Source organism: Cervus elaphus, chromosome 11 (assembly GCF_910594005.1).
Source record: "Cervus elaphus chromosome 11, mCerEla1.1, whole genome shotgun sequence".
Classification (NCBI taxonomy): Eukaryota; Metazoa; Chordata; class Mammalia; order Artiodactyla; family Cervidae; genus Cervus; species Cervus elaphus.
Window position 1 is genome coordinate 30,351,698 of NC_057825.1, and position 72,089 is coordinate 30,423,786.

Consider the following 72,089-nt stretch of genomic DNA (forward strand, 5'->3'; position numbering starts at 1 on the left):
AGTTTTGCATTTTGCTCAAAAACTCCTTATAATAAATGCTGAGAATTCTTTACTGAGAAGGTACCATCACCAGGTTCCACCTCTCCACAGAGGTAGCACCCAGAAGGGAAACTAAGCTTCTCTAGAATGGACACCAAGTATTTTTCACTAGTTCATTACTCTTCTTGTTTTTTAGACATTATGTGGCATTTACTATGTGCCAAGCACGATTTTAAGTGCTTTTACATTCTAACTTGATTCTTGTACCAATCTTCAGAAGAAGAAGTATTATATCCATTTTACTGATAAACAAAATGAGGCATGATGAGGCCATTGAAGCTGCTGGGTGGTGAAACTGAGATTCAAACCAAAGCAGCTGGTTCAAGCTCTTTTTATTTCAGAATCTGAGCTCTTAACCTCTACAGTCAGGGGTCCCCAACATCCAGGCTACAGAATAGTCACCTCCTGTCAGATCAGTGCCAGCAATAAATTAGAAGGAAAGTGCACAGTAAATGTAATGTGCTTCTACAAAGGAAACTATAAGTAAGGTGAAAAGACAGCCCTCAGATTGGGAGAAAATAATAGCAAATGAAGAAACAGACAAAGGATTAATCTCAAAAATATACAAGCAACTCCTGAAGCTCAATTCCAGAAAAATAAATGACCCAATCAAAAAATGGGCCAAAGAACTAAACAGACATTTCTCCAAAGAAGACATACAGATGGCTAACAAACACATGAAAAGATGTTCAACATCACTCATTATTAGAGAAATGCAAATCAAAACCACAATGAGGTACCATTACATGCCAGTCAGGATGGCTGCTATCTAAAAGTCTACAAGCAATAAATGCTGGAGAGGGTGTGGAGAAAAGGGAACCCTCTTACACTGTTGGTGGGAATGCAAACTGGTACAGTCACTATGGAAAACAGTGTGGAGATTTCTTAAAAAACTGGAAATAGAACTGCCATATGACCCAGCAATCCCACTTCTAGGCATACACACTGAGGAAACCAGATCTGAAAGAGACACGTGCACCCCAATGTTCATCGCAGCACTGTTTATAATAGCCAGGACATGGAAGCAACCTAGATGCCCATCAGCAGATGAATGGATAAGGAAGCTGTGGTACATATACACCATGGAATATTACTCAGCCGTTAAAAAGAATTCATTTGAATCAGTTCTAATGAGATGGTTGAAACTGGAGCCCATTATACAGAGTGAAGTAAGCCAGAAAGATAAAGATCATTACAGCATACTAACACATATATATGGAATTTAGAAAGATGGTAACGATAACCCTATATGCAAAACAGAAAAAGAGACACAGAAGTACAGAACAGACTTTTGAACTCTGTGGGAGAAGGTGAGGGTGGGATGTTTCGAAAGAACAGCATGTATATTATCTATGGTGAAACAGATCACCAGCCCAGGCTGTATGCATGAGACAAGTGCTCCGGCCTGGTGCACTGGGAAGACCCAGAGGAATCGGGTGGAGAGAGGGGTGGGAGGGGGGATCGGGATGGGGAACACGGGTAACTCTATGGCTGATTCATATCAATGTATGACAAAACCCACTGAAATGTTGTGAAGTAATTAGCCTCCAACTAATAATAAAAAAAAGAAAAAAAGAAAAAAAAATGTAATGTGCTTCAATCTTCCTTAAATCATCCCCTTTCCCCAGTCTATGGAAAAATTATCTTTCATGGAACCAGTCTCTAGTGCCAAAAAGGTTGGGGACCTCTGCCTGCTTCTGCATCTGTTAGGATGCTTTTAGCTGTAAGTAACAGAACTCATCTCAAACTGGCTTGAACATTAAAAGGGATTTATTGGCCCCCATAACTGAATTAGGTGTGGCTTCAGGCAAAACTTGATTCAAAGGCTCAAGGGACTTGACCAGGTCCAGAGTTCTGACTCTCAAATGCTCAGCTGAAGTTTTTTGGCCTTGGCTCTAACATCAGCAGGCTCTCCCTGATCATTACCAGATGGCTATTCACATTCTCTTCATGTGCTTCCAGGTTCTTATACAGAGGAAGAGAGAAGTCCATATAAGTGATATCTCAAGCAAGAGTCTTTGGGTTGACTCCTGATGACCTTTAATAACCTTATAAGGTTGAGGAACCCTCATCAAATTAATCATTGTGACTAGCTGCTGAGAGGATAGTGTGGTGTCAATGCGGTTCACTGATCCAGTTAATCTGAGTTACACCTATACTTGGAGATGGGGCAATCCCTTTTAAACTACTTCCATGTAAAATTTCTTTTTGGCAGAAGAAATCAGGGTATTAAATCCTGAGGAGGAAACCAGTAAGTGTCCATTATATCATCTTCTCCCCACCACCTAGATTAGCACATGGCATAGAGGAAGTGTTCAGGGTATGTTTGCTACTTGGATGGAAGGGGTAGATGGATGGATGGATGGAGGGATGGATGGATGGATGGATGGATGGAGGGAGGGAGGGATGGATGGAGGGGTGGATGAAGGGGTGGATGGATGAACTGATGGATGGAAAAACTCATGATTAGGACAGAAAAGTCATACTGCAAGCTCCAAATCAGTTACCAGGAAGAGTTACATGGATCATGGAGCCAGAGGGAAGAAGGGCTGAGATGTGTTTTCCTCCCAGAAGTCACAACTTGCCCAGTGTCTATTCTGCTATTATGATGAGTCTATTGATTTGGGTGACCATTTTTTTACTCTTGAACTTAAGAAAGAAAGATTTATTCGCATCTCTTTGAGGTTCTTAGTAAGTCCAACTCTTCTGAGTTTCATGGATTATAATGTAAGTCTCAACTGTCTTTACCCTTGAGCAATCCTGGCCCTCAAGTACATTCTATGGAGAAACTATTGCATTCCAACTCTACTTGAAAATCTCCTGGATCTGGTTTAAGTGTGTTTTAAATGATTCATTCTGGAACACTCGGCATTTCACCGAGGAAGGAAAACATACTGCTCATTAAAGGAAAATGGTAGATTTCCTCATTTCTAGCAAGGAATGTGAAAGGTCAGGACTCACTCCATTTTCCATCCTGAATGAAATCAGCCCATATGTGCAAATTGAGCCTAGAAATAATTAAAGCTCCCTGCAGGTGTGGGCACTATAGTGGCCCTGCCTCCTTGATGTCCCTCTCCCATGCCCCAGCCCCACGAGGTATTGCCATGGTTTCCTATGGACAACACATTTAGACTTAAATGGCAGCTTTGGCTCCAATACCCCCTACAACAGATGACTTACCATATTGACACTTCCATTTCCACTCCCACTCTAGACTCAGAGGGACCTGGGATCTGGTCTCTGTCAACAGCTAACCCTTGCTGTATCAGGAGAGGCCAGTAAGATAGGGAGAAAGATCCTTAGGATCATAGAAAGCTCCTGACGATTGTACTGTTGAACACCTAATAGTACAGTTGAGAAATATAAGAGGCAAAAGGGAAAAGCACTTGCTCAGAGGCACACCAGGATAAAAACCAGGGCCAGAACTGAAGCCTCCCAATCTCCCAGCCAGGGCTTTGTCACAACACTGCATTGACTTTACAGACCTGATTTTGCAAAATGGCCATCACACTACTGAAATTATGTGCTTCTGGACCAAATATGTCTGGATGCGTATCTAAGCATGTGCACAGACATACAGGAGTAAGGCATGATAAAAAGATAAGACATGAGGACTTTCAAAGGACATGTACAGGGGCATAGCACCCACATCCCTTCCACCTGGAAAGTTCCCACAGCAAAACCATTCATGGGGAGAACCGGAAATATGACAGCCCACTTCTGTGACAGGTGGTGGTGGTTTAGTCGCTAAGTCATGTCCGACTCTTTGAGATCCCACGGACGGTAGCCTACCAGGCTCCTCTGTTCATGGGATTCTCCAGGCAAAAATACTGGAGTGGGTTGCCATTCCCTTCCCCAGGGAATCTTCCTGCATTGCAGGCAGATTCTTTACCAACTGTGCTATAAGGGAAGCCCTCTGCGACAGGGACACATAGCTATTCCTACTGAAAACTAAATAAATTGAAAGGGGGCAGGCGGGGGTGGGGAAGGGATGGATTGGGAGTTTGGGATTAGAAGGTGCAAATTTTTATATACAGAGTAGATAAACAGCAAGGTCCTACTGTATAGCACAAGGAACTGTATTCAGTATTCTACAATAAACCATAATAGAAAGGAATATGAAAAAAATTTTATATGTATACCTGAAATCACTTTGCTGTATAGCAGAAATTAGCACAGCATTGTAAATCAACTATACTTCAACAAGATAATTAAAAAAAAAAAAACTACAGGAAGTCACAGTCAAAATGCAAATTCCTAAAGTCTTGTCCCCTCTTGCTCCAGACAGTGCCTCCCTGTGCCCCTCCCGCAGTACTCTAGCGATCAGGCAAGGAAGGACCCATGGTTAATGGCTAGGGAGATAAGGTGAAAATCTGCCATGCCCTTTTCTCTAATGTCTCTGCACTTATTTAAAAGCCATTTCATTAAATGTAAAGCCCAAGACACTTGTAACTATATTGAAAAATCAAAGTCACTTAGGAACCTGGAAAATGGAAACGGCTAGAATCTGGTTTGGAGAAAGATACAAGGATGGAAAATGGTCTCCAAAGCTAAGGTGATTCTCCGTTTTTCCTGGTTGTTTCAGCTAGGTGCGGCTGGAAATGGAGATGTGAATCTTTCTGGAAGTATCATCATTTCCAGGGTCATTTGCCCACCATGATGTGGGAGGAACAGATGACTGGGGCTAATTGGACAGTGCCAGCCAGCCACAGCTCACAGTCTCAGGATTCACAGTGCCCTGCATGCACCTCCTCCCCTTCAATTGACTGTAAGTTTCTTAAAGCTGGAGACACCTTTCTCTGTCTGCCTTGGGCTCTGCAGAAGCTTTACCTAGTTAGTGCCCAGGATACATTGCATATCATGTTTGTTTCATTCCCAGCCATACTTCCTCCTCCTTCCTATGAACCCAGACACTTTGCTTATGATAACTCACAGTTATATCCTGTTGGGAAATAACTTTTCTGTGAGTATGCACATCTTATTTCATCTTCAGTCTAAACCCCTAAAGGGTAGACTGTCTGTTCTTATTACCCACTTACTCTCTACTGCAGTGCTAGGACATAGGACACCCAAAAAATGAATGAACAAATGAAGCTTTTGTCTAAATCTAGGCTCCACTTTATGGGCAGTGGTCTTGGCAGACCACTTTTGAGTATCTTCCATAAGGCAGTTATCTAATGAATGTCTGTCTATGAAAATGTTGGCCCAGCCCTTTCTTTGAGAAACTCACCCAATGGATCAATGCGCTTCCTTGCTCAGAGGCACATAGTCTGTCTATGGAAATCCAGGGCAGGGATGAGCAAAGGCAATATGAAGCCCCTTGTCTGTAAGAGTCACAGTCTATGTTTCCACATGCAAGGAAAAGGAAGCAGTAATGTCTGGTCAATTCTAAGCAACAGCAGGCAATTAAACTCAGGGGACCTCATGTAAGGTCAGAAGTCAGCAAAGCTGAATTTCCAAACAGAGTTGGAATACATTTGAAGAAGTGCTTCAAATCTCCCAAGATGAAAATAGCTGAAGAATGATGTTTCAGGAATTCAGATTTAACTAAGCAAGTGACAGTTCAGCAGGATGAGATGTGAGCTGGGCAGTGAGACAAGGGGGTGAGCTCATGCCCTGGCCACCCACAGGCTGACCCAACCTGCTGCGGGCAAGTGAGGTGCAGGCTCAGGCCGGCTTTTTAAACAGTGGAGAGAAATGGATGTGACTTGCCTGACCCCAGGGTCCAGAGCAAAGGCTTATGTGGACATCTAATGCGGCTGGTTCTGGATAAGACATGGTTCTGAGATGAGGGGGAGGAAGCCAAAGAGGAAGGATAGAAATGCAATTTGTAAAATCTTTGTATTGTGATAAAAATCCAATACAGTTGGACGGAGTGAGGGCTTGAAATTGCATCAGTTCTATGAACCATCCCCTGAGTGCAAGGAAGGGTCTGGGTTTTACCATGTCAAAAAGTCAGCAAACTGTCCTGCAGTCCAGGCAGAGCCAAGCTGACATTTCAGCCCAACTTGCATTCCTTTTAAGGGCCAGGATTTTAAAGAATGTGCTTTTCAGTCACTCCCACGAGCTTACAAGGCGAAGCCGAGGCAGAAGGAGCCGTGTGCGCAGTGAGACGTGTTTTTCTCATTACCCTTAGATGCCTTTCAAGCCTTGCTCACCGACTCCTCCCTCCTGGCACTTTTCCCAGGCAGTCAGGGCTTGGGTGGAGGGCTGTCCAGGGGAACACACTTTGGAAGGAAGGGGAAAGGAAATGTTTTCAGGTCTAGCTATCCTGATGACTCACTGAATATCTCTGATCAGTTTTATGATGAGTGTGTACATCAAGGGGAGGAGAGTGCTGTCCTGCCTCAGAAATTCACAGATCTACCTTCTGATGTATATATAAGAAGCTCAAGTCTGAATGTTGCTTGCCATGACCTGGCATGCACACATGCATTCATTCATTTGCCAAATTCACTTAACAAATAGTTCTCGAAAAACTTCTCTTTACCCAAATGCACACAAAGGAAATAGTGTCAGTCCTAAAACCACATCTCAATCACAGAGTAATCACTTGTGATGTTTTCCTGGTCATGGGCTGCAATGCTTTTCTAAACTCTGCAATACCATCTCTTCGTGGAGTACAAGAAGCGGACTAGGCATTTGGAAGACTACAGATGACCTAGTCCGTATTTTAGTGCGCTCAGACAATCAATCAATCAATAGAATTGAACACGGCTTATGGGTCTACTAATCAGAATATATTTCTGGCTAAACTGGAAACATGGGTTAGGGAAATGAGACTTGACTTTACAGACAAGTTGGACTGGTGTGTCCCAATGCAGAATACTTACTGGTCATCAAAAAGCCAAAGCCATTTCAAACCATCTGGGCACAATAGAATCTTCAGAATGAGTTTATTGGTGAACATTTATTTTTATTGCTCAGTTAAAACTGAACTTTTGCAGTATAACATTGGGATCCACTTTATTTCAAGCATTACAATATTCAACCAAGGAGATGAAAAAATCTCCAGGTAATTTGACAGGTGATTTCTGCATAGATACCAAAAGTACATACAAAAGTAAAGCCTAATAAAGCATTGCAGCTAGCCAGAATGTCTTAGAAGCTCTTAATCTACTCAGCAGAAGTTCTCAAGAAGGACAGCATCCCAAGTATATGCATTTTCCCAGTATTTAAGTTATTTCATAAACATCACTTGGGGTACAACAACAGTTGATACCAATACAGTAAGTCATTCTCACTAGAGTTATATGGCATTTGAGACAGATGGTATATGTTCTTTTGGCCTTTGTGAAGAGAATTTTGGATACCAAAAGACATAAATCATGCTTATGAACACATGTATTCACTCACAAGCAACAAAAATTATCAGTTCTTCATGAGAACTCTGAGCAGAAACTCACAGTGTTAGAAAGAATATTCAATGCCCACTGCTTTCAAACAAGCTCCCACCCAAATCAAGCATGAGTTGTTTTCTAAGCTATACTGTGAAGATATTAAGAAGTAGGAGATATTAGTAGGTGTTAAGATATTAAAAGATATTCTGCCACAGAAAGGTTCAATGGCCAACTAACTTTAGAAAAATGGTAAATTAAACCAAATAAGTTGGCATTCTGTTTGTTGCTTGTTCATTTATTTGTGTTTACTACTGATCTTGAAGGAACTTTAATATGCTAACACACACCATGAATTCCAAGATGTGAATGGAGTATGAACCATTTTCTAAACTTAATTAACCGAAGAACCCTTTTTTAAGGGATACCAGTCTTCTGCAGGACATACTTCTATAGAGGACAATTATCTCTGTCTTGGCTGTAAATATTTTAAGAATCATCTTGGCCCTGAGGAATTTTCTTTGATCCACCCATGGAGAGATGAACACTTGCTCGTACCCCCATAGCACTCTGAATAAAGTACAGTGAATCCTAAATACTCTTCTATCTTACACAAGCCTTTACATGTTTATCTACCCAAAGACTAATTATGCATTATTCATCCACATGTGGGGGTTTACTCATAGCTCAGTTGGTAAAGAATCCGCCTGCAATTCAGAGACCCCGGTTCGATTTCTGGGTCAGGAAGATCCCCTTGACAAGGTATAGGCTACCCAATCCTTTGTGACTCAGCAGATAACGCATCTGCCTGCAATGTGGGAGACCTGGGTTCGATCCCTAGGTTGGAAAGATCCCCTGGAGAAAGGAAAGGCTACCCACTCCAGTATTCTGGCCTAGAGAATTCCTTGGACTGTATAGTCCATGGGGTCTCAAAGAGTCAGACATGACTGAGCGACGTTCCCTTCACTTCATCCACATGTCCTCAGTGCCTGGTCCACAGTCACTGTATTAGTCTGAGTAGAATCTTTGAGTGAATAAATAAATGTTGCTATTAAGAATAGCCTCCTTGAACAGGTGTATCAGTTTCCCTATTTGGATAATCTTATCAGCTACACGGGTAATACGGATCAATTCATTTTGCCACATAAATTGTCATCTATGACTCAAAATGCAGTGCACATAGGTGCTCTGAAATAGTCTTTGAATAGTCTTTGTTGGGTTCTGTGCTGCCCAGTAAGCTTCCTCCTGGTGGTACCCCAGGCCCTGGCACCAGCCGCTCGTGTATGCTCTGACTTCCCACTGCTCCCTGTCCCATAGCCTCCACCTTCAGGTCAAACAGGAAAACTCCATCATCTCTAAACCTGGCTGATCTTGCCTGTCCCATACTCTCCTTCTTCAGTCTTTTGACAAATGTTCAGCCAAAGTCTATTGAAGCCTAGGCACTGCTCTGGGCACTGGGTTACAAAGAGGAATAGATACAGGTGCTGCTCTCAAAGCAGTTGTGACAGAGACCAGCACAAGGTACCATGTTAGACAGAAGGGGGGTTGGCTAAGGCTTCAGAAGCAGGAGCTAGTCAAGCCAGATCATTCCTTGAACTACATATTACCAATGGGTACAGTCCTACATATTACCACTGGGTCCCCAATGGCAAGAATCTATGCTTCACTCTCTCTGACTTCTCACTTCCATGGAATGAACTCACAGGGCATGTCCATGTATGATCTCAGGCATCCTCATTCACTCACTGCATTGGGTGAGTTGTATACCTGAGACTGTCCTACAAATAAAGGCTGAGACTCAGCAGGAAGGAAGAAGAAAACAACTTGCCAGGCAGCCCTCATGATGTTGGTGGTGGCATTCTATAATTACGCTGAACAAGGTGGAGATGGTAGCCTTGTCCCATGAGCATACTCGGCTGTTCTGGTGGCCAAGTTCACATAATTGCAAACCTTAGCCTTTCAGTCAACAAACCCCTGGATTCTTACCTCTGCTAAGATGAAGGGAGCCCTAGCTTTATAACGTGTAAATAGACGTCTGGGTTAGAAAACATCAGATCAATAAGGTAGTGCTCTGGGATAGAAAAGCTCATCATCACTGCTCTCAGTGTGAGGGAGGGAGGTATAGAGAACCATGGACAGCAGCAACCCTAAGTCAGAGAGTCATTCGGAAGAGCCCATCTTGTGAAGACAGGTTAGGAATACTGCAGCCAATGTATTCTGCTTATATTTTCCTTTTGCTGTATGCACTTAAGCCTTAAAGAGCTCTTTCAACAAGTACAAAACTACAATTCTAAGTCATCAAGCAATGTGGCCATAGTTTAATTTGGCAGCACTTTTTCTCCTCAGAGGTACATAAAATAATGGTGCAACTTACAATCAATAGCGTCTTAGATACTTCGAAATACAGAGGCTACTTGTTTATCCAATTAACCCACTGAATCCTAACTGTAATTAAGTTTTCCCTTTATGTATCGCTCCAGTTGAGTTGAAAGCTTCTCCAGTCCATTAGCTATCCACCTGAGCTCCGGAAAATATGTCAGTGTTCTTTGTGTCCTCTGGAAGAGAGCAGCAAAATGTGAAAAACTTTTAATATTTAATACTGGCCTGTTATCCTCATTTTTGGTTTCAGGAATTAGATGGGAATGACTTCATAGCTCTGCAGGCAACTGTATTGATGGAATGGGCCCCATTCTGTGCAACAGATGTGCTCCTGGAGAAGATGTGCTTAATTTAGATTTTTTTTAATTCAATTGTGCTCCTACAGAAAAACAGTTTGCTTAAGACATCTTTCACACACACACACACACACACACACACAATTTCACTTGAGAATCCTACAAACAAGGATCACAAGGCTAGTTAGGAGCAGAGTCCAGGTCTGCGAGCCAAGTTTCCTGACCCTGGTGGCTGCTCCCACTCTTTCGAAGGATAATTATCTCTGTAGATTTACAAACCCAGAAAAAATTGAAAACACTTTCCACATTACCTCTTAAACATGGGGCAACACAGTGTTACTAACAGGTATGTAATTCATACATCTACACGCCTTTGCTATAGGCTTTTGTGTCAAAAAAAAAAAAAAAATAGGAAAGTTAAAAGCCAGATGCTCAGCCTCGAGGAAGGGATTGCAATTGATGGGATTTTCAAAACGAGAAAATGGTCCAGGTCCAGGGAAATGGTGTTCGGTCACAGTATCTGAAGAGTGTTCACTGGAAGGATTTTCTCTTCCTGTCATTCTGAAAATCTTAATGGGTTTGAATGGACTCACTGAGCCATGCTGCTGAAAAAGAAGGGACGTGTCAAGCTTGCATGTCTCCAGTCATGCTTTTGGGGGGCCAGCCCAAAAGGCATCTCAAATGTGTTTTCATCAAGGAAAACAAATCACTGGAAGTCTTCCCAAGCACCTATCACATTCCCTGTCTTTCCCTGGGTCCCTTCCCCTGGCTCTCACTCTCAGGCAGTTGATGTGGGGATGGGGGGGTCGGCCCCACACCTAAGGACAGGAGAGAGTCACCTCAGCAGCTTTACTTTTCCAAGGGGCCCAGTTGTAGGTGCCATGGGACGAATGTGTCAGGCCATCACACGACAGTCTGCACCACAGTGGGGAGATGGAGTCAAATTGTGAGAAGAATGTGGCCAGAGGCCGGCAGTGATAAGAATGCTTCTAGTACCCCTTGCAGAAGTGAAGACCTCCTTCCAGCAGCTCAGGCTGGCACCTGGAGGTTATAGGAGAGACATCACCACCACCCTAAGAGCTCTCTGCTGCCTGACAGCTACCATCCGGGTGCTCTCACTTCACTACACAAATCACCACCATTCTGGAGGCCTCTGAGTGCCACCGGGTCTCTCTGATTGATCCCAGTAAGAACCAGAAGCAGGAAACCAGGGAAGTGGGCAGGGAAGGGTCCTGCTCTACAGGATGAAGCATCGTCTCACTGAGAACTCACAACAGCCCCGTGGGCAATACAAAATGGTGTCATGATGTGTTCTGGAACTGAAGCCAATGGGCCATCAATTAAATTATGTACCTCAATATAAAACCAGAGGAGGAACACTCTTCTCATCCATTCTGTCTACAACTCCAAGAGCCTCCCTTCTTTCTTCTTATGGAAGGTTTTGTCTAAATAACTACAAGGATCTCAAGGCAGGGAGGAAAATATGCCTTTAAGGAGAGGAAAAATGCTAGTGATTTGGTGGGGTAGGGACCATGTGTGTGTGGGCGGTGGGGGGTGTGGAAAGCAGTGAGGCATTCTTCCAAGGACTGGGGACCATGAGCTCAGGTTCCCACCAATTAAAAAGGATGTCACTTTCCCATCTGCCCTGGAACAGGAGTGGAGCCCACACAGCTGAGCCTCACTTGCACCAGTTCCACCTTCCCAAGAAGAAATGAGGAAAGGAGACAATACTGAGCACACAGGTATCAAACCCTGACCCTCTCCAACATTTCTGAACACAGCTGCACAGGCCACCCCCACAGGTCCACAGCTGGTTTTCTCACCTCGGATGAACCCAGGGAAGTGCCTTGTTTAAGCTACTCAGGTTTCAGAGTAGAGTAGCCAGGCTGAGAGCTCAGCTCTGAACGTGCCCCTGAAGTACACAGATCTCTAAGCCAGAAACGCTCCTCTTCAATGCTGGCAGAGGAGAAAGTGGGGATCATCTCACATTTCTGATTTATAAGTTGCCCAGGGAGTGTCCCAAAGTTGGGAGGCTGAGTTCTATTAATTGGTTCCTTGGTCTGAGGCCAAACTACCAGGCAATGCTTCCTGCTAGCATGTTGGATTCTTCAACATAGAATTACTTATTCATGAAGTTATTTAGACCTAAATACGATTCAAGCTTTTTATTCCTTTATTTCCTCTAATAATCTATCACTGGAATTATACATCTGATTCTCAATTATAAGCTAAGACTTACCTCCATGGCCCTGATATTGTCTGAGAAAATGCAGAGTTGAACCCAAAACAAGGCCAATAAAGAAGGCATCTAAAATTCCTTGGCACCACCATGCAGTTTAAGTCTTATTTAAAAGACTCAAAGTCTTATTTAAAAACTATTCATTTTAATGACTGTTCAAGTTTATTTTCATAAAAATGTGTTTTACATAAGCCCCAAAGTTTCTCATACAATTAATTCCCTGCACAAAGAAACTGTGTTTCAAACCCAAAATGGTCATGCTGGTCTCCATGACCATGGAGCTTGTTTCTTTCAATTGCAGTTGCCTTTTTAACACTGTAATTAAGCTTAGGGAAAAAAATCATAATGCAAACCAAATAAACCTGCCCTTCATACAATTATTATGGTATGTGGCAAGGAAAAAAAATGATCTAGGCTTTGTTCATCTTAAAATACACTTGGCAGCCACTTCACTTAATAAGCTCCTTTCTCTTTCTGAGAACAAGAAAGTCGTGAAGTCCAAGCGGTAAGGGCGGAAGGCTGGCACCTCAGGAGGGGACAACTCGCAGGAGAGACCTGCTTCCAGAGGCTCCGAATGCTGCTCTGATCTGGCTTCTTCAGGATTACGAGTTTGTCTTTAAGTCTGTCTCTCTGGGTTTTACTTTTCTTATTGTTTCTGCTTTTGGTAGAACCGATTTTTTTTTTTAATTCAAACTCTGTATTTTATCTTGGAGTATAGTCGATTAACAATGTTGTAATCATTTCAGGTGGACAGCAAAGGGACTCAGCCATACATATACATGTATCCATCCTCTCCCAAACTCCCCTCCCATCCAGGCTGCCACATAACATTGAGCAGAGTTCCATGTGCTATACACTAGGTCCTTGTTGGCTATCCATTTGAAATCTAGCTGTGTATACTTCATCCCAAACTCTCTAACTATCTCTTTCCCCCCTCTTTTCCTCCCTTCACTGGTAATCATAAGATCAATGGTAGAACCTAATTTTTATATGATGAGACAAGGCCCAATAGAGAGGGTTTCCAAGCCCTCGTGTTCCTACAAGACCCACTGGCCTCACTGAGCATCAGTCCACCTGCTCCAGTCTCTTCTCCTCTTACCAACCCTTCCATTCCCCAAGCACACAGGACGTAGCCCGAGATCCTACCTTTGGGAACCTCACAGCTCTGTCCCTCTAGGGCCTGCCTTCCATAGCCATGAGCTTCCTCCGTATCTACCTTGATCAGATCCCATCATGAGTAAGCGGTCCCCTGACTTTTCTTCCTGTGTTCACAGGACTTGGAGCACTGCTGGAATGACCCCTGGAATCTACCCACTTTTCTACTCTTGCTTCCAATGCTGACAAATCAGAACTTCTACCATGGACTAGTCCAAAGCTACCCAATATTTCTACTGTCTCCAAGCTCTGTGCCCTGCAACCCAGACAGTGATTATTCTAAAACACCCAGGACACACCATGGCAACCCATTCCAGTATTCTTGCCTGGAGAACCCCATGGGCAGAGGAGCCTGGAGGGCTACAGGCCATAGGAGTCACAAACAGTTGGACATGACGGAAGTGACTTAGTATGCACAAACCCAACACTCCTACTGTCACCAAGCTCTGTGCCCAGCAACCCAGGCAGTGATTATTCTAAAATGCCCAGGACATAACTCCTGCTTAGCAACATTGGTTTTCTTTTCTTTTTTTTTTTATTTTTTTAACGTTTTTATTTTATGTTGGACATTGTTGATTAGCAATGTCATGTTAGTTTCAGGGGTACAGCAAAGTGACTGGGTTATACACATGCATGTATCATTTTCTAATTGTTTCCCATTTAGGTTGTTACAGTGTATAGAGCAGCATTCTCTGTGCTATACTAGGTCTTTGTTGGTTAATCTATTTTAAATATCTGCTCAGCAACTCCCATCAACATTTTGTTGATCAAAGTGTGGACAGACCCTTACACTGACCATCAGGAGTCTAGATCCCACTTCTTCATCAAAGTTGATTTTTCTAGCATCTTTTTTTTTAATTATTTTTTTAATTGAAGGATAATGGCTTTACAGAATTTTGCTTTCTGTCAAATGTCAACATCAATCAGCTATAAGTATAAATATATCCCCTCCCTTTTGAATCTCCCTCCCATCTCCCTCCCCATCCCACCCCTCTAGGTTGGTACAGAGCCCCTGTTTGAGTTTCCTGAGACATACAGCATATTCCTGTTGGCTATTTATTTTACATATGGTAACATAAGTTTCCATGTTACTCTCTCCATACATCTTATCCTCTTCTCCCCTCTCCCCATGTCCATAAGTCTATTCTCTATGTTTGTTTCTCCACTGCTGCCCTGTAAATAAATTCTTCAGTACCATTTTTCTAGATTCTGTATATATGCGTTAGAATATGTTATTTATCTTTCTCTTTCTGACTTACTTCACTCTGTATAATAGACTCAAGATTCATCTACCTCATTAGAACTGAGTCAAATGCATTCCTTTTCATGGCCAAGTAGTATTCCATTGTGTATGTGTACCACAACTTCTTTATCCATTCATCCGTCAATGGACATCTAGGTTGCTTCCATGTTCTAGCTATTGTAAATAGTGCTACAGTGAACAATGGGATACATGTGTCTTTTTCAATTTTGGTTTCTTCAGGGTATGTGCGTAGGAGTAGGATTGCTGGGTCATATGGTGGTTTCCAGCATCTTTATTGTCAAATACTACACAGGACACACTGGACTATTTGCTGATCTCTGCAAACATCTGTCCTTTGATTACCTGCCCTGCACCTTTATTGGTGGCTATTTCTTCCACTTGGAAGGCTAGAGCACTATCTGTTTCTATCCTATGCTCTATTCAAGGCTTGGCTCAAATATCACCTCTTCCTCTTTACAGTAAGTTTCTTCTCCACATGAACCCCATAAAACCCTCACATAGCTCAATTAGACCTCTTACTTTATTTCAACAACAAGTAACAAACATCCCAGACCACGACATGCTTGTCCACTGTCTATGAGGATGTCTTAGTCGGCATCTGATCCGAAGCCTCCTGGAAGGCTGAAGCCCCATCCGATTAATCTTCCTAATTCTCCTGCCTGGTAAAGTGGCTTGCATTGAATAGGCATTTAATATATATTTGTTGACAGAATAACTGAATGAAACACTTCCCAGGAGTTTTATACTATAAAAAAAAAAGAAGCTTAGAGAAGGAAGGAGAGAAGTAAATTTGTTTAATTTGTTCCATTTGGCACTTTATCACATCAAAAGGAAGTAGCAATCCTTTAAGTCTCAGATTAAATGCTACTTCCTACAGGAGGTGATGCCTTCCACTGCCCTATACTGGGTTAGGTTCCTTTTGTGTGCAATGTTTCTCTCACACACACACAAACACACACCCCTCCTGTGAGTGACGGTGCAGAGCAGAGGTGGACAGGGGAGGAACTTCTTCCCAACTCCTGATCTCTTCCTCCACATGAGGTGTGCTCGTGCCAGTATCACAGTCCCGGCCTCTCTCCCCACCCCTCACTCATGATGCTGAGTTTACACTGATTGCTCTAAAGAGGAAGGGGAAGAGGAACCTGAGCCTGGACAACTCAGCCCTCCACCTCCCCCTCCCTCTCAGAAGCACATCCCTGCCCGCTGCTCCTACCAGAGTGGACTTCACCTGGATGCCCTGACCCTGGCCCAAGCTGCCTCCACCTGGAGGCCATGCTGGGCAAGCTCTGTAACTCAGTGTCAAGCAGCCCACGTGCTTGAAGAGATGACCTGCATTTGCCAACAGCAATTTCCCCATGAATTTCAGCCTTTCCCGTCTGCCTTAACCTTTCATCTTATTTCTCAGTTGGCCCAGAAATTGGGTGAGAAAGAGGAGAGTTATTCACTGGACCTCCGTCTTGTAACAATTACGTATTTAATCATCAGTGTTCCACTCTCAGTTCTGTGAGCATCGCCTCTTCTTTTTCAGTATGTCCCTCGGTACGTGGTGTGTGTTGAATGGCAGACCCTAATACAGGTTAGTTTAAAGAAGTCAGCAATTATTAATGCTATGGAGAAAAATCAGGAGAAGAAAAGAATGAAAGGGGGAGAGAAAAAAGGGAGAAGAGAAAGGAAAGGGAAGGGGTTTTTACAAGAAAGAGACTAGAGAGGAAGAAAAAGAGGAGGAAACAGAGAAACGATGCAAGAAGGACAGAAGAAAAGAAAGAGGGGGGAGTTGAGAAGGGAAGAAAGAGAGAGAGAAAAATAAAGCACCAAGGCCAGGACCCCCACACCACAGCCAGAATGCCCGCTGGGAACCAGAGCTTGACCTTGGCCAAGTCCTTACCCCTCGCCTGTCCTCCACCCAAATCAGGGGGCTTCCAGGCCCTACTCTGGCTTCGCTTTCCCACTCCCTTGCCTACTTCCGGCTCCAGCTGCTTCACCTGAGACGTGAGCATTCACTTTGCTGCCTCTGTTCCCAGGGCGCCGGGGCGGAGGTGCTAGGGAGGGTACAGGTGGCGGTGCCTCAGAAGGGAGATGGGTGATGAGTGCTGAGAAGGTGGCTCCAGGACACCCCAACCCTGCAGAAGTCAGGCCCCACCCAGGAAGCAGAGAGTGGCCTCCTCGGACCACCCCCCCCATCACACCAGGGCACCCTGCTTTCTTCCCTCCTGCCCTCCCCCTTGCTGTTCAATTCTCATTATCCTTCTGCTAATCGAGTAGAGCTGGGCACTTGATCAAAACTATTGGTTCTGTAACTCACCCAGACGCATCATGAGCTGAGACATTTATGACTGTCCCGGGGTATATATCTCTGTGATAGATCTCCTCCTCCGTGAGCTCTCTGGCTGCCCCTGGAGTCTAGAAACATCTCATTGCAAAGGATGAGACAGGGACTGTTTTAGTCCTTCCTGCCAGCACTTTCAGCCTTGCCTCTGTAGCTGGGAGCAAGGGGCCAGGGCCTTTCTCAGAAGATAAGCGGGTAAATTGAGGTTAACTATTTTGTATTTATCTGATCTATAGATGAACTAGTATCACTAGGCAGCACTCACAACTGAATACTCCCTGGAACTTTGTCACAGCGGAGATTTTTAAAAGAAATCCCACTCTATTGATAAAAAATATATTACCCCATTTATACCCAAGCTTCAGATGACTTGAATGACACCCTGGTTCAGTCAGTTAGGGCTGCCATAACAATGTCCCACAGACTGAGTGGCTTAAACAACAGAAATTTGTTTTCTCACAGTCATGAAGTCTGAACATCTGAGTTTAAGGTATCAGCAAGTTTGGTTTCTTCCAAGGCCTCTCTCCTTGGCAGGTAGATGGCCATTTTTTCCCTGTATATTCACCCAGTCTTCCCTTTATGTGTCTCTTCTTATACTGGTCACACGGGATTAGGGCCCACCCTAATGACCTCATTTTAATTTCACGGCTTCTTGAAATTCTCCAAGTACAGTCACATTCTGAGGTCCTGAGGGTTGGGGCTTGAACATATGACTCTGGAAGGGGATACAATTCAGGCCATAACATATCCTGTCCCAAATTTCTTTCCTCAAGTCAAACCAGAGTGACCAGGACAGAAATATAAAGACCCAGCTTCTATCTTTCCCAAGAACAGGGAAATTGATCACATATATCTCAGGGGCACCCCAATGCCACAACCACAGCCCTTTAGGGCAACAGAATTGGAACCAACTGTCCACCCAAATACAAGGATGTCCAGTTTCAAGACACTGAAAAGGGATAAACAGCCACCACCAGAGACACGAGCTCAGCTGTCTACGGCATGTGAGGCAATGTGTTAGATCTTCAAGCTTCCAAAAGGAAAAGTTAACCCTGGAGGAAATGGCTGTAGAACCTCAGCCTCACTAGTTAATGTCCCTGACCCTACATCTCTTCATCTGTACATGGAGGAAAGAATTGGATCTACTTCATTTAATGTATGGAGATTAAATGAGAATATTCATGTTCCTCTTAACACAGTGCCTGGCACGTAGTGAGTGCTCGAAACATCCAAACATACTAGCCAGAGCAACAGTGGAAGCAGTGCTGGGAATCAGGGGTCAGATTTTGTCATCCCCCAATCAGCTCATGCATTCCCACTTCCATGACTTTCCTTGTGCATGCTGCAATCCCTCCTATTCTCCACCATCAATCTAGGGCCAGCTACAACCACACTTGCTTGCAGATGGTTTTCCAGAACTCTCTGGCATGGAGTCTTTCCACCTGGGAGCTCCAGTAGCTCAGTCCGTCAGGGTTCTCATTCAGCCCTGAACACAGTCTTGTGCTCTTCTTAACTCCCATGAAACCCCCTCTGGCGTGAAGGTCCCGAGGCTTCACCTTTGTATTTTCCTTGGGGATGTCCCTCTAACACACCCTGCAGTTCCAGCCCTCTGTGTCTCTGCTCACATGATGCTTCTAAGGGCACCTCTACAGTGCAACTCACTCGGGGAGCCTGGCTAAAGCCCTCCTTGATGTCAGGAACAGGAAGGGAGCTCTTCAGCTTCTGTCCACATACGGCAATGAATACATGACCCTTACATCCTTTTGTAATCATCACCGCCACCCACTGAATGTCACCACATGCCTGTCACCATGCCAGGGTCTTCCCCCATGCTGGCTTCTACCCTCACACCACGAGATAAGTGCTATGACCCCCCCATTCTGCAAGTGAGGAAACCCAGGCTCCAGGAGAACTGACTTGCTCTGGGTTGTGTGAAAATCAAGAAAGGAAGTTGTGACTTTCAAAGTCTATCTGGCTCCACGGGCAGCCCTTGTTATATGACACCAGAACAGGGAATCTCACCAGAGATTCCCAAATGAGGAGAAGGGACACATAAACCATGTGGGGGGTCACATGATGGAATACTACCCAGCATTAAACAAGAATAAGCCCCTGTCACATGCACCAACATGGAATACAAGCAAAGCAGCCAGATACGAATCCCAATTGTAGGACTCACTTATATGAAGTTCAAGAACAAGCAAAGCTAACCTACACTGATAAAAGTGAAAGGAGTGGTGACTTCTGGGTGAGTGGGGTGGAGGGACTGACATGGAAGGGGCCCGAGGGAGCTTCTTGGAGTGCTGAAAATAACCATGTCTCTCTGGATGGTATTCATACCAATGCATATGTATGTAAAAATTCATGTGCTACACTATATACGCATGTTATACCTCAATAAAAATTTTTTTGAAAAACATCTCAGGGAGGACATGTGTAGTTTTTTAAATATATTCAATATTATAATTTCATATTTGGAAACCAAAAAAAAAAAAAAAAAACCTCTACTCTATTGCTTTTGAAACACAAACTTTAGAGGAATTTTCAAGATTTATATGTTTCTCCACAGGAGACATATGTTGAAAAGGCTGAGACACACTGCGCTACACTGTTCACATTCTGCCTCAGTTCCCTGCATGCCTCCAGCTCCCCCGCTAGACTCAGGGCACCCTCCAGGGAAGGCACCGTCTTAGTATGTGGACAAAAAAACAGTGCAGGGTTTTCTCCAACACATTAGAGGGGGTTTAGTAAGAGGTTGTCCCCCTACTGGCCATAGTGGGTCCCCGAAACTGACTGGCTGGGCATCCCTGCCCTCAGAACCCATAATGTGCTGAAGCATTGGAGAATTCAAGTCCCAGACTGCTCTTCCCCACTCTGGCCACCATTCAGCCACATTTTGCAATTCAGGAAAAAACAAAAAAAAAGAGAAGAAAACAAACACTGTGGATAGCCTTGCTCTCAACCAAGGGGTGGCTGCTCGGCAGGCCTGGCAGGGCACCGAGCCGCTGAGGGTCTGACTCCACCCCACTAATCATATGAAATTTCCCTGACCAATGCCTCTGCCTCCTGTGGGCAGTTTGCTCTGCATGCAGACTCTGGGCACAGAGAAGCTGCTGGAAGTTGCTCTTGGAGGCAACGGCCTATGCTGTTCTTAGAACAAAGCCTTTAATTTGTGTGGCAAGAAGCTTAGTGTATTTCATGCTGCCATTCTCATCAAGAACTCCCAGGGAAGAGGGTCGGTGTGAACCTTCCTGTATGGAACACTGGGCACATCAGGCCCTTAGCATGGGTCCTAGAATGTGGTGGGCACATACAGGTAAATTCATTGCCCCCTTCCCTGGGTGTGGCTTATGAGAAGGACAGAATTCAGGAAGGTTGCTGTTATCAGTCAACCAAGGCACAAATGTTTCTCAAGGACCTACCCTATGCCATGTGGTTGTCAAGAGTGTGAAGTATCTTTGACGGTTGACAATGTCCCTTGAATAGCTAGGCCATGCTGAGCACTGGAAAGAGAAGTGTGGAAGTTACTTTGCTCTCTATTAATGGGACACCTTCCCACAGTCCTTACTCTGTATCAGATCTCATAAAGTTCCTAGAAATTTCCTGCTTGGCTGTAAGCTTTGGATTACAGGTAGATGACAAAGCATCCCTGGGTTTAATGAGGCCCCAGACAGCACAGGCTCTTGCCTTCACTGCAGAGATACCTCCTTATCTTTGTCAGATTCTGGAACAATCTCAGGTTTCCACTCCTTTGTGTTACTCCTTTGGAGAAGTTAGAGAAACTTTAGAAAGTGATTATAGATCCATGAATGTCCAGCCTCTTGGTCTTTCTTCATTGGGACCAAGTGGACAGATTAATTTGATCCTCTCTGAATACCCAAGAGGTGACAAACACAATCAATGGATCAAGTAATAGGAGGAAAGGGAGATGAGAGACAAGGTCCTGTCTGGAAAGACTCCAGAGACTGCTGGAGTGGAACATCACTCAGAGATCTTCTAGTCCATTCCTTCTTTCCTGGTGTCTGTAGATGTCCCAGAGAAGGACCATGGCCAAAGTCATCCTCTAGGAAATCTCATGGTTGGAGGGGACCTTGGGCTGGGTCAGGTCTTACTCCCAGGCCAAGTCATCTTGGTAACCAAAGTCAGGAGCTTCTCTCTTTTGCAATGAAGCTACAGGATTGTTTTCCCAACTAAGTCTCTCACTCCTCCTCAGCTCCCCAAGTTTTCAAAATAAGTTCTATGGCCACCCAGCACAGGGCCCACTCCCACCCTAAGATTCATAGACACTCTACAGTATGTGTCCCCTCTGCCACCTGTGGGGCAACCAGGTAGCAGAGACAATTCTCATAATTCTTGACAATTTTTATATCGATGTAGATGAAAATCTCTTTCATGTTTGTTCATGACCATGTTGGGTATCACTAGTGCATGAGGTACACTGAGAGTCACAGAGGTGAATCAGACACATTCTCTGTCTTCAGAAGTTTTTAGTCTGAGAGAAGGAACTTGTTTTCAATAACAGAATACAAGGTAACCACTAGAAGGTCCCATGGCTCTATGTGGCCATAGAGGAAGGAGATTCCTCCTAGTTGAAGGAAACAAGAAAAAAAAAAATCAGAGAAGAGAAGAAATGTGTGTTGGACTTTGAAAGAGAGACATCTGGATATATGAGAAAATGAGAAGGAACTAGCCTGTCAGGGAGAAAGGACCAAAAAAGGGGAAGATAAGAAAATGCAGGGCATATTCAGAAAACAGCAAGTAGATGAATTTTACTAGGCAGTGTATGTGAAAAGGAGGAGTGAGAAGTAAGATCATTTAGGAAATGGTCTAATTTAAGAAAAGTCTAAGTCTCAGAAGACTCTGAGTGCCCTTTTGGAAGCTTGAAAATTTTTCATTAGGCAACAGGAAGTTATTGAAGAACATGATCAGGGCCAAGGTCAGAGTGGGGAGATTGGAAATAGCTTGAGTGAACTTTGCTTTCAGATGAAAGATATGAAGAATCTAAGGCAGAAAACACAGAATCCCCATCCCAGAAGAAAAGAAGTTCTGCTTCTTTGTCAAGCTCTCTACAATCTCTGTTCACAATGTTCCCATCTCCATTTATATACTCAGATCCCCCTCTCTTCTAGGTCTTTCTTCATAGATCACAAAATGTCAAGCCTATCTCTTATGTTAAGAATATCAAATCTATATAACCTTCCCCCTCCTCAGCCTTTTCTTGACAGACAAGCTTTTAAAGTGATAGCAAGCGTCTTAAAATTGATGCTTCTGTGTACACTCCATTTTTAAAGCTACATGGTATTCACAAAATGACCTATATAGGAAGTAAGAGTAAAATGTTAGAATTTTAACTTTTATTTATTTTATTTAAAATTATGTAAGTAAAACTATGTTTTACTAATTCAGTGGAACTCTATCATAATTCACTGAGGCAAAAATTTGTTCAATCATGTAAAACTAAGGGTAATGCTCTTGGATGGTTAATAAAAATAGCATTTGGGGGTCAGTTTATACTGTCATGAGACAGTGACAGATGAAAAGTTTATATTATCTGCAAAGAATATCAGAAAATATATTAATAATTCCAATAGAAGACAGAAGACAATAGAATATTATTTTCAAAGACCTAAGAAAAAATTAATGTTCCACTTATAATTTTTATACCCTGCTAAGTTATCACTGAAGAATAAAAATAAAGACTGAAAGTATTTACCTTTAACAGACTTTTGCTGAAATAATTTTCCTCCTCCATTTATAAAGGATGAAAATTAGGAAGATGGAAACGGAAACTAGAGAAGCAAGATGTAAAAAGAAATGTTGAGCAAGAAATGAATAAGCTTTTGTATAAACCTAAAAAGTAACAATATAAATGATAAAAAAAATCATAGTTAACTTGGGGATGATAAAAATCAAGTTGGAACTGCAAATAGTGGACAAAAGAAATGTAACGTGGTAGGTTGTGATCAGAATTAAAACTTTTAAAATTCTTTGTATTTCTTCAGAGGATGATAGAGACATTAATTAACTTCATTAGGTAAAGTATACATAAAATCACTGTTAAAGTGACCACTAAAAGTGAGAAAAGGATATATAACTTTCAAATGAGTAGAAGGGATAAAAATAAAGAAAATTCTGTCTATCCAAAGAACATAGGAAAGAAGAGGAAAAAATTATAGCAAAGAAAACAATAGAATAAATCCAAATAAATAAGTAATAATAAGAAGTTAAATGATAAGCTCAGACATTAAAACCCTGATTGTCAGACTGGATAGAAAAACTAAATCTAGTTACATGCTGTTTACAAGAAACAAGCTTAAAACAAAAGACAGTTACTGCCTGTAAAAGGACAGAGAAAGGATACACCAGATAAATACTAATCAAAAGAAGCCTGATAAAATGGAGTTTAGGGGAAAAGCATTATTACAGACAAAGATGTTCACTAACCATTGATTTTAAAAAATTTCCCTGGAAGAGATCTCAATTCTAACACTGGACATACCTAAGAATATAACTGCAAAATATACAAAGCAAAGATTGACAGAATTGGCATGTGAAACTGACAAGTCAGCGACCACAATGGGAGATGTTAGCACCTGTCTCAATAATTAATGCATTAAGGGGAGCAAAAATTAGCAAACATATAGATCTGAATTAAACACCTGATCTAATGAACATCTATAGAGAGCTCTCACGATATTCTCTGTCTACATTTCCTCACTTCCCATACTTACCATCCATTCTTCAACTATCTGCCTCTACATCCAGCCCTCCTCTAAAACAGTGGCCCCAGGAGTAACCTTCAGCCTCCCAATTACCAACTCCTTATGCTTCTGCTTTTAAAACCATTGGTTATACTCTCCTTGAAACTGATAACCATCCTTCCAGGACACTAGATTCTCATTTCCCCTTCTGCTTATTTGCTGTTTTCTTTATGTGTTTGACTTCATCTGTTGATTTTCCCAAGGTTCTGTCCTCATCTCTTCTCATTCCACTCCACACAATCTCCCTGACAATCTTACTTCACACCATGGGTTTATGTCAGAAATGTGAATTTAGAAGGCAAGGGTTTAGTGCAGGAGCCAGCTTGGATGTGGGCACAGCCCACAGGGTTCCTTGGTAGAACCCTGGTGAATGCCAGGGCATGGCAGTAGATGAAGACTGGGAGGCCTGGAAAGGTGACAGTCTCCTTCTAAATTCAGAGCAGGGACCAGGTCCTATCTCTCCACCTAGCTCGGGGCCTAGCCCCTAACAGACATTTGATAAAAGTGTATTACTTGGTGGAGCACACACTGAACTTTCCACGTTCTCTAGAGAGCTACAGAAATACAGTCTATTGAGGGATGGAAAGTTTTCATCAATTTCCAAGCTTCCTCAAGGGCTCTGACTCAGGCCAGGAGCTCTAGCCCAAACAATAGCCAAGGTCACAGTCAAGAGATCAATCTAAGCCAACTCCCAGTGAGGTCACTTCTTAGGTGTTTTTAAGTATTGCTTCATAAAGTCAGACCACTGTCTTAAATCATAAAACCCATATCCCTGCTCATTTGTTCCTGTCCCTCTTTTTTCTCCTTCCCGATAGAGAACATCCCTCCCTCCACCACCCACACAGCTGTGAATATGCCCGCAGTCCCTGAGAGACAGGACAAGGGGCACCCTTTGTATTGATGCCTATGGACCAGGGAAAGAGACTTAAGGCAAAGCAAAGTGGCCGTTTTCACAGACTTTCCCTAAGCACATAAGTAAGCCCCAAGCTGCTGAAAAATCGGTCTCCTGTCCTTTCACATTTTTGCAGCAATAGAAGTTCATTTTCTCATCATATGCTGTAAATTACAGGCTGAAAAGGTGGGTCGCATCTGACTCCAGCCTATAAATAGCCGATCTTCCTTTGCCTCCTCGGAGGGGCCATTCTCAACAGTGGCTCAGCTCAGTGCATTCCCGGCAGAGGGACAAAAACGCAGGAACCAGAAATCAAATCACCCTCCAGTGAACCCAGGGCAGAACCTGGACTTCCTCACACCTCGGAATCAGAGAAGACCCTGCCCAGCACACACATATTTTTCTATGAGGTAACATCTAGGTAAATCCACTCCCAGTCTCTCTTCATCTCTCTTACGCACCCCTTCTGCAAATAGCTCCCAGCACTGCCCCAGCATCTTGTAAAATAAAAATCAAAGCTGAGCAAATAATTTAAGACTCATGTTTAAACCTTTCCCAGGTTCCTGAATTCATTGCCTCTTAAAGTGGAAGTGCCTTTGCTACAGGCTCCTAAAGCTGTTCCAGATGACAGCATACCCCTGTCCCCACTGAAGAAATATTTTATTTAGCATTTAAGGAGCTCCTCACAGGGCACATGGAAGGCTGTTTTTAACCCAGCGACAACATTATTTATCACCAGCTGCCTGCCTGGCACGAAATAGATGCAAAGGTGAATGAAAAACATGAGCTTCATCCTTAAGGAGCACATAGTCAAGTGGAAGAGACACACAACAGTCTGAAACAACAGAGGAAAGGAGAACATCGGGATTCAGTGTTCAGTCAAGTGGGCTAGACAGAAAGCATGCCAGGAGTGCAAGGAGAGCGGTTCATGAGGACTGAAATCTTCCTGGCGGAGGTGAGGACTGAGCTGGAGGTTTGGAGACACTGAGAAGATACAGGGGAGAAACTTAAGATGGGAGAACAATGTGAACAAAGGCAAAAAAGCCAAATAAAAGTCTCATTTGGGGACACATGACCTGCTTGTGTCAAATCAGAAACAGTATGTGTTATGGGCTGAACTTGTCCCCAACCTCTAACATTTGCGTGTTGAAGTCCCAGTCACTAGGATCTCAGAATGTGTCTGTTTTGGGAAATAAACTTTACAGAGGTACTTAAGGTAAAATGAAGTCACATGAGTGGGCCAGCATCTAACAGGACTGATGTGATAAGAAGAGGAGATTAGGACAGACAGGTACAGGGGGAGGACCATGTGAGGACACAGTGAGGGGCAGCCATCTGCCAGCCAAGACAAGAGGCCTTAGAAGAAACCAACCCTGCCAAGCCCTTAATCTTGGACTCCCAGCTCCACAACTGTGAGAAAATTAATTTCTGTTGGTAAAGCCCCCAAGTCTGTGGTACAGATTTGTTACAGCAGCCCCAGCAGCCTGATACAGTCAGTTCTCTTGGCAAGAGCTCTCCAGAAGCAGCTGGAGGCTGTCCCAAGAGTCCAAGCAGAAGGCCATCTTGGCCTGATCCAAGGCAGAGGCAGTGAGAATGGATGTAAGGAATTAGAAAGTAATAGAAACCAGCCTTGGCCACTGGTTGCATGCAGAGATGAAGAATGCCTTTAACATCTGAGGAAGAAGGACCCCAAGGAAGCAAGCTGCCATTTTGGTTCTCAAGGGTGACCCTCTCTATAGAAACCCAGTGTCCTCGCCCTGGTCTCTCTCAACTCTGGTCTCTATGTGGCAGGAGACCCCTTTAGGGTGCAGGATGCTAAGGAGAGAAACCTCCTCAACATCCAATGCTTCATGCTGACTCGAGCTTGAAGCAACTCGGCAGGGAAAAACTTTAAATCCTAACTTACATCCTCTTCAGCAGTCATGTACGGATGTGAAAATTGGACCATAATGAAGGTTGAAAGCCAAAGAATTGATGCTTTCAAATTGTGGTGCTAGAAAAGACTCTTGAGAATCCCTTGAACAGCAAGGAGATCAAGCCAGTCAATCCTAAAGGAAATCAGTCCTGAATATTCACTGGAAGGACTGATGCTGAAGCTGAAACTTCAATACTTTGGCCACCTGACTAGAAGAGCTGACTCATTAGAAAAGATTCTGATGCTGGAAAGATTGAAGGCAAAAGGAGAAGAGGGCAGCAGGGGATGAGATGGTTGGATGACATCACCAATTCAATGGACATGAACTTTGGCAAACTCCAGGAGATGGTGAGGGACAGGGAGGCCTGGCGTGCTGCAGTTCTGGGATCACAAGGAGTCCGACACAACTGAGCAACTGAACAACAACAACAACACCCTCTCCAGAACTCCCCTGCACAGCTTTTAGCTGAAACCAGGTAGGTAGTCGGGAACAAAATCTCCCCGGGGGGCGGGGGGGGCACCAATCATTAAGAGACTCTAGAGAGCAAAGTGTCTGTCTTATCACTCAGTCACTGGGGATCCCAGACCCCTCGATCACTCAATTCTGAGAAGCTCAGCTGCCATCACTGACAACCTCAAACTAAAGACACCACAGCTCAATGGAAGAAGGGAATCAGGAAATGTGCGCTGTGACTCCTCGGGGACACCCTTAACCTCACGACACCTAAGAGCTTGGGTGGATGATGGCTCCTGCTCACTCTGCACTGACACCAAGGGCCTTTCACACACTGAAATATATAATTGTGTAAACTGTACCGCTAGTGCAGCACCACTGTGTACCCACCAGAAGACCTATTGTGAAAATGGCCAGTGTGGATGTGGACATAGGACAGCTGAAAATCCCCATTATTCTTGGTAGTACAGCCACCATGGCAAGCTGCTCAATAGGGTCTACCAATGGTGAATATACATACACCTCACGGTCCAGCCATTCCATTCTTAGGTACAGAAATTGTGAGCTTCCCTGGTGGCTCAGTGGTAAAGAATTTACCTGCCAATGCAGGAGACATGGGTTCCATCCTTGATCTGGGAAGATTTCATATGTGCAAAGCAGCTAAGTCCATGCACCACAACTGTTGAGCCTGTGCTCTGCCACAATAGAAGCCACCGCAATGAAAATCCCATGCACCACAAGGAAGAGCTGCCCCTGCTACCCACAACTAGAGGAAAATCCATGCAGCAACAAAGACCCAGCGCAGTCAAAAATAAATAAATAAAATTACTCTTAAAAATAGAAATTGTGAATATGTGCACCAAAGATGTGTACAATCCCAGCACTACTGTACCAGAGCCTACCCCACCCAAACTGAAGGGGGATGAATAAGTATAATGACACACAACACCAACATATTAAGAAAAGGGAACAGCACAAAATACCACCTATTGTACGATTCAATCTATGCAAAGTTCACAAACAGGCACAACTCACCAACCTATGGAGTCAGAAGTCAGATTGACTGGTTATCCTCTCCTGCTCTGAAGAAGCACGAGGGAGGTTTCCAAGGTGTGGGTGACACTAAATTTCTTGAACTTGATGCTGCTTTTATGAGTATCTTTGCTCTGTGAAAATTCAATCTGCCATACACTTATGCAATTTTTTATAAGTATGTTATATTTCAATTAAAAGTTTTTAAAAATTAAAGCCCCATATGGTAGGAAAATGACTCTTTACATTGAGGAAAACAAGGCACAGAGGACGTAAGTAACTCTCTCAGGGACAGATGGCCAGCACGAGTCAGAGCCAGGACTTGAAGCCAAGTCGTCTGGCTCCAGAGTGAGATGCTCCATCCCTCCTCCACATCTCCTCTCAGGAGAAGAGGGGGTCTTAGCCCATGTCCTGAATTGACTGCCTGTGTAAACCCTGTAGAACCTTAACCACAGTGCTTGGTACTTAACAGGTGGCCAATATATGTCTTATGTGGACATAAATCAACCCTACCAGAAAACACTTGCAGTGAGTAACATGACTTGCACAAGCCACAGTATGGCCACTCTGTATGAGCCAGACCATAAGACAGACAACTAAAGTTTACTTCATACCATGGACAACAGAAATGAGTCTTTAGACCTGGCAGCCATTTCTCACCAAGTACCCCCCATCCCTCCTAAAGACCTCATAGGAGGAACTGGTCCAAGCTTGGGTTTCTTCTGGGTTGAACACTTTGGGCAACAATTGATGGTGAACTCTCCCTCTAGGCATCTTTGAAAATCTATTTGATTCTGGCCTTTAGAGAGATATCTCAGAGCTTCAATGATCAACTCACAGATCAAGAGGCTGCTCAGGGATTTAAAATGCAGAACATGAGATGCAAAACCAGTGTAGATCAAACTGGACGATTTTTTCTCTAGAGAGGTGTTGGCACTTGACTTCAGCCCCTTCACTCATATACTCATTCATTCAACAGGCAAGCTCTTCTACCTGAAGATCATCCCCTCCTGCACCGGCCCCCTGCTTCAGGCCTTACACTAGCTTATCCCACAGGAAACAAGGGAAGCCAGGCCTAAGGATATTCAGGACACCTCTGTGCAGACAGTCAAGGTTCCAACCCTTGAGATTCAACGCACTACTCTTCAGACAGCGCTGGCCCCCTGACCTCACTGCCACTGCCCACATGCTCACCTCACATCACCACACAGAGCCTGCCACTGCCGCTGCCCGCTCCTCCCACCAGTTCCCTTTCCTCCCACGATTACTGTGACTTTGCAGTCAGACCTGGATTTCGACTGAGAGGCTAATGCTGACCACCCCCATGGCCCTGAGAACTCATCTCTGCCTCCAAATCACCCTCCATCACCCCTTCCTAGGAGCCCAGCCCTAGCTCTTGGGGTTCCCCAAGGTCTGGGGCCAGCCTCTGAGAAGCTTCCCTGAGCCCCAGCAAGGCTTCACACCAGGGCATAGCCCCGAGCAAAAGCAGAACATCTGGGGAGACTGTCTCCCCACTCCTGACATCTCAGGGGAGAAAAAAAAATGGTGCCTGTCAGAAATGTGATAGAACTGTCAAAAGTACATCAAAATAGCTATATACATTGTGATCTCTAAGTCACAGTTCCATTTGTTCTGTGACAGTGTAAAAATAACAAAATTTCCATCAAGATGGAAAATAAAAATGAAGGAACCACTTCAATGGTATGTGAAAACAGTGTCTAAACAAAAGTCCCTTTTTTCCCTCTCAGTGGTGGTCTCTATTTAGTGACATCTGTATCCCTCCCATTCTCCCTCTCAGCACACCCCTTCCTTCCCGGCTCATCTGTTTCTTTCTTTTCTACTTGGCCTTTTCCCCACACCTGACTCAGACAGGGAGCAGGAGATTACAACCATCAGGACAGGTCCAGACAGTGCCCCAGAGTCACTCCCAAATCAGTTCTGCAAGCTCACATTCCTAGAACACCAACCCAGGAGGATACCTGGACCCTCCAACCACAGGATCTCATATTTAAGTTGGCCTGAATGAAGATTGGAGCTGGAGTGGTGGCTGCGTAGCACTGGAGCAGATGTGAGGAGATACCCCACATCCAAGGGCAAAGGAGAAGCCCCAGCAAGACGGCAGGAGGGGTGAAATCGTGTTTAGAATCAAACTCCATACCCACCAGAGATGCTCAGAGGGCTCAAACAAACCTCGTGTGCACCAGGAGCCAAAGACCCCACAGAGACTGAGATAGAACTGTGTTTGAATGTCTCCTGAGGAGGTATGGGTCAGCAGTGGACTGCCGCAGGGGCAGCGGCTCTGGGTGCAGCAGACCTGGGTATGGCATAAGCCCTCTTGGAGGAGGTCGCCATTAACCCCACCATAGAGCCACCAGAACTTGCACAGGACTGGGGATACAAATTCTTGGAGGGCAAAAACAGAACCTTATGCACACCAGGACCCACAAGAAAGGAGCAGTGAACCCCCAAGAGACTGACTCAGACCTGCCCGTGAGCGTCCAGGGGTCTCTGGCAGAAGCATGTGCTGGCGGTGGCCTGCTGCGCGGTTGGGGGCACTGAGGGTAGCAGTGTGTGCACGGGGCCTTTTGAAGGAGGGAGCCATTATCTTCATTACCTGAACCATAGTTTGGCCCCAGCTTCCCTGGTAGCTCAGACGGTAAAGCGTCTGCCTACAACGCGGGAGACCTGGGTTCGATCCCTGGGTCGGGAAGATCCCCTGGAGAAGGAAATGGCAACCCACTCCAGTATTCATGCCTGCAAAATCCCATGGACCGAGGAGCCTGGTGGGCTACAGTCCATGGGGTCGCAAAGAGTCGGACACGACTGAGCGACTTCACTTCACTTCAAATAACAGGGAGGGAACACAGCCCCACTCATCAACAGAAAATTGGATTAAAGATTTACCTAGCATGGCCCTGCCCATCAGAACAAGACCCAGTCTCCCCTCAGTCCCTCTCTCCCATCAGGAAGCTTCCATAAGCCTCTTATCCTTCTCCATCAGAGAGCAGATAGACTGAAAACCACAATCAGAGAAAACTAATCCATGTGATCACATGGACCACAGCCTTGTCAAACTCAATGAAACTATGAGCCATGCCATGAAGGGCCACCCAAGATGGACAGGTCATGGTGGAGAGTTCTGACAAAACGTGGTCCACTGGAGAAGATAATGGCAAACCTCTTCAGTATTCTTGCCTTGAGAACCCCATGAACAGTATGAAAAGGCAAAAAGATAGGACACTGAAAGATGAACTCCCCAGGTCGGTGGGTGCCCAATATGCTACCGGAGATCAGTGGAGAAATAACTCCAGAAAGAATGATGAGACAGCCAGAGCAACAACACCCCGTTCTGGCCGTGACTGGTGATAGAATAAAGTTCAATGCTTAAAAGAGCAATATTGCATAGGAACCTGGAATGTTAGATCAGTGAATCAAGGCAAGTTGGAAGTGGTCAAACAGGAGATGGCAAGAGTGAACATCGACATTTTAGGAATCAGGGAGCTAAAATGGACTGCAATGGGCAAATTTAACTCAGCTGACCATTGTATCTACTACTGTGGGCAAGAATCCCTTAGAAGAAATGGAGTAGCCATCAGAGCCAACCAAAGTCCAAAAAGTCCAAAAGTCCAAAATGCAGTTCTTGGATGCAATCTCAAAAATGACAGAACAATCTCTGTTCGTTTCCAAGGCAAGCCATTCAATATTACAGTAATCCAAGTCTCTCCTTTGACCAGTAATGCTGAAGAAGCTGAAGTTGAAAGGTTCTGTGAAGACCTACAAGACCTTCTAGAACTAACACCTAAAAAAGGTTTCCTTTTCATTATACGGGACTGGAATGCAAAAGCAGGAAGTCAAGAAATACCTAGGCAAATTTGGCCATGGAGTACAGAATGTCAAGTGGGCCTTAGGAAGCATCACTATGAACAAAGCTAGAGGAGGTGGAAGTGGAATTCCAGTGGACTATTTCAAATCCTAAAAGATGATGCTAAGAAAGTGCTGCACTTAATATGCCAGCAAATTTGGAAAATTCAGCAGTGGCCACAAGACTAGAAAAGGTAAGTTTTCATTCCAGTCCCAAAAAAAGGCAATGTCAAAGAATGCTCAAACTTTCATACAATTGCACTCATGTCACATGCTAGCAAACTAATGCTCAAAATTCTCCAAGCCAGGCTTCAACAGTATATAAACTGTGAACTTCCAGATGTTCAAGCTGAATTTAGAAAATGCAGAGGAACCAGAGATCAAATTGCCAACATCCGCTGGATCATCGAAAAAGCGAGTTCCAAAAAACATTTACTGCTGCTTTATTGACTACAGCAAAGTCTTTGACTGTGTGGATCACAACAAACTGTGGGAAATTCTTCAAAAGATGGGAATACCAGACCACCTGACCTGCTTCCTGAGAAATTTGTATACAGATCAAAAAGAAACAGAACTGGACATGGAAAAATAGACTGGTTCCAACTAGAAAAAGGAGTATGTCAAGGCTGTATATTGTCACCCTGCTTATAAACTTATATGCAGAGTACACCATGAGAAACGCTGGGCTGGATGAAGCACAAGCTGGAATCAAAATTGCCAAGAGAAATATCAATAACCTCAGATATGTAGATGACACCACCCTTATGGCAGAAAGTGAAGAAGAACTAAAGAGCCTCTTGATAAAAGTGAAAGAGGGGAGTGAAAAAGTTGGCTTAAAGCTCAACATTCAGGAAACTAAGATCATGGCATCTGGTCCCATCACTTCATGGCAAGTAGATGGGGAAACAATGGAAACAGCAACAGACTTTATTTTTTCAGGCTCCAAAGTCATTGCAGATGGTGACTGCAGCCGTGAAATTAAAAGACACTTGCTCCTGGGAAGAAAAGTTATGACCAACCTAGACAACATATTAAAATGCAGAGACACTACTTTGCCAACAAAGGTCCATTTAGTCAAAGCTATGGTTTATCCAGTAGTCATGTATGGATGTGAGAGTTGGAGTATAAAAAAAGCTGAGTGCCAAAGAATTGATGCTTTTGAACTGTAGTGTTGGAGAAGACTCTTGAGAATCCCTTGGACTGCAGGAGATCCAACCAGTCCATCCTAAAGGAAATCAGTCCTGAATATTCATTGGAAGGACTGATGCTGAAGCTGAAACTCCAATCCTTTGGCCACCTGATGCAAAGAACTGACTCATTGGAAAAGACACTGACGCTGGGAAAGACTGAAGGTGAGAGAAGAAGACGATGACAGAGGATGAGATGGTTGGATGGCATTACTGACATGATGGACATGAGTCTGAGTAAGCTCCAGGAGTTGGTGAAGGACAGGGAGGCCTGTCATGCTGCAGTCCATGGGGTTGCAAACAGTTGGACACAACTGAGTGACTCAACAGAAGTGAATGAAGACTGGGGATGTGGTCCTCTTCCAGAAGGCACCAAGGGAAAACTTCCCAGAGCCGCTCGCTCCCTTCTCAGCACTGAGCATACTGGGTTTTCTTTCTGCAGTTAAGCCTCAACCTCCATGCAGGCAAGAGACCACAGTCTTTTGCCTTCCCCCCACTCCCCAGCCCCAGTCCAATTTCTGCCTCAGAGGAGGAAAGAGCTGAAGAAATATTTATTGAATGACTGAACAAATGAATAAAGGCTGGACCTGAATACATGAATAAATGAATATCTAGATCATAGGGAAAAGTGATTATAGTATTTATTTTTAATTATGCTTGTTTGTATCCAAATAATACATGCACATGGTCTAAATAAAACTCACTATAGAACTAACACTTAAAAGGGAGATAGAAATCTCCTTCTCCATCTCTGCTGATCCACCAGTCCTGATGTCAAGAGACATCACTCCCATGTCTTTTACCTCTTTGTTCTGATAGGTACCTTCATATTTCTTGATTGTTAGAGAGGAGGGAAAAGACACCACGGGATGTTAATAGACACTCCAACAGGGAAATTCCAGTGTAGTGCCTGGAGTTGTGGAGCAAGGCTACTCCATCTATAGTGGAGAACTATACACCACTCAAGAAAGGAGCTTCTGGTAGAATACTGGACCTTGGCAGAGACAAAATCTGATCCTGAGGCATCAGAAGACCATGTGAACAGAACCACTCACCATAGACTGGTTCTTGTCAGACTCACCAAGTCACAAGGTCAGGTGGGCCCAGCAGGAATCCATCATAAGATCAAAGTGGTGTATTTGGGACAGGGCACAAGCAGAGATATAGGACCCAAATGAGCTGCACGAGCTCAAATCCTGTCACCCACTACTGTTGCATGGGCACCTCTCTGTAAGCCCACATCCATCCCTTATGACCTGATGACGGAGGCAGAACAAAGCTGAGCCCTGTTTATAGACTGGTATCTTGATGTGTGGGTGCCAACTGAAAAAGGGTTACAGCTGCACTAGGTCTTCATTGGGGCCATCGTCACCCAGAACCCACCTCCCTCTGGCTCCATAAATGTTGATGGAAGATAAGTACAATTATTTAATTGTGGTAAAATACATGAAACATAAAATGTATGAGTTTGGCTATTTTTAAGTATATAGTTCAGTAGCATAAAGTACATTTACACTGCTATGGCATCATCACCATGCAGTCCATCTATCTCCAGAACAATTTTCATCTTGTCAAACTGAACCCTGTACTTAGTTAACACAACTCCCCATTTCCTCCTCCCCCAGCCCCTGGCAACCACCATTCTCCTTTCTGCCTCTGTTAATCTGATAATTCTAGATATCTCACATTAGTAGAAATCATAGCATATTTTTCCTTTTGTGACTAGTTTATTTCACTGAGCATAATGTCTTCAAAGTTCATCGGTGGTGAACCACATTTCAGACAGCTCCTCTTTCTAGCGTGCTAAGTCACTTCAGTCATGTCCAACTCTTTGCCACCCTGTGGACTGTAGCCCGCCAGGCTCCTCTGTCCATGGGATTCTCCAGGCAAGAATACTGGAGTGGGTTGCCATTTCCTCCTCCAGGGGATCTTCCCAACCCAGGGATCAAACCCACGTCTCTTCCATCTCCTGCATTGGCAGGTGGGTTCTTTACCACCAGCACCACCTGGGAAGCCCTCCATTGTAGATATCATTTTAATTTCCACCAGTAGTACACGAGGGTACCAATTTCTCCACACCCTCGCCAACACATGTTTTTATAATAGCTGTCCTGGTGTGTTTGACATATCTCACTGTGGTTTTGCTTTTTGTTTGGTTGGTTGACTTTGGGGTTTGGGTTTTTCTGCTGCACCACAGAAAATGAAATCTTAGTTCCCCAACCAGTGACCTGGGCCACTGCAGTGGAAGTGCTGAGAAACAACCACTGGACAGCCAGGGAACTCCCAATATGGTGTGGTTTGGATTTGCATTTCCTGGATGATTAGTCCTGCAGACCATCTTTTCATGTGTTTATTAGCCAAATATCTTCAGTGACCGGAAAGACTCAAGTTTACCAACTGATAACCAAATTGCCCCGTTTTCATTGCCGAGTGCTCCATGCAAGCAGCCATAATGCACTCACTTTGGAAAATAAACAAGGATGTCTTTTATTGACCATTAATTCATAGTATCAAGAAGAAAAGGTTTTCCCATTCTCAATCATAGGAGGACTTGGTCAGTGAATGCTGATTCAATCGTGCAATGATATGAGAAAACACAAGCTCAGCAAAGATGCCCTTATACCATGACTGAACTTTCTAAAAAAAAACCCAAAATGGAGTTTGGATAGTGCACAGCGGCACTAATTTACCCAAAAGAAGGGGGAAATCTTAACCCTACACATGCTAAGGGTAAAACAAGCCCAGCAAACCCTTAGAACCTATCTCTACATTCTCACAGCCTTGAGAACACCATTTGGAGGCTCAAAATGTCAGTGTGTGAAACCCCAATTTCTCAAAATGTGAAAAAAATAGACATGGGGTCAGAGGAGAGACATAAGCAAGGATTTATACACAATAGACATTTTGATCTCCTTTCCACTCCAGGAAAAAACAGTTCTGTCCCTTCTTCCCAGGAGCTTGGCACAAAAACTTCCTCCCTCTTCATCACACTCAGCATCCAATTACTCCCAAAGGCCAGTGGACTGCACTTTTGACACACACTCTCCCCTCTTTCTGTTCCCTCCACCTTGCCCCTCTCTCCCCACATCACACGAAAAGGGGAAACCATCATGATTCCAAAGGAGAAATTGGCTAAATGTTCACTAATCTCATTTCTCCTTCCTAGACCCATGGGAAAATTACACTTCCCAGACATCCTTGCAATCATATTGGGGCCAGGCAATGTGGACTGGGGGCAGATATTACCTATTGGATTTTCAGACTTGACCATAAAAATCCTGAACAAGTATGCACACTGTCTCTTCCCCTTCCATGGCAACCATGGAGGGCATGGATTGAAAATGGGAACATGGGAAGATGGAAGACGTCTGGAAGCCTCAGTCATTGCCTCTCAACCCACACCAGATACTGACATGAGAGAAAAATAAACCTGTTTTAGGTCAAGTCACTGACAGTTGAGGGCTGGTCATCACCATAGCATAGCACAGCCTATCCTGACCAATACAGACTTTCCCATCTTTCCATAATGTTCAGCTCAGATCAGTCTCTCAGTCATGTCTCCTCGCGACCCCAAGGACTGCAGCACACCAGGCTTCCCTGTTCATCACCAACTCTCGGAGTTTACTCAAACTCATGTCCATCGAGTTGGTGATGCCATCCAGCCATCTGTTGTCCCCTTCCCCTCCCACCTTCAAACTTTCCCAGCATCAGGGTCTTTTCCAATGAGTCAGTTCTTCGCATCAGGTGGCCAAAGTATTGGAGTTTCAGCTTCAACATCAGTCCTTCTGATGAATATTCAGGTCTGATTTCCTTTAGGAAGGACTGGTTGGGTCTCCTTACAGTCCAAGGGACTCTCAAGAGTCTTCTCCAACACCACAGTTGCAAAAGCATCAATTCTTTGGCATCCAGCTTTCTTTATAATCCAACTCTCATGACTACTGGAAAAATCAAATCTTTGACTAGACGGACCTGTGTTAACAAAGTAATGTCTCTGCTTTTTAAAGTCTCTCACTGTTTCCATTGTTTCCTCATCTATTTGCCATGAAGTGATGGGGCCAGATGCCATGATCTTAGTTTTCTGAGTATTGAATGTTAAGCCAACTTTTTCACTCTTTTCTTTCACTTTCATCACAAGGCTCATTAGTTCTTCACTTTCTGCCACAAGGGTGATGTCCTCTGCATATCTGAGGTTATTGATATTTCTCCTGGCAATCGTGATTCCACTTGTGCTTCATCCAGCCTGGCATTTTGCATGCTGTATTCTAAATATAAGTTAAATAAGGAGGGTGACAATATACAGCCTTGACGTACTCCTTTCCCTATTTGGAACCAGTCTGTTGTTCCATGTCCAGTTCTAACTGTTGCTTCTTGACCTGCATACAGATTTCTCAGGGGGCAGGTAAGGTGGTCTGATATTCCCATCTCTTTTAACAATTTTCTCAATCCACTGTTGAGATCCACAACAGTCAGAGGCTTTGGTGTAGTCAATAAAGCAGAAGTAGATGTTTTTCTGGAATTCTCCTGCTTTTTCAATGATCCAACAGATGTTGGAAATTTGATCTCTGATTCCTCTGCCTTTTCTAAATACAACTTGAACATCTGGAAGTTTACAGTTCACGTACTGTTGAAGCCTGGCTTGGAGAATTTTGAGCATTAGTTTGCTAGCGTGTGAAATGACAATTGTGTGATAGTATGAACATTCTTTGGCATTGCCTCTCTTTGGGATTGGAATAAAAACTGACCTTTTCCAGTTCTGTGGCCACTGCTGAGTTTTCCAAATTTGCTGGCATATGGAGTGCAGCACTTTCACAGCATCATCTTTCAGGATTTGAAATAGCTCCACTGGAATCCTATCACCTCCACTAGCTTTGTTCATAGTGATGCTTCCTAAGGCCCACTTGACTTTGCATTCCAGGATGTCTGGCTCTAGATGAGTGATCACACCATCATGATTATCTGGGTCATGAAGATCTTTTGTGTACAGTTCCTCTGTGTATTCTTGCCACTTCTTAATATCTTCAGCTTCTGTTAGGTCCATACCATTTCTGCCCTTTATTGAACCCATCTTTGCATGAAATGTTCCCTTAGTATCTCTAATTTTCTTGAAGTGATCTCTAGTCTTTCCCATTCTATTGTTTTCCTCTATTTCTTTCCATTGATCACTGAGGAAGGCGTTCTTATCTCTCCTTGCTATTCTCTGGAACTGTGCATTCAAATAGGTATATCTTTCCTTTTCTCCTTTGCCTTTCACGTCTCTTCTTTTCACAGCTATTTGTAAGGCCTCCTCAGACATTTTGCCTTTTTGCATTGCTTTTTCTTGGGGATAGTCTTGATCCCTGTCTCCTGTACAATGTCATGAACCTCTGTCCATAGCTCTTCAGGCACTCTGTCTATCAGATCTAGTCCCTTAAATCTATTTCTCACTTTCACTGTATAATTGTAAGGGATATGATTTAGGTCATACCTGAATGGTCTAGTGGTTTTTCCTACTTTTTTCAATTTAAGTCTGAATTTGGCAATAAGGAGTTCATTATCTGAGCTACAGTCAGCTCCTGGTCTTGTTTCTGTGGACTGTATAGAGCTTCTCCGATCATCTTTGGCTGCAAAGAATATAATCAATCTGATTTCAGTATTGACCATCTGGTGATATCCATGTGTTGAATCCTTGTCTTGTGTTGTTAGAAGAGGGTGTTTGCTATCACCAGTACATTTTCTTGGCAAAACTCTGTTAGCCTTTGCTCTGCTTCATTTTGTACTCCAAGGCCAAATTTGCCTGTTACTCCAGGTATCTCTTGACTTCCTACTTTTGCTTCCATATAATGAATCGAAGAGGATATCTTTTTTTGAGTGTTAGTTCTAGAAGGTCTTGTAGGTCTTCATAGAACTGTTCAACTTCAGCTTCTTCAGCATTATTGGTTGGGGCATAGACTTAGATTACTGTGATATTGAATGGTTTGCCTTGGAAACAAACAGAGATCATTCTGTTGTCTTTGAAACTGCACCCAAGAACTGCATTTCAGACTCCATTGTTGACTATGATGGCTACTCCATTTCTTCTAAGGGATTCTTGCCCACAGTAGTAGATACAACGGTCATCTGAGTTAAATTTGCCTCTTCCAGTCCATTTTATTTCCCTGATTCCTAAAATGTTGATATTCACTCTTGCCATCTCCTGTTTAACCACTTCCAATTTGCCTTGATTCATGGACCTAACATTCCAGGCTCCTATGCAATATTGTTCTTTACAGCATCAGACTTTACTGTCATCACCAGTCACATCCACAACTGTGCGTTGTTTTCCATAATTTTAGTTCCCAACAAAAATTCCATCTCAGCTGACTCTGGACATTAGCTGGCTAAATCAAGTAGGATTCCAAGAGCATATGAAGTTCTGCTGTAAAGCTAGACTTCCCTAAACACCCTCCTGGTGAGAGGGAAGGCTAGGGGTCTCCAAAGGGAGGAAATAGGCTGCAAGTGTCAGACATTTTTTATCTCTCACTTAAGAGGCAGGAGGAAACAAGTGTTAGATTTTTTTCCCCTTCTCTATACAAATTTAAAAAGAGGTTTCTCTTAAAATTCTGTGTTGCCATAATGGTACCTGGTTCCACCTAAACTTAACTTATCTCAAACCTTGAGATAACTGATGCATTTTTCTTATGGAAATATTTGTCTTAATCTATGTTAATGTACTATGTATCTACCCTAGACTGTCTTCAAGTGGGTTCTGCCTAAAGGCTCAGAACAGACTTGACAAATCAGTACATTATCCTCATACATTGTTCTCCTAATCTATGTTAATGAAACTATATATTTGTTTGGAAATCTGCCTTTCTTCAAGATTCATGTCAATTTCATGGCCCAGGATGACTCACCTGGTGATAATGTTACCTCAATGCATATTGTGGGGCCTGGTGTCATTCTCTGAGTTATGAGACATTTCCTTTCTCTAATTAGCAGACTTCTAGTAGCTAAAGACTAGCAGGGCGGCACTCTTTCTACCCACTTCTGATGTCTATGTCAGAAGCTTTCTCCATCTTTTATACTTTAATAAAACTTTATTATACAAAAGCTCTGAGTAATCAAGCCTCATCACTGGCCCCAGATTGAATTCTTCTCCTCCGGAGGCCAAGAATCCTGGCATCTTTCATGTTTCAGCAACAACCGTTCACTGGCTTGACTCTAAAATAAGAACACTGAAAAGTGAACCCACAGAAGCAGAAAGCAGAGTCCTGATTGCCAGAGGCTGTGGGGTGGGAAAAGGAGAAAGGCTAAGCAAAGGGAAGCAACATTCAGTTACAAGAGGAATAAGTTTTGAGGGAGCTAAGGCGCAGCCTGGTGACATATATGAAAACATCAAATTTCACCAGAAGAATGGTTGCTATAACCTGTCCCTTTATGAATGTGTCTCTCCAATTGATGTTAAAATCAATCAATCTCCATGGAAATTCAACCAGTCAGAATTGGGCAGTCGTGAACCATTCACATTCAGATTCTTTGTCCACCCTTATTTTCAGAATGCAATAGCTTGGCTATAGTGTTAATTAACGACACACTTTGTAAGCAGCAAAAATCAATTGAAAAATTACCCGTAATTTGTGGCTAATAATCAAATGTAACTCATCACAAAAATGCCAAGAGCATTTGAAAGATCACAGTGAGCTCAGAAACATGGATTCAGATAGAGGAGCCATGGGAGGGAGAGATGAGTGTGGTCCAGAGTGGTCGGGGAGTGGTCATGGAGAAAGCCAACTGAGCTGGCACTGAGACAGATAGCAGAACAAGCATGCCGCAGAAACAAAGAAATATAAAGTGCTGTATGTGTCATCCTCTTAATGGTGGGGAAGCAGATGGTAAAGCTGTAGAGATCAGAGGCTGGAAAGATGAAAGATGGAGACCCATAATATGCAATGGCAAGACATTCAAAATTGTCACCTGTCATTTCTTGGGAAGCAGACCAAGGGCCTACTAAGCTATGGCTTAGAGGAAGTGGCTGGAAAGAGAAAGAATGTTACTATGTGTTGGTTATTCCTTCCTGCATTTTACAAGGTGTAACAAAAAGATATGCACTCAGCAGAAATACTGGCTGGTTTACAAGCTAAAAATGAAAAGGGATACAGAGAAGCTAGATAATAGGGCCCACCTGCTACACCCTCAAAGTGTGAGAGAAGACCGGAAAATTCATTGGGCTATTAAATCCATTAACGTTTCTCAGTTAAGCAGGAGGACTCAATCCTGTAGCAAAGAGTAAATTAAGGATTCCCACCCAAGCCTATTGATTGAGATGGTCTCAAGATAGCTGCCATCATGCTGAGAGACTGATGGATGAAGAAAACTAAGAAAATTAATAAGGATGGCTTAATAATTATATCTAAGGGAGAATTTTGGGTGAAGTTATGGTGTTGACACATGCAACTGTAAAAAGCAAGTCAGTCAGAATTCTATCAAGTTTTTGACAAGACTGTATTGTCAAAGGAACTATCAATGTAATCCTTGACTTTTACAAAAAGATTGCATTTAATAAATAATCCTCAAATCCCTTCATCTTGCACCAGGAAGAAGCAAGCAAGGAGGGAACACTCTCCGAGTGCCCACTTCAGATGTGTTCAGATAAAGGATGGTAGGGAAATACCTTCCAGGGAATGAAGCTAGCAACCGTGGGAAGAGCAGACAAGCCAGAAGCAGAACTGGGGCTCATCAAGGGACCTCCCTGCAGCTGGGCAGGCGTTCTCACTGCGGACCAGTGTCCGCTGTGTCTCCCATTCCTCCCTCTTGTGAACAGGAGAGGTTATCATGCTGCCCCACCCCACACATGGGTCGGTAGAAGGAGCAGGTAGATGGCATGTCTTTTTGTTTAGGTCACAATAAGCCATATACACTCCCTATGGTTTAAATTCCAGGAATTTGAGCTGGGTGCATGGATTTAACTTTGAGGACCAGTGAGAACAGTTGAAATGTGAGAATGAGGCTGTGCACAGGCTTTTGGTATCAGGCACAGCCAGTGGCAATGACAGCTACTCACACTGCCCACCCCCACCCGCCTCCCCCATACCCCATCTCCCCCACCCCATCCTCCAGTATGTGGACCTGTCACTGGAAGGCTGCTGTGGAGTCAGGGGCTGCATATCTCAGTTCCTGCCTTGCATTTAGATATGTTCCCGTTCTTCCCAAAGAATGTGCATGGAAGAGAGGTATGTCACTTTCAAGCTGGGGATGGGTTTCACCTTCACTCTTCTTTCCTTTTCTGGAGATGGTAACAGAAGACTCTGAGATCTTAGACCGCAGTGGAGTCTAAAGATGGAAAATATCTGGATCCCTGAAGTACTGTTTGGAGAAACATCACCTGCCAACCAGGAGCATTCAACGTAGACTGTTACAGGAGGGAGGAAATAAGCCTTTCTTGTGTTAGCCTTTGACATTTCAACAGTATATGTCAAGAGCTAGATAGAGTTAGCCTAACTAATACATTAACAGACTATTTGAAGCAGTATTCTCTAACTTCTCCATTTATGGCACACTTTCAAATGTTAGAATTTTTGCCAGTGCACTTGAAGGGACTACATTCTGTACAAATTTCCACTCTGCTCACTTCGGCACTGTGTCACTGCCTAAGTAGATCGATTTACTTCCTTTTTTCCATGTAAAGGAGGCAAAGCACTTGCAGTCTGCAGTGAAAATGTGATAGCCCGGCGGCACAGATGAGTCCTGATGCTATCATCCTTCAGCATATTCTATCATCTATTCTATCATCTCTGCGCTTTGTCACTGTTCCATTCAGCTCAACATTCCATTCTGAGTGGGTTGTTACAGAAGTTCATTTTATGCGCTGCTCAATATTCTGGCTATTCATCTATGCATGTCTGTGTGCTCAGTTGATTCAGTCATGTCCAACTCTTTGCGACCCCATGGACTGCAGCCCACCAGGTTTCTAGGTCCATGGAATCCTCCAGGCAAGAATACTGGTTGCCATGCCCTCCTCCAGGAGATCTTTCCGACCCAGGCATCGAACCCACATCTATTGCATATCCTGCATTGCAGACAGATTCTTTTACCACTGAGCCACCCGGGAGCCCCTACTCACCTATAAGTGTCCATAATTCCCTTTCTAAGGTACCAGGGCATGCTGGTTCAAAAGTTGGAAATGCTCACACACAAGATGCTTCAGTGCAAGCATCCCTTGTGAGTTTCTCCAAGTCCAGAGACCAGATCTCAAGAAGTAGTTTCAGCTTGGGTAACTCCAGCTTTCATTCACACACAGAAGTATTTCTGTGAAAGTCAAATTTGACTTTTCAGTTCAAGGTCAAGGCGGGCTGAAATTTGTTTCTGTTTCAAAGTGTTTGGTATCTTTCAGGTGGGGGAGGGGAGTGCACTGCTATGCTGACAGCTACTATGAAACCTACAGTAGCCTATGGTGATGCAAGTACAAAACCCTTAAACACTTAAAGATGAATAAAAACTAACTACTTCATAAATAACTAGAAGCATGCATGCTAAGAATCAAACCATCCACATGATTCCATCCACATTAACATGACTTCACTTCTCCAGGAGAATCTTGCTCAGGCAGGTAAAAGTTGTTCAAACCAGGAACTTTCTGGAAGATTCAGCTCTTGAACAGAAAGCATCAAATGGCAGTTTATCCCCCAAGACCCTTTGAACTTGTCTCTCAAACTCCTCACCTTGGTGTGTTCATAAATCCTAAACCAGCGAATCATGATTCTTACCTGCTTCTCACCAAGCTTCCGCATTGAAAGATCCACCTTAAACCAGACTTGAAATTCTCGGTAAACATTCCAACTTAGCTCTTGCCCCAGAGAGACACAACTAGACTCTGTCAAGCTGAGTCTCTCTTATGGTAGGCAATAAACTCCACTTTGCTTGTCTACAGGTTGTCATGGTGATATTTTGGGATTCAGCAACACACTCATAGGTACATTCTAGTCTTGTTTCTATAACTCATTCACTGGGTGTCTCAGGGCAAGTATCTTAACCTCTCTGTTTGCTCACAATAAATCTGGAGACGCCAGATAAACACATCTGCCTAGTTATTTTAGACAAGGCTAAGCATGACCTACTGTGGCCGGAGGCAGAAAAAAATAAAAGAATCCATCAACACCACAGGCATTTGTATCATTGAGACCAATCACTAAATCCTTTGAGGATTCTTGCAAACATTGTTACAAAACAGACATATGCGTTCACTCTGGGCAAGGAGGAAACAAAAGTCATTTAAACAGAGAAAATCAAAATAGGGAAGAGGACTGAAGAAAAGGAAAGGAAAAATCAAGAATTATACTAAGACGAGAAGTCCAGAATGAAAGAGCTGGAGCAGAAACATTTTTTCCACAGCTTTGTAAACTGAGCAATCTTTTTTTCCCCACGGTCAACATACTGAAGCTAATGGTAAAAGCATTAATTTATCATGAGAGTTTAAAGATCTCTCTTGTCAGTAATGAAATAAACACGTGACAGGGTAGCCAGAGAGTTATTGTTTATAGGAAGGTTATTATAATAATTAAGATTAATAGCAATTAGTTGTTGTGTTTGTGGATTTTTTTTCCTTGGGAAAGAACCGGAGCCATATTAAATAACTAATTAACACATCCTCATGTCAGGTTATGAATGCATGGATTTACAAGGTTTCCCATATTCCCCAGCCAACCATAACCACCTAAATAAGTAAACAAGCAAGGAGACTTCAGAATTGAACCCATCACCAGATTGGTGACAGTGTCTAAAATGGAAACCCAGGCTTTCTCCAAGTCATACGCCGGAGACCCTTATGGAGCCCACTGATGGCTGACAAAATGTAGATTCTGGATCTTGCTGCCTTTTTGTGTGTTTCTATGTAGATACATAAATAAATATATCTCTTGAATGTTATATATTTTATATAATAACATGAATAATTTTATCTTCATACAAAATGGGATTTTTCACTCTTCAGTCACAGCCCTATAAGAGAAATCTTAGGCCTTAAGTATTAAAGCCTTAAAGCTATTTTGATTGAACATTTTCCAGAGTAGCATGAAAATGGATAGGAATGTTTTCTCATATGCGAATACTTTTTTTTTTTTTAAGGGGGAGGGGTTGCCATTTATATGGCTCAGTACTGAGGGAGGGAGGAGGGTCAAGGAAATCACTTCTCCTCGCCTGGAGAATGCTTACAGCCTGTCACCACTCAGAAGCAAAGCATGTTTGCAAACAAAGACAGACTTGGTGGGAAGGGAGAGAAGAAGTGTCTGCTCCCTCCCAAAGCAACCCTCTTCCCCATGGCAGCCCAGCACTCACGGCTGAGTGAGGATCACAGACCAGAAATGCAGACCCAAGTTGAGGGCTGGGATGTGTCTGAAGAAGAAAGACAAACTGGAGGGTGAAGACTGCTGCGGTCCAGGGCAGCTTTGCTCCTCTCATCCCTAAAGCACCTCTTTTCTACCCTGCGTCCTTCACACACACATGCACACACACAAACATGCTCACATACCAACACACAGACAGACAGTCACCAACTGCAAAAATACAGAGACTTCCCAGTCTCCCTGAACCTTCATTTTGAAACTGTTAAACGATATTCATCCTACAATAATGATGTGGGTCTGTAGCGGGAGGAGGAAGGAAAGATGGGAAGAAAAGAAGAGGTATTCACTGGATCTGCCCTGAGAGAGGACCAGTGCTCAGGATCTGGGCTCAGTTAAGATGACAAGGGCTCAGCACCAGATCTTCAGGAGCCCACCTCGATTCTGCTGTAAGGGAGTCACTGTCTTTGGAATATTGATACAACACCTAGCACTTTGTGAATTCTGCTCCCAGAAAGGATCCTGGGAGGGGCGTGGTGTGAGAGATCTGGACCACTCACCACCTCTACCTTCCTCTGGGATTCCTGGCTCTGGACACACATCTCCCAGCACCACGAAGCTACAGGTGTCACCAGAGCAGCAAAGGCAAATGATGTCTCCAGGCAGAGATAAAAGAAAGGATAGCATGTAAGGGAGAGATGAGGGATGAACAGAGGGATGGTGGTAGAAATGCAAGCAATGTTAGCAAGTTTAAGGATCCACAAAGAAGGGGGAAATTCATACATGCTGGATACATCACAAGAGGAGCAAAGATGAGGCATCTTCTAAAACCAGAGTAGGTTTGTTGTAAAGTAAAATGCTGATTCCTCCAGGGTGGCTTATAGGTGTGGATCCTGCATCCCTGTCAGCGGGGTTCCACAAGAAGGTGGGCCAGGTAAATGCACAGCTGGGTACCAAAACTGGTGCACTCAGAGCAAAGTCTGGGCAGGAGATGGCATACTGCATGTCAACAGCACACAGATGGTCACTGTGGCTGTGAAAGTGGATGAGATTGCCAGGGAGAGTGTGCAGAATAAGAACATGATTAATCAGAGGGCAGGCTTCCTTGTGGCTCAGCTGGTAAAGATCATCTCACCTGCAATGCGGGAAACCTGGGTTTGATACCTGGGTTGGGAAGATCCCCTGGAGAAGGGAAAAGCTACCCACTCAAGTATTCTGGCCTGGAGAATTCCATGGACAGTCTATTGGGTTGCAAAGAGTCGGACACAACTGAGCAACTTTCACTTCCCTTCACTTCAGTCAGAGGGCAGAATCCTGGAGAACACTAATACAGAAGGGGTAGGCTAAACAGGTGCAGGTGACAAGGAGTCTGAGTGAAAGAAGAGTGAGGGGAAACAGCAGGCGGAGGAGTTCAAAGACTAAGAAAGGAGAAAGCTCAAGGCAAGAATGTCACCCGGACATAGATGGTTCCAGTGCCCCCTCCATCCGTCCCACAATCCACCGTCACATTAATCCTCAGAAAGTGCATTTGTGGCCAGGATCTCTGCCTGCTCTGAGTGCAGCAAAGACGCTACCATCTTATACTGGTAAGGTTCTCCATGAAGTGGTTCTTACAAAACTCTCCACCCACATCCAGTAATTGCTCCCAGTACCCAGGACCTGGCTAAATCATTTCCTTGCTATTTATTTCCCCTACTGTTTTGCCACCATGTCTTTTTTCATGTTGTTCCACCTTCTTGAATGCCTTTCCTGCCTGGACCATCTTGCCTGCCAGCGAAGTTAGTGAACATCCTCCCTAAGTCTGTCTTATGACTCCATCAATAAGCAGTCACTCTTATGGGAAGGAGGTCCAAAAGGGAGAGGACATACATATATGTATGTATGGCTGGTTGGCTTTGCTGTACAGTAGAAATTAACACGACATTCTATAGCAACTATACTCCAATAAAAATTCATTTTAAAAATCAATAAATAAACAATGGGACTGAATCAAACTTACAGACTTTTGCACAGCAAAGGAAACCATGAAAAATAAATAAGTCACCCAGAAGCTAACATGTGTGTACATGAAACCATACTGCGGACAGGCAGAGCCAGGGGGACCTGTCTTTCCTCCATCACTGTGGGTAGACATTGGCCAGCTGATGGTCAGTAGCCACAGTGTGCAATAGCTCACCTACCTGGACACTGAAATGTGTGGGTGAGTGTGAGTTCACACCTACCAACCAAGGGAACCTGTGACTCCCCTTCAGCCCCTGAACAATGGTCCCCCAGCAGCTATTAAAAACCCAGTTGTCCTCTCTCTGGGTCTCCATTGTCTCTCTGGGTAGAAGATGCCTATTTGGCACTTATGAGAGCTGGCTCCTGGCTCCCCCAGCCCTCACCTGGAGAAACCAGAGCACTCCTACAGAGTGCCTAGAGATCTCCCAAGACGAGGCCCAGTCTCCGAAGTAATAAAGAACAGGTACGACTGTGTTGCTACAGCTCTGACACTGCCTGAGAATCCTTATCAAACAAACCCCAGCGTGGGAAGAGAGGTCACTGTGGATATTCCAGTGCTAACAGTTGAACGTTAATAACTTTACCGTGTAGATTAATTTTAAATGTCAGACCACGTTGCTGGGTAAAGCTAAGGAGCCTGGGAAAAACCGTACATTTTCAGGCTTCCTGATGCCACCAGCACATTCTGTGTTTGATCATGAGTGGGGTGGGCAGGATCAGAGAAGAGGGTGTTTCTTTAACAGTTGCTGCCCCTGCAATGCAAACACGGCAAATAAATGGCATTTGAATGCATCCACGGCCTAGTTTCTCAACCAGGAAAACGGCCGGAATGACAGTAATGAGATTTCACACACAACCACGAGGCTGTGCAAGGGCCGAGACCCAGCCCAGGATGCCAGGTTCCAAGCCCAAACAAATGTGCGTAACTTGGTTAACAGCCCCTGGAAAATAGCATCTATAAAGGAAACAGTGGTGCGCTGGCTGCTGATTCCGCCCGGGGCGGCACGCAGAGCTGGGTCAGGGCTGCCGGGCTGCTGGGGGCAGGAATGGGAGTCAAGGGGCAGCCCTAGTCCAAGAAAAAGCTTGAAAGGAAAAGGGATGCGAGGCAGAAACTGCAGGAGGAGGATGGAGGAAGGAACAGATGCTGCACACAAAACCCACCCAGGGCTGCCAGGATTGCAATTAAAAATTCACATATTTTGGACTGAAATTCTCATATTTTAAGAGAACTTGGGCAAAACTCCTCCTCCCACCAATATTAGCAATGCAAAACCGGCAGTCAAGACAGACTCAAATTATCATCCATTTCACAAAAAGGATGAAAATTGTAGAGCGCGGAGTCCAAAATTCTTCAGCAAAAACAATCATTAGAACACACCTGGCAGCCTTGCTCCCACCCCCCTCCCCAGGCCCCGGGACAGAGGGCCCGCCTGCTCCCCCCACAGAGCCCTGGGCTCCAGATCTGGGCTGGTCACAGTGGCCCCCAGTCGCCAGGGTCCTCAGGATTCTCACACAGTTTGAGAGGCCACCTTTATGGGGATCGATGTGCATGCTGAAGTCAAGAGGCGCTAACACCACAGTAGGAGAGAAAGCAAGAGCAAACACACAGCACAGGGGAAGTTCCAACACAAACATGGCCCCAGGCCTGGCGCCCCTGGGTTGGGCTTCTGATGTTCAAGCCAACAAATGGGATGGGAGAGAAGGAACGAGGGGGGCCAGGGTGGAAATGCAGGTTCCCAGAAGCCCAAGCCAAGTGAAATCCTCAGTGAGCAGGGTCCTGCATGGAGCTAAGCAACTGACAGTCACTAAGTTTCTAGCTAAAACCTCTGTGGTTCTCAGCTATCAGTACCAGTGGCAGGGGTGAGGGAGCAATACAGGGGTCAGGGAGAGAGAGATACAAAGTACTGGGGGTAATACAGGCTCAAGGATGTATTGTACAACACAGGGAATACAGCCAATATTTTGTAATAAGTGCAAGTGGAAAGTAACCTTTAAAATTGTGTTTAAAAATGTAAAAAATAAATTGACACTATGTATAAAATAAATCTGGAGAAGGGCATGGCTATCCACTCCAGTATTCTTGCCTTCAGAATACCACAGAGAAGCCTGGCAGGCTACAACCCATAGAGTCGCAAAGACTCGGACATGACTGAAGTGACTTAGCAGCAGTAAGTAGGTAACTAATGAGAACATACTCTATATCACAAGGAATCCTACTTAAGGCACTGTGGTTACCTGAATGTGAAAGAAGTCCAAAAGGGATGAGATATATGTCTATGTAGAGCTTCCCTGGTGGCTCAGATGATAAAGAATCTGCCTGCAATGCAGGAGGCCGGGTTTGATCCCTGCGTCAGGAAGATCCCCTGGAGAAGAGAATGGCAACCCACTCCAGCATTTTTGCCTGGAGAATTCCATGGACAGAGGAACCTGGCAGGCTACAGTCCATGGGATAGCAAAGAGACACAACTGGGCAACTAACACTTTCCCTTTCAGAGCTGATTTACTTTGCTGTGCAACAGAAACTAACACAACATTGTAAAGCAACTATACTCCAATAAAAATTAGTTTTAAAAAATCAAAAAAGAAAAAAAGAATGCATGCAACTCTCAGAGGAAACAAAGTTAAATGAAAGTAAAATCAAATCCTTGAGGTTCTACCTCCAAAATGAATCTCAAATACATCTCCCGTCTTCTTCCCCATGTTAACCTGCCCTATTCCAAACTTCTTCCACACTGCCTTCAGGAACATCCCGTCTCATTATGTCAAGTGGCCACCACTGCAAACAGTACCAATTTTCACCCTGGCAAGGCTCTCTGGGGGCTGGTCCAAGGTGGCAGTCCACACCTGGCAGGCTAGAGTACAAAAGGCAGAATAGCAAGAGGCATTATTGGGAGCAGGGAGGTGGGGGGGCAGTCTTACCAAACAGTAAAAATGTTTATACCTATAAATATCATGTGTATTTATGGGCTATGAACAGAAGTATAATATAAATGTCAGTATATTCTGCACTCCAGCAGCATGTTGTAAGGCTAACAGGAGTCTCCACCTACTGGGCTGGACCTTTGCTGTGTCCATGGACCTGACAGAGGAAGCAGGAGTTGCTCGAACAGCATCAAGATTGGCAGCAACCCTCGCTTACTAATTAGCAGGTCTCCCCGGGATGGCTGAGGAGTGGAGAGCAGAGGACTTCAGAGGATTGGCTCTAAATTCACATCTCAGGTTCAAACCCAGTTCCTGGTTTCCCAGTCATAAGAACTCAGACAAGTCATGTAATATTTCTGAGCCTGTTTTCTTACTTGGTCTGATGCTAGCATGTTGTTCATAGGTTCGCTGGGAGATTTCAATGAGATCCTTCATCTAATGCATTTAGCCCACAGCACCATGACTCAATAAAATTTCTTTGTTGTTTTTAGAATTAGGAGACCAAGAAAGAGTAAAATTCTACCCAAGTTCACACAGTGAGCTGGCGGCAGAACTGGAACCACACTCTGGCCTCCTGATGCCCCATCCTGGCTCCTTGACACCAGCCTCTTTTCCTTTGCTTCCGAGTCTGCAGCATAAACATTACATCTGGAGCCAGAAGATAATCAACCTAATTGGGCCATTAGGACCAGTCACTTCCCTCTACATTGAGCCTTTGGGGGATGTTATGGGTGATCAATATAATAAATAATGTTGCATAGTCTGGGGCACTTCTCAAGGGAGCATCTTGGAAACCAAGCGGAGAAAGAGATCGAAATCATCACAGGAGATTCAGAGAGAAAGCAGGATCTCCAAGTATCGCGGAGCTTCTCTCTTGCCTACCTTGCCTTGTTCTGTGCCAGCTGCAAGGCGAGGGAGGTGGTGGTGGTAGTTTAGTTGCTCAGTCGTGTCTGACTCTTTGCGACCCTATGGACGGTAGCCTCCAGGCTCCTCTGTCCATGAGATTTTCCAGGCAATGATACTGGAGTGGGTTGTCATTTTCTCCTCCAGGGTAACTTGCTGACCTGGGGATCGAACCCGGGTCTCCTGCATTGCAGGAACTCCCCTGCATTGCAAGCGGATTCTTTCCTGACTGAGCCACTAGGGAAGCCCAAGGAGAGGGAAGGGGGATGCCAGAGATAGACAGGCAACCCAGATGCTTCATTCAGGTTTTGTGGTTCTAGGTGTTTGTTATGCATCACCCAGTCATGTCACCAATGCATAGATACGGATCCCAGGTGATAGTGGTGAGGCTTTGGTGATCTTGGCCATAAATAGAAGCTTTCTTCTCCCTCCACAGAACCTTAAATGCCTGAGAAGACCTCACAGAGGCCAGGCAGACCTTCAGTGGCAGCCCTCACCCCCAGGGGAATTCACCAGCTCACTGACATTCAGAATCATGTAAAAACATCTGTCCTAGATAAATGTTTCTCTGGCTCCTTAGGATATCGCCATGTTCAAAGGGCACAATTTAGACTTATAGAACCAGTATGAAGAGAAGTATCTTTGGGGGATCCCTAGCAAATCAAAGACTTGACCAATGTCCCAGAAAATCAGAAGCGTCCATACCCTTCCAGAGGATTTCACTGCAAGTCATGGCCATGATCTAAGGATATGTAAGGGGGTTTCTGAGAAGCTGGTCCACAGATAAACCCCAGTGGACCTGCAGCCCAGGTGGTACTGGAAATGAAGTGGCTGGCTGGACCAGAAATCTTTGTATGTTGGATGCTAGTGAAGACATCCAGTATATATACAACAATTGCTACAATGACCCTGTCTGCCAAAGGAGGAATGTTGTATAAGCTTAAACTTCCATCAACAGCTTACTTGAGTGTAGACATTTATTCAGTGATCACAGAGCCTTCAGGTGTGAGGTGTTGCAATATCAAACTACCAAGCAAAGAAGCCATTGTCCAGTCCTGGACAAGGCAGATCACAGTCCCCTGTGGAGGGTAGTCAAGGGATGCACAGCTCCTCAGCAAGGTAACAACAAAGAAGCAGTCCCTTCAAGACCTCTGAGCAAGTGCAGAAGTAGGGAAAGAAAATTCTCTCCAGGTCAGGACTCTTAAAACCAGAGCTGCTGGACACAGCAAGACACACTCAGGAGCAAAGAAGAATCTTAACTGAACCAAAGCAAGGATGATTATCTAAGTGAGAAGGAATTACAAACTAGTAACAACCCACCATATTATTTGTTGTACTAAGCATGCTTATATTCCTGTCTGGCCATCATTTCTAGATCTTTCTCATTATATTCTGCTCAACTCACCCCTAATAACGTTGTCATTGAGATGACTCCTCTACACACACTGTTGACAGACGTGTGGTTTGAGTGAGCCCTGACATCACTTCTGGACACTGTTCCCAGACTGAGCAAAGCCAGGGACGGGCCTCCTTCGAGAAGCCACTTGAGCACGGCGGCTTTTCGTCTGAGAGCTCTCCACCACCCACTCACTAGGAGCCTGCTCACACACACGAGAGCGCTGACAGCACTGATAACCACAGACAAAACTCCTCCCCGCCACATCTCACCTGGGTCCCTGCCCCTCCGAAGAGCGCCTGCCGCCCGTGATCACTTATCTCTGAAATCTCCACGCCTCCACACCTGCTGGAACCAACTTGACGGCCTCCTGGGGGTCGGATGAAGCCAGGGAGCTGGGAACAAGGGGTGGACCTGAAAGTGCTAGGTCTCCTTTGTTATTCTCCGGAATATAAAAAGACTCATTCCTCTGAAATAACAGCTCCCAACAGCATCAGGCAGGGAAGGCCCAGGGCAGTTTGGTTTCTGTGTCTGAGATGGCATCCGTGTGTGTCTGCCTCTGAGGCTTTGTTCCTGCTGTTCTTCCATGCCTGAGGGACCTGTCCTGTCTGTGAGCAGTCAGCCAAGCCTCCATCCATGCTCTGGACCTTGCCTGTGCCTCTGGGCCAGGACTATCCAAGACTGACCATATCTGTGATCCTTCCTATGACTTCCCAGGGCCAGAGCTCCTATGTCTGTGCATAATGGTTTTCTGTTCCTAGAATTAGGGTTGTTTGAGTATACTTGTAGTTGTTCTGATTGTAAATGTCTTGGTGAATGTTTCCTGCCATTGTGATTACACCTGATTAGGGGGTGATGTTGTTCCTTGGAAGAAAAGCTATGACAAACCTAGACAGCATATTAAAAAAGTAGACACATTACTTTGCCAACAAAGGTCTGTATAGTCAAAGCTATGGTTTTTCCAATAGTCGTGTACAGATGTGAGAGGTGGACCATAAAGAAGGCCGAGCACCGAAAACTCATGCCTTTGAACTGTGGTGCTGAAGAAGACTCTTGACAGTCCCTTGGACTGCAAGGAGATCAAACCAGTCAATCCTAAAGGAAATCAATCCTGAATATTCATTGGAAGGACTGATGCTGAAGCTGAAGCTCCAATACTGTGGCCACCTGATGCAAAGAGCCAACTCATTAGAAAAAAACCCTGATGGTGGGAAAGATTGAAGGCAAGAGGAGAAGGGGATGACAGAGGATAAGATGGTTGGATGGCATCACTGACCCAATAGACATGGGTTTGAGCAAGCTCCAGGAGATGGTGAAAGACAGTGAAGCCTGGCATGCTGCAGTCCATGGGGTCTCAAAGGGTCGGACACGACTGAGCAACTGAACAACACTCAGAATATTCAGACTTCCCTGGTGGCTCAGGCAGTAAAGAACCTGCCTGCAATGCAGGAGACCTGGGTGTGAGCCCTTGGTCAGGAAGATCCCCTGGAGAAGGGAATGGGGACCCACTCCAGTATTCTTGTCTGGAGAATTCCATGGACAGAAGAGCCTGATGGGCTTTAGTCTATGGGGTCACAAAGAGTCAGACACAACTGAGCAACTAACACACACACACACACACACAACGCCAACCAGTTAGGATAGATGTCCTCCACAAACAACCAGTATGGCTATGTTAAGGTGTTTCAGCCAGACCATACACAGTTAATTGAGCAGTCTCAATTTGATGACACATAATCACAAAAGTGCTTTATTTGTTCCACCGCTGTCTTCAGTTATGCTTTGTCAAAACCCTCCTCCATCACATAACGACATCTTGAGTGGATCCCACTGCTCCCCAGTCACTCTCAGTTATTGGAAGTCTGGTCCAGCCCTCAGGGTATGTCTGGTTTAAACCCAGAGAAGACAGGATGCCAGGACTAGGAGGGGAGAGAGCATGGCCTCTCTCTCTCTCCTCCTCTCATCGCTTGTCTGGAGACAGAAGTCAGGAGGGCAGATGGCAGGTGCCCCTTCACAGGACTGGTCTCCTAGGGGCTTGGCGGGTGCAGGGTTCCTGACTTTGCCCTGGCTCCGTCTGGTTTCACTGGTCGCTGGTTGTGGCTGTAGTATGTGTCGGGTAGACGTGCCGCAGTGTTCCAGGGTGTGTGACCAGTGTCCCCGCTGTTCCCTGTGGCCCCATCTGCAAACCCCAGCCCAACAGCCCCTCAGAGGGGATCAATCAGCCCTGTAGTGCTGCACACTCACCCTATGCTTCTTCCCAGGGAGCCCCGGGAACGCCTGGGGCCTCCCTTCTTGTTTCCAGGAAACCCAAAGCCAAGAGCCCCCCATTTCACCATCTTCCTCAAATTCACTCCCTCCCCAGGTCACTTCTTAGAACTCGCTGATTCCAGAAGTCTTCAAGGGGTAAGCAGGCATCAGCCACTATGCTCAGGCAGACCCTGAAACTCGAAGGGTCAGGTTCTCCCAAGACCTCTCCTACACCCTCTGTAGGAGGTCTGATGACCATGACATCAGCGTCTCCAAGCCTCCCTGCGGAGGACTCTCACATGGTGCGGGGTGGGGTGCGGAGTGGGGTGGCGGGGTGGGCCACAGAAGAGACGCCTTCTTGTCACAAACCCTGCACTGCTGCCAACTTGAGCAAGGAACCCTCTCTCCCGACCTGTCCTCTCTCACGGAAAAGGAAGCTGGAGGCAGTCAGGTGAGAGTGCTGCCTGCCAGAATCAGGGCTCTGGGAGAAATGTGTGGTCCCCGTTGTTGGCAAACTCCATCTTTAGAAAGTGAGGTACTCAGCCCCTCTTCCTCAACTTTAGACTAAGCTGACAATTCAGGGACAACAGAGAAAAACCCATTCCCATCCAGTTCCCGATGTCTTTGTCTCTCTGCCTGGACAGCTTTTAAGAGTTGTGTCTGTTGCTAGCTCCAGGTTCCCTCTGTGATCACACACCCAGGATTCTGTCTCAGTCTTCACACTACGTGTCTATGACCATCTCTGTCTGTCTCTCTATGGGATGAGGGACTCTCTTTGGGCCTGCAACCGTGGCTCAGGGACCAACTACCATAGCGTATCCGTGACCGTGTCTTAGTGACAGCATGGTTGTGCCCAGGCCTGCACCTAGCCTGGCTGGGGGGCTCCGTCTCTGCAGCACCTTCTTGGGTCCGTGACTCAGCCTCCGAGCCTATGTTTTCTGCTTTACAGACAGGGTCCCAGTGTCTGGGCTTGAGCAGCGTGACTCCCAGCTGTCATTCTTGCCGCCGTGTTGTCTGTCTGTGTTGTGGCAGTGGCCAGCCTCTGAGGTCATGCAGAGTTGTTAAAGAGTGAAGCAAATGAGAGATGAGAGATGCCTCAGAACAGATGCTTCAAAGAGATACTCTGATGATGGTGGAAGTAGGGAGGCCAGGCACGAGATGGTGTTGGTCTGAACCAGAGCAGTGGAAGGATGGGCTGGGGGAGGAATCAGAGCCCAGACCCCAGCATGGAGTCACACCCCCTTATGGAGCCACACCCCTTTATGGACTGAAGTTCTCCCCTCAGTAACCTGCCTCATTCGCATCCACCCCTGCACATTTCCCCCTTGCACATCCCTCACCTGTAACACCCTCCCTTCTTCCCTGCCTTTATTAAGCCATTCCTATCTTTCAAAGTTGACTCCAGGAGCAGCCTTTTCTGACTGATGTATGTGTTCTGGCCACTATTCTCTGAACTCAGTCCCTTAGACTAAAAAATTTAGACCCCAAAGATGTCCTAGTTTCCCTTCTAACCTAGGATTTCATGATTTTGGGGGTGGGTGGGTGGGGGCATATGCATGTGTTCACATGTATAGATGTACATGTTTGTGTGGGCTTCCCTGGTGGCCGAGTGGTAAAGATTCCACCTGCAATGCAGATGCGGGTTCAATCCCTGGGTCAGGAAGATCCCCTGGACAAGGAAATGACAACCCACTCCAGTACATGCACCTGAAAAGTTCTACGGACAGAGGGAGGAGCCTGGCAGACTACAGTCCATGGGGTCACAAAAGAGTCAGACACAACTTAGCGACTAAAAAACAGGTAATTGTGTAGAGGCACATGCTTATGGAGCCTTCCTGTAAATTCTTGGTGGGCAGGGGTCCTGTCGGTGTTACGTTGGAACCCATTGTGTGTGCACACCCTGCAGATACTTTGTCAATACTTGTCAATACACAGGATCTAAACTGACTCTGTAACAGTGGCCCTGGTCATCTCAGTCCTTTGTCAGGTCATGTGGACACAGGAAGGGACAGCAGTAAGCTGGAGGTCACACCATGCACCAGTGACCAGGTCCAGGCGGGGGTAAAAGGCAGACCTCCAACCCACCAGCATTGCAAGTGCTTTTCTCCTATTTCTCTCTCTTGTTTCCAACTGCAAAGACCAAAGGGAAAGCTTTAAAAAAAAATCAAGTCAATATAAGTAGATTTTCCATCCTCTTTCACTGCTCCTTTCTTTTTTTTTTAAGAACAGGTTAAAAAAAAAAAAAAAAAAGAACAGGTAATATGACCCTTCCTTTCCTTTAGTTTACAGAGATTTTATTCCTAAATGAATTATGAATAATTAAAATTCCACTCCATTTGTTCTATATTGTTGTTAATTGAAAAAATTAAAGATGCATGTGCTGCAATGGCCGGGTGGCCCTGGGAGAAGCTGGTGGACAGCTCACAGGGAAGATGAACCAGCTCCCTGCAGGCTTGCTGCCGGCACTGCCTCCAGAGGGGCATCTGATCGACCGCAGCGAGCACTCCCCTTGCCTGTTCTCACCACTTCCCACGAAGCACACCAAGGGTAGAATGTCATTTCTCTCCTTATCCACGTGTCTCTTTGCCAGTGCAAAAGCCAGGAGGTGAAAGGACTGTATTTATCATTCAAAACATGGGGAAGCCACACTCATTTCTCTCCAGTGACTTTCAGGGTGATCCAGGCCCCAGGTGGCAGGATGACCCGCTGGGTGTGGGATATGACATCTTCCAAGGGCACTGTATAAAATCTGAAGTCTGATGGCCAGGCTAAACACACCACCCGCCTCTACCCAAAGCCCCCAGCTGACAAGTACAGGCCTGGAGCTGAATACAGCAAGGTTAATGTCTTTTCCCTGGGACCTCGATCGGGTGTGTGCTAAGCCAGCTTGATGGGTTTCAGCCCTGTGCTTTTACTCTGAAGTTCTCTCTGTTTCTGTCTGCTTAGGCTCATCAGGCCACTGCCACTGCCTGCTTAGCCCACAGCTGGTACTCAAAAGGTGTTTGTGGGATGAATGAGTCCTGTCCCTGGGCTGGGCTAATGCTCGCAAAGTCAGAAGCAGAGTTAGGCATTGTTATCAGGCAGGACATGCTAACTGTTCTCCCAAACAACCCCAAACACAGTGGCTTCATGCAGTAAAAATTTGCCTCCCATGACCCCTCAGGCAGCATTGCTCTCCAGGGGGCTCTCCTCAAGCAGCAACTCAGAGACCCAGGGCCCCTCTTTCCAGCATCGAAGCCTACTCCATGCAAGTTCCCTGGAGTGTTCTCCACTTGGCAGTGGATGAGGAAAGAAAATGGCGGAATCCCTCCAAGCCTCACCATCACTCCTGCCCTCTCCTCCCCTGAGAAGTGAAGTGAAGTCACTCAGTCATGTCCGACTCTTACAGACCCCATGGACTGTAGCCTACCATGCTCCTCCATCCATGGGGTTTTCCAAGCAAGAGTACTGGAGTGGGTTGCCATTTCCATCTCTAAAGGATCTTTCTGGCCCAGGGATCGAACAGAGGTCCTCGGTTAGACTCTAGGGACTCCTTCCTCCAGGTCTTTACCACCTAGTCTTCCCCACCTAAATTAGCATGAACTCCTAGTCTTCTGGGAGTCCTCAAGGACAATCTCCCATGATTCCAGGCCCACTGGAAGGAGGACCTCTCCTGCATGCTCCATCTTAATTAAGTTCCCCTTGACACAAGATGAGCTGCTGGGGTTGAAACAAGACCCCAGGCTATCAGGAGAAAAACTGGCTGGGGTTCCAGTCCTCTTGGCAATAGCAAGAGATATTTTTTTACTTGGTGAGCAGAACCTCCCACCACCAAGGCCAAACTAAAGTGACTCTGCCCAGGACAGCGACCTCTTCCCAGGCAGACACATAACAGGTGAGGCCAATAAACTTGACTGGTTCCCTAGGACCGTGGCCCAGTTGGAGCTCTGCTTCCCTTTAAGCAGTCCTGTGGGAGCAGGAGGGGAGATGCACACCCAGGGGCCCCGCGGAGAGCCACCTTCTAACGAGTCGCTTTTCTCCTTGGTTTGTGAGCACCGCTGGCTCAAAAGCCATGCCTTGCTATGAGCTCTGCTTTCAGCATGTCGCTCCCCACCTTTAATGTTCCCCTGATCCAATTTCCTTTGCGATAAATAAAGTATTTTCGCTAAATACAAACCTACTCACTGCAAGGGATTTGGGTGGCCCAGAAACTATGAAAGATTCCCTCTCTTCGTTAAAGCAGTCAGGCCTTAATCTCCACCCTTTCTTCTTTCCTACAGTCTGCCTTGATCACACGGAAGTAAAACCACAGCCTCCTCTCCTTCGGGAGGGTGCTCACTCCCAGGGGAAAGGACACTAATAAACCCTAGCGCCAGCAGATCTCACAGGCGTCAGGCATCACAAGCATTAAGAGCCAGCCCGGGGGCCCAGAGAAAAACAGGCGGGGTGGGTCAGGAAGGTTCCAGCTTCCTCCTGGAGTCTGGTTTTCTGTGTGTCTCGGCAGCCCAGGAAGTCAGCTGGAAGATGTTCCATTGGAGAGCACGCTGGCCTGTAAAAGGGGCAGGAAGCAGACACCTCTAATAACCGGAATCTATCAGCCGGCCCTCAGCTCCCTGCACCTGCTCGCAGAGAGAGTCCTTGTGGCCCGGAGATGCTGCTGTGAGCATGCGCCACACTGGCCCCGCCCCCAGCGCTCCTTCCTCAAGCTCTCAGTACCGCCCATCGGATTCCTGCGAGGGCTCTGCTGCCTCTGGAAGGCCTTCCCTGGCTCGCAGACTGGCAGGGCCATCACTCACTGCCAGGCTGATTCGTGCATGGATGCCGCAGCTCTGAATGCAACACTCTTCAGAACAGCACTGGGAGTGTCCCCTACCCCACCCCCCCACCCCCACTTCAGGGGACTGAGACCTACCTGTGTGCCCTTTCAGGACCATGTGGGGAGAGAAAAGGCAAAGAAAAGAAGAAAGTGAAGTCGCTCAGTAGTGTCTGACTCTTTGCGACCCCCACGGACTGTGGCCTATAATCACTGTCCCGTTCTGTGCAAATCCACCAAGGTTGGTTAATCAAGGTTGAATAGGAACTACCTGCACATTTTCTTTACAACAATTCCACATGGAGAGCGTGTTTTCTTATTGGTTTGACTCAGTCAGCCCCGCTGGTGAGTCTGGATGGCACACCCAGTCCTGCTGAGAATAGTGGGCTGGGGATGGAGATGAAGACTGCCCTGCCCTCCAAGAGCTCCATCTAGTTGAGTCAACCCGAGACACACACCTGAAAAATGAGATGAAGTAAGAGCAATTTAAGGCCAAATGAGACTGTTAAAGAGAGGCAGAAAGTAAAATTACAAGATCTACTATTCTCAGAACGCACGCCCACTCTGTGCTTCAAAGATCTTTAATCTTCACAACAATTTACTGAAATAGGTATTATTATTAGCACTGGTTGGCAACGTGAAAACTCAGGCATAGAGAGGTTAAGTGATCTTCCTGAGGTCACACAGCTAGTAAATGAAACAGAGGAAATTTAAGCTCCACTCTACTAATTCCTAGAAGCTTGTAGTTCTACTCACCATGCAATCCCAGAGGACACAAGCCAGTGGAGAGAAGACCCTGAGGCAGAGCTCAGCTCAACTTAAAGAAGATATTGCTACTAGCCCAGTGATGGGATAGGCTGTGATGAGTAAACGAGCCCCTTGCCCACTGGAGGTTCATAGGCCAGAGGGTCCCCTGGCAAGTAAAAAAGAATCTGGGCCTCAAAGGAGATTGGATAAATCCATTTCAGATGGGAGATGCTATAAATGTTGGGGAAGTGGGATTTGGAAGGGCTAGGATTTAAGAGGAACATCAGGATGGTGGTAAAACTGTCAACCAAGATGCAGAGGTAGAGCTGGAGGGCTGTGAAGAAAAGGGAACCCTCTTGCACTGTTGATGGGAATGTAAATTGATACAGCCACAATGAAAACAGTATGGAGGATCCTTAAAAAACTAAACCTAGAACTACCATATGACCCAGCAGTCCCACTACTGGACATATACCCTGAGAAAACCATAATACAAAAAGACACATGTACCCCAGTGTTCACTGCGGCACTGTTTCCAGGACATTGAAGCAACCTAGATGTCCACTGACAGATGAATGAATAAAGAAGATGTGGTACATATGTACAACTCTGTCATAAAAAAGAATGAAATTGAATCATTTGCTGTGATGTGGATGAATCTACAGTCTGTCATACAGAGTGAAGAAAGTCAGAGAAGAACAAACATCATGTTTTAACATATATATGGAATCTAGAAATATGGCACCAATGGATCCATTTACAGGGCAGGAATAATAGAGATACAGATGTAGGGAACAGACTTGTGGACCCAGTGAGGGAAGGAGAGGGTAGGACAAACTGAGAGGGTAACTTTGACATATATACACTATCATGTGTAAAATAGATAGCTAGTGGGAAGTTGCTGCATAGGGCAGGGAGCTCAGCTCGGTGCTCTGTGATGACCTAGATGGGTGGGATGGGGGTAGATGGGAGGGAGGCTCAAGAGCTATATATACATGTATATATAGCTGATTCATGGTTTTGTACAGCAGAAATTAACAACATTATAAAGCAATTATGCTCCAAGTTAAATAAATGAAAAGGTGCTAAGGTAGGGATCACAGGTGTGTCTGGGGATAGTAAGTGAAGCTGATTGGCTGAAGCAAAGACCCTCTGTTGGCCAAATCTCGCCTTGCCATGGGCAAGGCCTAGCAAGGCGCTAGGCTTGGGTTAAGGGGACTGATGACTAGAAGTGGTCAGGGAGATCTGAGGAGGTGGGAGAGCTGGGGAAAAATGAGTGCCACATTCTCAGTAGAGTCATGGCACAAATATAGAAAACTCAGTTTCTGCCTTCAAGAGCCAGGAGCTGGCTATTTGCATCCAGAGACAAGAGATCAGGCCACCATGGGATCAGTAACTGGAAGCAAGAGCCAAGCTGGGGGTCGTTGGAAATGCTTCTGGCTGCAGCGCCCAGACCTGGCTTTGATCCCTGGGTCGAGAAGATCCCCTGGAAAAGGGAATGGCAACCCACTTCAGTAATCTGGTCTGAGAAATCGCATGGAAAGAGGAGCCTGGAGGGCTACAGTCCATGGGGTCACCAAGAGTCAGACACGACTGAGCGACTAAGTATACACACAGTGCCTATGTCACAAGTGGCCGTCCTGTAGCCACATGGGTGAACGGTACTGGGGGTTGGGGGCCAATGGTGTTGAGAGGGGTGGACCCAGTCCTACCCACTGGGGCTAGCTAGCCTCGCAGCCACAGGTGACCTACTCACCCCCAAAGGGCCCCCACCTGTGGTACTTCAGAGGCCTCAGGGGATGCATGGAAAATCATCCCCTGAGACCAGAACAGCCCCTTCAGTCCAGAGCACGGTGACATGGCGCCTTGCCCAGAACGTCCATCTGGGCAGCAGCAAGGAAATTGCAGGTCTGAATCTGCTCTTGGCCATTTTCTAGAAATGGCTTCACTGGTTTCACTTGTTGTTTTTTATGTTTTTTTTTATTAAAAAAAAAAAAAGGGAAGGAAAGGAAGGAATATGTCCAATTCTGAGGGCTAATTGCCTTTGCTCTCAACAAGAGCCCATGCTTTTTCCGGCAAACACGCTCTCCTGTTGCCGTGCCGCCAGGCCCACTCTCCGTTTCCAATCAGCCCTGAAAATAGCCCTTGATAGAGATAATAGGAAGAACAAAGAGAAATTTAGAGAAGCAGAGAGAGGAAAGGAAAGTCCTGCCTAACTGGCAGCCCTGAAGTTGTTTTCATAAAGAGCCCTTCAGTCAGTCCCTGGTTTGTCTCCAAACAGCGAGGTGTTCGATAAATCCCAAGAAACAGACTTGGACCAAGCCCAAGGGTTCTTTGACTTTTTTAGGTCATGGACTCTTTTGAGACTCTGGTAAAGCACAGACCTTCTCTCTCACCAGGAAAATGCACATCAACACATAGGCCATATATTAATTCAGGGGCTCAGAGACTCCACTGGAAGCTCCAACCACAGACCATACAGACCCTGATTAAGAACCTATGATATAGGCCATCTATATTTTAAAGACATTGCTACTTATTTCCATCTCTCTCCCTCCATCCCTCTCTCTCTCTCTCTGCTTCTCTCTCTCTCTCCAAGTATGTGTCTGTTTATAAGGAAAAGGTTGAGCGACATTTCTTCAGGCACAGTCTAAGAGATTTTTAAAAATTCCTCCATTTGAAATTTGGAAGCCTTTGTGCAAATAAGTGAGTGTAGGGTCCAGAGTGGTACAGGGTGGGGAGGTGTGAGGGTGGTTCTCTATGAGCCAATCTCAGCAAAGACATCACCAAGGAGGTCAACAGTCAGCCCTGGGACTCTCCCCTGCAGGCCTCAGCAAGGACAGGTGTATCACCTAAGAGGCTGATAATGACCACAGGCTCCAGAGGGGTTATGGGAGCCTGGAGCCTCATACCTGGGGAGAATGGGCTATGCCAGGGCTTTCCAAACTTTACTGTGGATCCAAATCACCTGGAGGCCTTGTTAAAATGCAGATTCTGAGTCAGCAGGCCTGGGATGGGACAAAGATCCTCATGTCTAACACATCAGGTAATGCTGATGCGGTTTTGAATAATGCGAGTTTATACAACGACTGATTCCATGCTGGGCCTAGGCGCAGGGGCAGAAGAGGAGCTGAGGGATATGAAGGAACTAGACTATCAAAGAAAGAACTCTTAGAAACATTATAGTTCAATCCCACTGTTTTACAGATGGGGACACTGAGGCCCAGAAAGACTTATTCAAGATTGAACAGCTGGTTGACAACAGAGCCAGAATGAAAGTACAGGACTTCTGATCTCCTGCCCATCTCCACCTTGTCCTGGGGTATGGTGAGAGCCGGGAAGGCTTCCTATCTGGATTCCCAGGTCATCCTGAGCAGTCCTCTGCCTCAGGCCTGCCCTCCAGGAGGCCCCTGCACAGCCTGGCATGGGCCCAGGCACATGCAGGTGTTGGGAGGCATCTGTGATTGGTCCACAAGGGTCAGAGAGCGGCTTACCTGGGAGCAGCACTAAGTCAGGGCCGCTCCCAGCCCACTACAGCCTGTCAGCCTAATAGGCCTGCACGAGCGCCTGGGGGAAAGTCAGTTGCAATCAGGCCGTGCTCTGTGGCCGCAGACAAATGCAGGGTGAAGGCGGGAGAGCTGGCCTCTGCAGGAGGCCAGCCTGGCCCTGCGGCTCTCAAAGAGAACTCACTCCTGGAGAAGGGGGAGATGAAAACCAGACCTTCCCACTACCAGCACCAGGCCCCTCTTCTATCCTTGTGTCCAAAAACACCATTAAAAAAGATACTGCAGGTCCGCGGAGAGCCTGAGCTGCAGATGCGCAGAGCACTGGCAGTCCGTAGCCAATGTGGCCCAGCCCTGAACTCCTGGCCTCTGGTCTATGGTCACAGCCTCTGAGTAAATCTGGCAGGTCCCTGCTGAAGAAAGAATCTCTCCCCACCCCTGCTGATCCCAGGTCACAAATATCCATTTAAAAGAATCAAATAAGAGATTAGAGAGGCCACGCCATGCCCAAGAACGTGGGCGAGCCACTCCGTCCTTAGAAACACACACACAGGGAGGCAGGTATGCATCCCTAAGCAGGGACTCAAATTAATTCCATAGACAAGTAAGCACTTACTGTGTGCCGCTCTGCACTCTTTGCAGGTTCAGCGCAGAGGCAGCTGGCCTGAGTGGTCTCATCTCACATAAAATGAAACCACAACTTCTCTGGTCCATTTTCTGCATCCAAAACCCACGGCAGGGGGTTGGGAGTGATGCAGTCAAATGTAAAAGCAAGCGCCTTCAACAGCCTTTCAGAAAACACGCAAGAATCATTTGGAACTCTTCAGTTTCCTCTGTCCCCGTGGAGACCATCCTCTCCACCTCCAGTTGCTCCCAACCATGGGAAGAAAAAGACAAAAAATATCAGCATCTAGGCCACACTTCACAGAATCAGACCTCTGTGCCCCCTTCCCCGAGGTGCACGCAGGAGTGACGAGGTCCCCTTTGAGTCCTCAAGGAGCCTCAGTTCCCTCTGATGTTACTAGTACCTACTGCTTAGGATTGATGTGAAAGCCACGAGATCATTCAGGTAACACACTCAGCACAGGGCTGGCCCACAATAGGCTCTCAATAAATGGCAGCTATTATGGCCAGGATCCTGATGGGAGTAGAAAGCAAACACAAGGACCCAAGAGCCACCATTGTTTCTGGACTCTGCCAGCCCCATATGGCCCACGGAGACAAGTTATATTGGTGAACCACCCACTGTAGGAGGCCTGGAGATAGGATGTGAATGATGCCATTCAGCTGCAAAGGCTGCTGGTGTGGATGGTGTGCTCTGGTTCATTAAGGCACAATAGAAATTACTTTGTCAATCATCCCTAGGGAGGGGGTCTGGCAGAAGCTTAAGACTTCACTGGTGCTGCCACTGGAGCTTCGTCTTTTGTACAGACTATTTTTAGCCTAAATAATGTACACTCCGTTATATTGTCAAAACTGACAGATGAGCATTCTCGTGGCACCCACAGACCACGCATTCAATTGGGAAAATGTTAAAAAATGTTAGATGAGCTTCTCCCAACCGTGGCACAAAAGAGCTGCTTCATATCATGCACCATGGCCACTGATCTTCGTGAGAGCTGCCTCTGCCCTCTGCCCTCTGTCTAAGGTGTCCTGACCTCTGAACTCTGCAGCCGGGATTCAGGCTTGATTCCATGGTGGGCACCTCTTAGCTGAAGATTCAGCCAGGGGTAAGGGAATCCAGGGAGTCCATCGTGGCGCGCATTTGCAAAAAGTATACTACAATTAAGTCTCCTACACATGAACAAGTTCCATTCAGAGAGCATGTTTTTAAGTCCAATTTGTTCGTTAAGTCTAACAAAGTTAGCCTAGGTATCCAATTAACACAATCTGCTATAACCTCCTGAACAGTATGAAAAGGCAAAAAGAACACTGAAAGATAAACTCCCCAGGTCGGTAGGTGCCCAATATGGTACTGGATATCAGTGGAGAAATAAGGCCAGAAAGAATGAAGACACAGATCCAAAGAAAAAACAATACCCAGTTGTGGATGTGATTGGTAATGGAAGTCAAGTCCAATGCTGTAAAGAGCAATATTGCATAGGAACCTGGAATGTTAGGTCAATGAATCAAGGCAAATTGGAAGTGGTTAAACAGGAGATGGCAAGAGTGAACATCAACCTTTTAGGAATCAGGCAACTAAAATGGACTGAAGTAGGTGAGTTTAACTCAGATGACCATTATATCTACTACTGTGGACAAGAATCCCTTAGAAGAAATGGAGTAGCCCTCATAGTCAACAAAAGAGTCCAAAATGCAGTACTTGGATGCAATCTCATAAACAACAGAATGATCTCTGTTCATTTCCAAGGCAAACCATTCAATATCACAGTAATCCAAGTCTATGCCCCAACCAGTAATGCTGAAGAAGCTGAAGTTGAACGGTTCTATGAAGACCTACAAGACCTTCTAGAACTAACACCCAAAAAAGATGCCCTTTTCATTATAGGGGACTGGAATGCAAAGGTAGGAAATCAAGAAATACCTGGGGTAATAGGCAAATTTGGCCTTGGAGTACAAAATGAAGCAGGGCAAAGGCTAATAGAGTTTTGCCAAAAGAACACACTAGTTATAGCAAACACCCTCTTCCAACACCACAACAGAAGATTCTACACATGGACTTCACCAGATGGTCAGTACCAAAATAAGGTTGATTATATTCTTTGCAGCCAAAGATGGAGAAGCTCTATACAGTCAACAAAAACAAGACTGGGAGCTGACTGTGGCTCAGATCATGAACTCCTTATTGCTAGATTCAGACTTAAATTGAAGAAAGTAGGAAAACCACTAGACCATCCAGGTGTGACCTAAATCAAATCCCTTACAATTATACAGTGGAAATGACAAAGAGATTCAAGGGATTAGATCCGATAGACAGAGTGCCTGAAGAATTATGGACAGAGGTTCGTGACATTGTACAGGAGGCAGGGATTAAGACCATCCCCAAGAGAAAGAAATGCAAAAACCAAAATGGTTGTCTGAGGAGGCCTTACAAATAGCTGTGAAAAGAAGAGAAGTGAAAGGCAAAGGAGAAAAGGAAAGATATACCCATTTGAATGCACAGTTCCAGAGAAAAGCAAGGAGAGATTAAGAACGCCTTCCTCAATGATCAAGGGAAAGAAATAGAGGAAAACAATAGAATGAGAAATACTAGAGATCTCTTCAAGAAAATTAGAGATACCAAGGGAACATTTCATGCAAAGATGGGCACAATAAAGGACAGAAATGGTATGGACCTAACAGAAGCTGAAGATATTAAGAAGTGGCAAGAATACACAGAGGAACTGTACACAAAAGATCTTCATGACCCAGATAATCACAATGGTGTGATCACTCACCTAGAGCCAGACATCCTGGAATGCAAAGTCAAGTGGGCCTTAGGAAGCATCACTACAAACAAAGCTAGTGGAGGTGATGGAATTCCAGTGGAGCTATTTCAAATCCTGAAAGATGATGCTGTGAAAGTGCTGCACTCCATATGCCAGCAAATTTGGAAAACTCAGCAGTGGCCACAGGGCTGGAAAAGGTCAGATTTTCATTCCAATCCCAAAGAAAGGCAATCCCAAAGAATGCTCAAACTACTGCACAATTGCACTCATCTCACACACTAGCAAAGTAATGCTCAAAATTCTTCAAGCCAGGCTTCAACAGTATGTGAACCGTGAACTTCCAGGTGTTCAAGCTGGATTTAGAAAATGCAGAGGAACCAGAGATCAAGTTGCCAACATCCGTTGGGTCGTCAAAAAAGCAAGAGAGTTCCAGAAAAACAGCTACTGCTGTTTTATTGACTATGCCAAAGCCTTTGACTGTGTGGATCACAACAAACTGTGGAAAATTCTTCAAGAGATGGGAATACCAGACCACCTGACCTGCCTCCTGAGAAATCTGTATGCAGGTCAGGAAGCAACAGTTAGAACTGGACATGGAACAACAGGCTGGTTCCAAATAGGAAAAGGAGTACGTTAAGGCTGTATATTTTCACCCTGCTTATTTAACTTATATGCAGAGTACATAATGAGAAACGATGGACTGGATGAAGCACAAGCTGGAATCAAGATTGCCAGGAGAAATATCAATAACCTCAGATATGCAGATGATGCCACCCTTATGGCAGAAAGTGAAGGAGAACAAAGAGCCTCTTAATGAAGTTAAAGAGGAGAGTGAACAAGTTGGCTTAAAACCCAACATTTAGAAAACTAAGATCATGGCATCTGGTCCCATCACTTCATGGCAAACAGATGGGTAAACAATGGAAACAGTGAGAGACTATTTTTTTGGGTTCCAAAATCACTGCAGATGGTGACTGCAACCATGAAATTAAAAGACACTTGCTCCTTGGAAGAAAAGTTATGACCAACCTAGATAGCATACTAAAAAGCAGAGACATTACTTTGCCAAAAAAGGTCTGTCTAGTCAAAGCTATGGTTTTTCTAGTAGTCACAAATGAAGGTGAGAGTTGGACTAAAAAGAAAGCTGAACACTGAAGAATTGATGCTTTTGAACTGTGGTGTTGGAGAAGACTCTAGAGAGTCTCTTGGACTGCAAGGAGATCCAACTAGTTCATCCTAAAGGAACTCAGTCCTGAATATTCACTGGAAGGACAGATGCTGAAGCTGAAATTCCAATATTTTCGCCACATGATAGGAAGAACTGACTCATTTGAAAAGACCCTGATGCTGGGAAAGATTGAAGGCAGGACGAAAAGGGATCACCAGGGGATGAGATGATTGGATGACATCACCTACTCAATAGATGTGAGTTTGAGTAAACTCCAGGAATTGGTGATGGACAGAGAGGCCTGGAATGCTGCAGTCCATGGGGTCACAAAGAGTTGGACAGGACTGAGCAATTGAACTGACAATAGGTTTATAATACTTTTCACACAAATAATTCAGAAAAAAACAAACACAAAAAATAAGAAAACACTTTTAATCTTATAGTACAGTACCTTGAACAGTACAATAGCTGGCATACAGTGGCACATTTGTATCTTTGAAAGTTTCCAACTAGAAAGATCATATGCAAGGGACTTACTCTTCAGGTAAGAGTTGTATACTATAGGTAAGATGGGCGAGCGGTGGAACTCTGTAGTCCCTGGGGGCTTGGCCAATGACCTGTGATTTCCCATCGTCCAGTCTCACAGCCCTGACCGCCCGCCCCCACCCCCACCCCACCCCAGACTTGGTCTCACCCCATAGGAGCCACCGTACAGGGCAAGAAACTCAGTTCATCTATCAAACAAGAAGATATGAATCAGCCCACTTCTCAGATCCTCTTGACGCAAAGGAATTCTTTGTTTGGTTAATTGTCTTGACATTTTCATTTTTGTTTCCTATCCTCCTCCACTCACTATGTTCCTGTGACAAACCCTGGCATTAATGCTGTATTTTGCCCAAAATGAATTTTTCCCTTCTCAGCACCCAGGAAGTTTTACTCACTCTCCAGAGCTCTGCAGGAATGTCACTTCCACAGCCAGACTATCTCTGGCCACCCAGCTGAAGACAGTCCTTGTAGGATTCACACTCAGAGAGCCCTGCACTCTTCCTGCAGGGATGGCTTATTTGTCTCCCTTGTTAGCTTGTAAGTTCCCTGAGAGTGGGGACATGCCTCTTCTCTTTGCTTCTGCTTACAGTACAAGGCCTGCCACAGAGTCTAGCATAGAGATTCATAAAGTGATGATCACTGAGTCAAATGTATGAAGGAAGGATGGCTGGATGGATGAATGCATAATGAATACTTAAAGGGGCCCAAAGACAATCTTTAAGAGACATAGGTTCGATCCCTGGGTCAGGAAGATCCCCTGGAGGAGGGAATGGCTACCCACTCCAGTATTCTTGCCTGGAGAATCCCATGGACAGAGGGGCCTGGCGGGCTACAGCCGTTAGGGTCACAAAGAGTCAGACACGACTGAAGCGACTTAGCACCCACACAAGGATGATTTGGTTTTCCCTGGTGACTCAGCAGTAGAGTCTATCTGCAGTGCAGGAGACATAGGAGATGAGGGTTCAATCCCTGGGTCAGGAGGAGGAGGCAAGGGCAACCCACTCCAGTATTCTTGCCTGGAAAAACCCATGGGCAGAGGAACCTGTCCATAACGTTACAGAGTTGGACAGGGCTGAGCAACTGAAGAGGAGCAAGTAAGGATGGTCTAGGCTGAAAGCCTCCAAAACTCTTCACATTCCTTAATCCATTCCTTTCATCCTTAAAGAGAAAGAATCTTTTATCATTTAAAACAGGTGAAATGCATGCCTATTTGTGGGTATGTGTGTGTGTGGGGGGAGGGGGATGAATAAATGCAATCATCTGCCCTTTGGGATGACTTAAAATGGGCCCAGAGAAGGAGAGGACCCCAAAATATATTTTCAGACACTGAGGGGGTACAAGCCAATCCACGAGAGCCCTTAAGTCTTGACAACCTAACTCCTGGGATTTGAGGTCTGCTCCTGACAAATGACAAATGCTAAGGGCTGGGCGGGCCCAGCAGGAGCCTCCCTCTCCTGGGCTCCTGTCACCTGTCAGGTGACTGTCACAGAGGGGACTTTCCCTTGCTTTTCCTCCTCACTCCCCTGCGAGGTGAGCCCCCAGCTCTCTCTAGCATGACCCTAACCAGATCCATGACTGGGCATCCTCAGTCAAGGCTCCTCAGTGTTTTTCTTGGCCATGATTATAGGAATAGTATTTTTCAACAAGAGGACAGATTAAGAAAGGTACCATCACATCACATAGTGAGAAGAATAAAGACGTGAAGAAAAACAGAGGAGAAATAGTGAGGGACAGCGCCAGCTGCCTGCTGCAGACGGCTTTAGACCTGGGCCTATTTATTTGTTCATCTGCGTCACTCTGCCTCCCCAGAGGGACCAGGCACAATGATAGGTACTGGCTGGGGGAGGAGAGCTGTGTTGAGGATGCACAGAATAAGCAGGCCCAGACCTGGCTGACACTCTAAGGCAGGCTCTCATGCTACTGCAACCTCTGGTCAGCTGGTCTCACACCTGAAGCTCTCCAGCAAGTCTACTCTCAGGTCTGGCATCCCTGGAACATTCTTCTCTCTCTGAGATGGGAAATTGCTAAATAAGAGTGCAGTCAGGCCTGCTGGCAAGTGGCCCATCAAGGACTGGATTAGAAGGAAGAGAAGAAGCACCAGGCCACACCTGTAGGAGAACAAAATAGGAAAGTGATGGGAGGTGGGGGGTGGGGGTGGGTGAAGGTCCAGAAACCTTGACAGAAACTGCTCCTTGTAGAGCAGAGGACGTCATTACTTGCTGGAACCCAGAGATCCATCCCCAGGGAAAGGGGTGGAGGGGGATAAAACCCGCAGTCATCTCACGGGTCCCCAAGATGCAGAAAACCCTAACAGGAGAAGGGGAGGGGAGGCCAGGAGACAAAGCAGCAGAGAGAGTTCAACAAGCAAAAGCTGCCACGCGGGTGGTTATCAGGATGACACTGGCCTCCTCGGAGTGAAAGCAGCTTTGCCCTAGCCCTGGACAGTCACCAGTCTCCTCCTGTGAGGTGTTCACTACCAAGAGCTATAGAGGGTCCCAGATTGTATCCTCTTGCAAACTCACAAGTTAGCCACAGTTTTACAGATGTGGGTAGGAGACTCTTGGGCCAGAAAAAAAACTCTTTATCCCTCACGGTGACTGAGCAGGCAGCATCAGTATCGCATTTGCATTGGTGCCTCTGGTCCACCCAAGAGGACAATGTGGGGTGGGGGGCGTCCAGGGAATGTGGCGCACACAGGGGGTTTGCTTCACACCTGATGGAATCTAAGCTTAGGAAACCTGAACCTTTTAAAACGGGCATAAATTTACCTGAGAGAGATATTATCTTTATTGGAGGTAAAAATACCTACCATCTGCTCCTTACCCCAGGGGGAGACACTGTCTGTTTCTTCCAGTGCTGCCTGCTATATGAAAATCCCCTAAGACAGGATCTAGAACAAAGGCTGTCAGTGCCTCTGCTGACAAGACTTGCAAGGATGCAAGAAACTTCCCAGAGAACAGTCCCTCCACACACAAACTGCAGAGACAAAGAGTCCTACCCTCCCAGGATAGCTCTCATCTCGTCCCTAGAGAGAGCAGAGGCTGG